This window comes from Pelodiscus sinensis, chromosome 10, assembly GCF_049634645.1.
Source record: "Pelodiscus sinensis isolate JC-2024 chromosome 10, ASM4963464v1, whole genome shotgun sequence".
Lineage (NCBI taxonomy): Eukaryota > Metazoa > Chordata > Testudines > Trionychidae > Pelodiscus > Pelodiscus sinensis.
Genome location: NC_134720.1, coordinates 2,909,649 through 2,977,654, shown reverse-complemented (window position 1 = coordinate 2,977,654; position 68,006 = coordinate 2,909,649). Strand labels below are relative to the sequence as shown.

Sequence of the window (68,006 nt, the reverse complement as noted above, 5' to 3'; positions counted from 1 at the left end):
TCAAGCAGAGCAGGAATAAAATTTCTTCTGTTCGGTCTTTTTTATCCTTTGGCCCAGAGTTCAGACGGACAGAAGACGGGCCAGAGCCCGCCTCCTCTTCATGCAAGAGGGACAGGCAATTGACAGCCTTTCTTCTTCCACGCTGCACAATGGCTCGTTTGATGTCAATGAACTCTCTTGTCTGCGGGCCCAGCACTCTGCACTAATTAATGCTGCTTTGCTGTTGGTGGGGAGAGTGGGGGGTGGGAGTTACGCACTTACCGAGCGAACCTTCACTATTGCTCCCCATGGGGTTCAGATCGGTGAGACTACTCCACGCAGCGTCCCCAAAAAACCTGTTCGTAAGATCTAACTGCTAATCACGTCCTTGTGGACTCAGCCTCTAGGTTCACAATGTGAACACGCTGGTTTCCGGCTAGCAAACTGGTGGCGATCGAGGGAGGTCCTGGGTGACCGGGAAAAGGCAAACGTGGTGCCCCTCTTTAGAAAAGGGAAGAAGGAGAATCCAGGGAACTACAGAGCAATGAACCTCACCGCAGTCCCTGGAAAAATCCTGGAGCAGACCCTTGAGGAAGGTGATCGGGAAACAGCCAACATGGATTCACCAAGGACAAGTCCTGCCTGACCAACCCGATTGCCTTCTATGATGGGGTACCTGGCCCTGTGGCTATGGGGAAAGCGGTGGGTGTGATATACCTTGACTTTAGCAAAGCTTTGGATCTGGTCTCCCGCAGTATTGTTGCCAGCAAGGTAGAGAAGTGTGGCTTGGATGAAAGGACTGCAAGGTGGCTAGACAGCTGGCTAGATCGCGGGGCTCGACCAGCTGTGATCAACGGCTTGATGTCTAGTTGGCAGCAGGAATCAAGTGGATTGCTCCAGGGGTTGGTCCTGGGACTGGTTTTGTTCAACACCTTTATGAAGGATCGGGACGAGGGGATGGATTGCACCCTCAGCAAGTTTGCGGATGACACTAAGCTGGGGGAGAGGTAGATACATTGGAGGGCAGGGATAGGGTCCAGAGTGACCTGGACACATTGGAGGATTGGGCCACAAGAAATCTGACGAGGTTCAACAAGGACAAGTGCAGAGTCCTGCCCTTGGGATAAAGAATCCCAAATACTGTTACAGGCTGGGGACCGACTGGCTAAGCAGCAGTTCTGCAGAAAAGGACCTGGGGATTACAGTGGATGAGAAGCTGGAGATGAGCCAACAGGGCGCCCTTGTAGCCATGAAGGCTAACGGCATATCGGGCTGCATGAGCAGGAGCATTGCCAGCAGATCCAGGGAAGTGATGATTCCCCTTTTGTTCAGCTCTGGGGAGGCCACATCTGGAGTGTTGTGTCCAGGTCTGGGCCCCCCACTACAGAAAGGATGTGGACGCATCGGAGAGGGTCCAGCGGAGGGCACCAAAAACAATGAGGGGGCTGGAGCGCTTGACCCAAGAGGAGAGGCTGAGGGATTTGGGTTTGTTTAGTCCACAGAAGAGAAGAGTGAGGGGGGATTTGGTAGCAGCCTTCAACTACCCAAAAGGGGCAGAACGAGGAGCCATGGTCTCAAGTTGCAGTGGGGGAGGTCTAGGTTGGAGTTTAGGACAAACGATTTCCCTAGGAGGGTGGGGAAGCGCTGGGCTGGGTTCCCTAGGGAGCTGGTGGAATCTCCATCTCTGGAAATTTTAAAGTCCCGGCTTGACAAGCCCCGGCTGGGATGATGAGTAGGGGGCTGGCGCTGCCTTGGGCAGGGGGTTGAATTCAGCGGGCTCCTGAGGTCTCTTCAAACCCTCTGATGGCTCATTTGTCAGTGCTCCGGGAAGCCTAGGAGCCTGGGCATGAACTGGCCCGGCCTGCCAGCACATTCTGGCAGCAGTGCTGGACTCAAAATCTTAATCACTTGCCAAATTAATTGGAGCAACTCATCTGTGTTCCAGGGCACCAGCTCTCTGCGGGGGGGATGGTCCGCGCTGAGTGTCACAGCTCACCCCTCCGCCCCTTCCTGCCCCCAGGTGTCTGCCTCTGTGGCCTACCTGGCTGAGAGTGGAGTTTGGCACGTCTCCCATTGGCTGCCGGGGACCCCAGTGCATCGCCTCTGCAGGACGGTTGACTTGCCACTCGTGGCTGCGTGTGGCAGAGCCGCTCTCTCTACTCTACCGCCCCCTGCTGGCCGCTCCCATGCTATGTTGGCCCACCTCGCACGACTCAGCCCTCCAGCCAAGTCACGGTTTAGTGCAGTGGTTCCCAAACGGTTCAGCATCACGCCTCCCTTTTTGATTTTTGAAAAACCCTCAAACCCCCCCTCCAAAAAAATTGCAGCAGAACTTGTTGAGCAAAAAGAAAAAAAAGAAAAAAAGGGAACTGACCGGGGTAGCAAAACTTGATGGGGAGGGAGGGATGAGTCCCCTCGCGCCCCCCCTGGAATTTCTTCATGCCCCCCAGTTTGGGAACCCATGGTTTAGTGCCTCCCCTTCCAGAGTCACAGGGTCCAACAAACAGCAATCTTCAGCCCCCGCTCTGGGCCCTGTGTCTTTGCACCCTCTTGGGGCAGGGCTTTCAAATATCTCGATCCCTTATACTGGGGGCTTCACGCCACCTTCCCAGAGGCTGGGAGGGGAACCACCCCAGGGTCCAGGCCAGGGACCCGGGGACAAGCAGCCAAGCTCTGCCCCATCAGCCGCCTTGCCGCTGCTTTCCTGGGCTCCCTCCTATCATTGGCCTTTCCTCGGGCCTCTCCCCTGCCTCTTTCTGGGCTCGTGGTGATGCAGAACATGGGCCGGGTTCCTCCCCAGACTAGGTCTGCTCCCTGGGCGTGGCTCAGGGGCACCCCCAGCAGTGTGCTCCCATCTGTGAGGTGCAGGGACCTTCCCTCCTTCCCCGGGCGAGCGTTGCCAACTGTCCGATCCCAGAAACCCAAACACCCTTGCCCAGCCCAAGCCCTTCCCCAAGATCCCTCCATCCCCCTTCCTCCATCGCCGGCTCTCCCCCGCCCTCAGTCACCCCTCCCACTGGGCTGGAGGTGTGGGCTCTGAGGTGGGGCTGGAAACAAGGAATTCAGGTGTTGGGGGGGGGGGGGCTCTGGGCTGGGGGTTGGGGCATGGGAGGGGGTGAGGTCTGCGGAGTCCAACTTACCTCAGGCGGCTCCCAAGAAACACCGACGTGTCCCTCTGGCTCTGCTCCTAGGCAGCTCCCAGCTAACGGAGGGGGAGCGCATGGAGCCCCCCCAGCAGCCTAGAAGCTGGAGAAACATGCTGGCCGCTTCCTGGGAGCCACGTAGAGCGGGGCAGGGATCCCGACAGCCCCACCGATTGGACTTTTAATGGCCCTGTCAACGGTGCTGGCCAAGGCTGCCAGGGTCTTAGGAGTTCTGGTCGAAAACCGGATGCCTGGCAACCCTACCCCAGGCTTCCTGCTCCCTACCCAGCCGTCCCCTCCCTACGAGCGGGAGAGTGGCGTCGAGTCACTTCCTCTCTCCCCGCAGCCTCAGCATCTTCTTGGGTCTGAGGCACAGTCAGTGGCTCACGTCCTGCGTCGGCGCCTGCCTGGACTCCCTAGACCGGCGATGACTTCCGGCCCTTCTCCTTCTCTGGTCTTTTTACAGCGCTGAAGAATAGCTTTTGGAACTGGGTCCATTTGCCTTGTACTGTAAAACCTGCCGTAGCGACCGCCTCTGAAGGCAGACCCACCTGTCAGGAGTAACTTGGTCATGGAATTTTCCTCCTAAGATTTGACTCTGAAGAGCAACCCCCTTTCATCTGTGACCCGGGACCATCATTTCTTCCTCTCTTTGGAGCTGTGTGTCCAGCCAGCAGCTGCTGATCTCTGCTCTGCCTTCCGAGCTGCGTGGCTGGAAAGCAGCGGCTGCTGGCTGGGTGCCCAGCTCTAAGACAGCCACCCTTACGTCTCCGCTGCTGTGGGCTGCGGCGCTGCCTTCAGAACGGCGCACCTAGGCAGCCGCTGCCGCTCTCTGGCCAGCCTGCTCTGAAGGCAGCAAACCTTTGAAGAGAGCCCCTCTTACAAGCAGCCATTTTTGTTAACGCCGCTGAGTGGCTGGTTTGAATGTATTCTGGACAGGTGCTTCAAAGAACATTGCATTACTCTACGGCTTCGGCATTTGCCATATAACTATCTCCGGTCACTGGGACAGGCTTTATAATTCTCTACGATATGAGCTGTTATTTCCTCGACCGTCCATGTTTTGAAAGCTGCGTTTAAACAAAGACATTAATTATCTTACCCATTACAAAGATAGCTTCCCCAACGATCACCTCTAACATCATTAGCTCCCAGACATTAACCTCCCCCCATCCCCCTTCTGTTCTGAAATTTGATTTCTCCTTTTCATGTGTGTTCATTTTTTTAAATTGTATCCTTTGGTATATATGGTCATGCCAATTTTCTTCCACTATTTCATCTGAGGAAGTGGGTCTGGCCCACGAAAACTCATCGTCTAATAAACCATCTTGTTAGTCTTTCAAGTGCTACATAGTCCTGTTCTTTACCTTGGTTAATTAGCACTAGATGATTATTAAATTCACAATGACTGTTAACAGAGTCACTTCCCTCTTCCTCTCCGGGCCTTGGATCATGTCCATATTTTCCACCCTTGGGCGTACTTCACAGAGCGTTCCCCCCTGCACCTCACATGCCCACATTCTTGCCATATCTTCCTTCGCTCGGTTCTGATTAAGGCTTCTGATTCCAGTTTGCTTGCGGGCATCGCTAGGTCAGCTTGTGCGTGCGGAATGGCATTTTTGTGTGTTGCCAGCTATCTCTCCGTGCTCTGAGATCCGGGATATTACTCGGGTTACATGCCAGCCAGCGGCGCTAATTCAGCTGTTAGCCGTAACATTTCATTCCTGCTGTCAGACTCATCCTTGCGCGGTGCCTGCCGCCCTGATAAGGAATCGGGCAGGACGGCCAAAGCAGCTGGCTGCATCCCAGTTAGGGCCAGCAACATCCCTGTCAGTTCAGCTGTACAGACGGGAGATGAAATCAGTGAGTGCCTGATTGTGGGAACACAGACAGCTGAGCCCCGAGTCGGGGCGCTGGGCCTGGGGGCCATGGGCCCACCACGCTGAAAAGGGGAGGGTTGTGCCGGCCGATTTTTACAGGCCGTAAGGGCAAACAATGGGGAGGAGTGGGAGGGAGCCTCAGGAGGAAGGGATAGTGCAAGGAGGATCCTTAAGGGAAGGAGCAGAGTGAAGTTGGGCTGAGGGAGACGGGGCGAGGAAGGGGCTTGGGGGAGACGGGGTGAGGCAGGGGTGGGGGGAGAAGGCGAGGCAGGGGCTGGGGGAGAAGGTGAGGCAGGGGTTAGGGGAGACAGGGCGAGGAAGGGGCTTGCGGAGAAGGGGTGAGGCAGGGGCTCGGGGTTAAGGCAGGGCTCAGGGAGAAGGGGCGGTGGCTGGGGGGAAGGGGTGGCTTGGTGGCAGGGTGGCAGGGATGGGGCAGCGTGGGGGGGTCATGGTTCAGCTGCCCGCGCTCCTCGCTTTAGGAAGCTTTCACCGCTCTGCCTCCAGCACCCATTTGGCAGGAGCACCCCGCGTACGGCTGCGATGGTCCTTTTTTAACGCCCATCGTTTGCTTCCACGTCCCTTGGCTGTCTGCGGGGCCGGGCACGGGGGCTCCAGCTACAATATTTTCCTGCTGCTCTAGATTTTGGCTTCTTTTCATTGAGATTTGCCCGCTCCCTCCCCCTCCTCGCCTGAGCAACATGGCACTGAAGCCCCGTCCATGGGTGTGCGCTACCTCCGGGCCCTCCTGCTCCCTGGACCGCTGGCCAGTGACAGCGCCTCTGGCACGCACGGGGGCATCCGAGTTGTTCCCTTCGCCGACCTAAGGCCCAATGAGAGCTCTAGGTGCGCCGTGCCGTGCAGCATTGGCTGCCTTCTCCTATCAGCTCCCCGGCCGGCGCCTTCCTCGGGTTGCTAACCAGCTAACCATGCAAACCCAAATACCCCCCCCCCAGCCTTCCCGGAGGGCCTCCGCCTGCCTCATCGCTCCCCGAGGCCCTGCTCTGCTCTGCTCCCTCTAAGCCCCTGCTTCTCTTCCATGCTCTGCCCCCACCCTCACGCACTTTCACCCGCCTTGGGTAGGGGGCTGCAGTGTGGCAGGGGGCACTGGGGTTGGGGTACATCGGGGGTGCAGGGAGCAGGTTCTGGGAGGGGGCTCAGGGCTGGAGTTGGGGTGTGGGAGGGGTTGCGGGGTGCAGGCACTGGAAGGGAGTCTGGGTGTGGGAGGGGGTTCAGGGCGGGGGAGGGGATTGGCTGAGGTGTGCAGGCCCCAGCTGAGTGCTGCTTCCCTGGGGTGGCTCTCAGCTGCTGGTGCAGTGGGGCTAAGGCAAGCGGCCTGCCTGCCCTGGCCCTGTGCTGCTTCTGGAAGCGGTTGGCACGTCCCTGAGGCTGCGAGGGAAGGGGGGTAGCCGGCTCCATCCACTGCCCCTGCGGCTCCCAATGGCCGCAGTCTCCTGCAGAGTCAGCACTCACTTCGGGGGCGGTCCGTGGAGACCCTCCCCCACATCTCTCAGGGGACGCAGGGACGTGCCAACCACTTCGAGAGCCTGCTGTGCTCCCGGACTTTTCGGGGCCCAAAGTCTCCGGGAGTGATTGGGCAACAAAACGGCGAATGAAATTCAACGTGGATACGTGTAAAGTAATGCACATCGGGAAAAATAACCCCGCTATACGTACAGTATGATGGGGGCTAATTTGGCTACGACAAATCAGGAAAGAGATCTTGGAGTTATCGTGGACAGTTCTCTGAAAACTTCCACGCAGTGTGCAGCAGCGGTCAAAAAGGCAAATAGGATGCTAGGAATTATTAGGAAAGGGATAGAAAATAAGACCCAGAATATCTTACTGCCCCTGTATAAAACTATGGTACGCCCACATCTTGAATACTGTGTACAGATGTGGTCTCCTCACCTCAAAAAAGATATTTTGGCCTTGGAAAGGGTTCAGAAAAGAGCAACTAAAATGATTAGGGGTTTGGAACGGGTCCCATATGAGGAGAGGTTAAAGCGACTGGGACTTTTCAGTTTAGAAAAGAGGAGACTGAGGGGGGATAGGATAGAGGTCTATAAAATCATGAGTGGTGTGGAGAGGGCAAATAAAGAAAAGTTATTTATTAGTTCTCATAATAGAAGAACTAGAGGACACCAGATGAAGTTAATGGGTAGCAGGTTTAAAACTAATAAAAGAAAGTTCTTCTTCACACAGCGCATAGTTAACCTGTGGAACTCCTTGCCAGAGGAGGCTGTGAAGGCTAGGACTATAACAGAGTTTAAAGAGAAGCTGGATAAATTCATGGAGGTCAGGTCCATAAAAGGCTATTAGCCAGGGGATAAAATGGTGTCCTTGGTGTCTGTTTGTCAGAGGCTGGAGAGGGATGGCAGGAGACAAATCACTTGATCATTGTCTTCGGTCCACCCTCTCTGGGGCACCTGGTGCTGGCCACTGTGGGCAGACAGGATACTGGGCTAGATGAACCTTTGGTCTGACCCAGGACGGCCGTTCTTATGTTCTTATGAGGAAGACCCCCACTCTGGGAGACTCCTGGTAGAGCCAGGACGGTTGGCAGCCCTAGTGGTTCCAGGGATACTTTTCTGTAAGTTGCATCTCTGCACTTACGGTCCCTTCAGACGAGCTCACCTAAGAATTGGTCCCTTTTTGCTGTCCTCAACAGCTGGGCATATACGTGTGTACGAGAGAGAGAGAGAGAGAGAGAATTTCCTCTCTTTTGAGTCATGCGGGATGAAGATCATTCCCTCCGTTTGCCACCGGAGAACGTGAAGCCCTACCCGTTCCCCCGCACTGTACCCTGCCATACGTCCCTGCTGCACGCGTCCCTCTGGCAGCCTCATCAGCCAATCACGCAAGGCCTGACTGCTCGTGTCTCCTTTGTGAGGTCGTTTACCACGATGCTAAAAGGGTGGGGCCAGCCATCCCCCCTGTAAATTCCATTGGTCCCAGAGCGGCGGGTGGAAAAGACTTTCCCCGCCTGACCGTGCACAATGCTCTTGCCTCCGCAACCCCTTCGCCACCTGCACGTTCTTTGTACAAAGCCCACGTGTCGGCACGATTCTTATTCATGCAGCGTGTTGTCACGGCGCCCGTGTTACCACCGATCCCTCTATTACATCCAAGGCCAAATGGCCTTTATACGATGCTCTAAGCAGGCCCCCAACACTGAACCGATAAGCAATTTGCCACATCACAGAGGCACAAAGCATTTGATCGGCTGCGTAGAAACGGGCTGAGCGCAGGACGCCTTACGCCTCACACTGAGCCCTTCTGAGTTTAGTTTGCGGACTCTTTACCAAACAGCAGGGGCCGCAGAAAGGGGGGTTATAACTTTGAAACGAAGACAGGCTTTGCCTTTCCACTTTTTGCCTGCCGAAAAGGTGAGCGACTGGGTGGAGAGGAGCGGACGGGGGCAGGTTCTCAGGGGGGAGCGATGGCGCAGGGGATGGGGCCTCGGGGAAAAGGATGGGCCCTTGGGGAGGGCAGGACCTGGGGGAAGGGCAGTGGGAAGGTGAGGCTTGGAAGGGAGGGATGACACAGCAGGTAGGGTCATGGGTTGGGTGTGGGCAGGAGCGGCCTGAGGCCGGCTGCAGCAGCTGGCGCCCCAGGCGGAAGGCGCGATCGGCGCCCCTGCCTGCACGGCCGTCAATGGCCATGACGTAATCACGGGGCGACGTTGTCATCGGGTGCCCGGGCCAGCGGCGCCCGAGGCAACTGCCTAGTTTGCCTAGGCTCAGGGCCACCCCCGGGTGTTGGTTTCTCCTTGGCTTTTTAGGGAGCTTCTGCTGCTCCTGTCAAACAAGTGATGTCACCGTCTTTGGCTAAAAACCAGCTTGTGACAATTCACCTTTGCTGCCAGGCTGAATCCCGAGCAGATTCACAGCCCTCTTCCTGCCCACGGCTCTTCCTCCCCTCCCTCCCGCTGCCCCACAGCTTTGCCTTAGCCCCTGGGGTCAGACAGGCCTGGATTTTGGAGCCGGGGCGGGAAGGGCCCCGTGGCTCTTTTCAAGACAGAGTCCCTTTGTCTTTTTTAAAACCATCTGCAGCCACCCCCCTCGCTCAGACGCCTTTTTAGAAACCTTCCCTTTTTCATTCCTTATCCTAGGAACCAGACGCCTTCCCTGCGTCCTTCCATCTGGCTTAGAAATTGGTATTTTCTAGGTCCCTTCCTCTTGCTCGTCGGGGCCCTGCCTTACCACACAGCTATTTCCTTAACCCCACGCAAGCCTCCTCGAAATCTTTCATTTCCGCTTTCTCCTTCCCCAGGGATGCCGCTTTGGGGGATCCACAGCACGCCGGCTTCTCCAGCACGCCCTTTGGCGGCTTTCGCAGTGGCCAGAAGGGTTTTGCTCTGGGATCCTTCACTTCCCTGGCATTCGGAGCGCCTGTCACGCTCCATCGCTGCGGAACCCGCTGTGCTCCAGCGCTTTCTCGTCACGCCTGCTGCTAATCTCGCCGGCGTCACTTTCTTTTCCCGAAACCTGCTGTGAGTTGGCTGGGTGCCTGAGGTCTAGGGCGTGCCTGGCCGCAGGAGCCCCAGGGAGTGAATTACTTGCCCCCCCCCAGCAGTTTCAGCTGGAGCGGTGCAGCGCTTCCGGGACTGCCTCCGGAGCCGGGTGAAAGTCAGCTAGTGCCCGTTCCGAACACCAGGCTGGCTTTGTGCAGCGCCGTGCCGTGGGCCCGAAGTGACAGCGTGTGGGTCTGGGATCGCAGAGCTCGGCTGCCTGGGGTCTAGGGCGCCTCATCGCCCCCTGCTGGGGGCCCACTCATGTGGGGAAGATCCCGATTTTCCTGGCTACACACGCTGGGAGATGCCAGGGCACAGCAGAAAAGGGCCAGCTGGTGGCGTGGCTGGTTTGACTGGTCATCCCTGCGTGTGGATAGCCCAGGGTGGGGTACGCCCCTTGGGAACAGAACCACGGCTGTGCGCTCTGCCCGGCGGGAGGGGCTGCGTGTGCCGGGGGCAGCAGCGGGACGTCCCAGCTGGAGAGGGACAGTCCGTGGGGAGCTGAGCAACTGGGCTGTCGGCCGGTCATTGCCTGACTCAGGCAGGGTGGGCCTGGGCTGCTCCGGAGGGCGAGTCCGGAGCCGGAGCGGGGAGCAGGCTTTTCCGTCCTGCCTGGAGGAGGCCACCCAGGGATCACTGTGCAGATCAGAGCCCCCTCGCAGGGGCCACAGCTCTTCCACAACGGGGGAAACCGAGGCACCGAGGCGCACGACTTGCCCAGAATCACACAAGGAGTCAGCAGCAGAGAGCGCCCTGCCTTAACACTCCTGCCTCTGTCCATCCCCCCAGCCTGCCCCCGGCAGAACCCAGAGCCTGGCTGGCCCACCCAGACGACACCCCCAGGCGAGCCTGGCTCCCCGCCCTCCGTTCAGCCCCTACGCGCACGGCTGGCAGCTGGGGTCAACCAACACCCCTCACGGGGGGAAGGCGCTGGTGGGGGCCCACCTTGGTGCAGATGCTCAGGGCCCCCAGAGTTTGGGGTTCCGGAACACTCCCCCCACCGGGGATAAGGCCCAGCCCCACGTCTGCTGGGGGAGCAGAGGGGAGCCAGGCCTGGGCTGGCAGAGACGGGTGTCGACAGCTGTGGAAACGGGACTGGAACAGAGCTGGAATTCCACTCCCACCCTCTCCCTCCCTGCCAGCCCCGGCTCCCCCCGGCTGCCCCGTGGCATTGCCCCTGCATCCACCTCCCCGGCAATCACGGGTGGCACGAGCGAACGCACAGTCAGCGAGCTGAAGAGAGGCCGTACGACGGTTCGAGCCAGCGCCCCGGAGGGTTAGCGACTTGTTTACAACTTTGAGAGCAAGGACTGTGGGCGCGGAGGAGACAAAATGGTACAGCAGGAGGCCACGGGCCCAGATAAGGAGGATTAATGGGAGGAACCTAATCCAGGCTACGCGACTGTTTATCGCCCGTGGCAAGGCCAGCAGAATCGGGTGGTGCGAACGGGCGGCTTCAAGATCAGTCGTGGTCACACCAGCAAAGAGGAGCGTATGCCATCACCCCACCCAGGCTGCGTGCGCCAGCGGATAACACCCCCCGGCTGGCCCCGGCCGAGGGAATATAGACCACACGTTGGAGTCCATCCCGTCGGCACATTGGGGTGACGGGCGTGTGGCCCTTCCACCTCCACCACATTAATCCACATTCCCTGGGGTCTGGCCAGCCCCCGGGAGTGCATGTTTGGGAGAGTCTTACGATTGGACTCAGAATTAGGCTGCTAAAATGAGACTTCGACTGTTGACGATTCAATTTAAACATTGCTTTTAACCTGCCTTTTAAGGGCTAATGCCTAGATATATAGATCGCTTTTGAAGCGGCTCCTGAATTACTTGCAATAAAGCTTCTTAAAGGTATAGCTGGGCTACTGCGGATCTGTTGGTCTGTGACGCAGATCAAAGGCCGTACAACAGCCTCTCTCCATCCCCCCAACCTGCCGCCAGCAGAACCCAGAGCCCTGGCTGGCCCACCCAGAGGACACCCCGCAGGCGAGCCTGGCTCCCTGCCCTCGGTTCAGCCCCTGCGCACACGTCTGGCAGCTGGGGGTCAACCAACACCCCCTCATGGGGGGAAGGCGCTGGTGGGGGCCCACCTTGGCTCTCCCACTTGGTGCAGATGCTCCGGGTCCCCAGAGTTTGGGTCTCTGGAATCCGCCCCCCGTCGGGGATAAGGCCCGGCCCCGTGTCTGCTGGGGGAGCAGAGGGGAGCCAGGGCAGAGCTGGCAGAGAAAGGGTGCCGGCAGCTGCGGAAATGGGAATGGAACAGAGCTGTAATAACAGAGCTAGAATAACACTCCCACCCTCTTCCTCCCTGCCAGCCCCGGCTCCCTCCCACAGCCCCGACTGCCCCGCAGCCCTGCCCCTGCACTTGCCTCCACGGCACTGCTTGGCTCAGGGGTACGGAGCCCCTGTCATGGCTGCACCAGGCTGCGGGACCCCCCGCGGTGCCCCGCTGGGCCCCAGCAGCGGACGCCCCCCCCGCCTGCCTGCGGGAATGCTGCTCCTGCTGCTCCTCGGCTGCTGGGGAGACGGGGCAGGTAAGCGGGGCCCCAGCACCTCCTGCCGACCTGGCCCCTGCGGCTCCCTCGGATTCCCGGCCGTGCGGTCCAGGGCCGGGGGCTCAGGTCAGGGCTCCCCTGCAGATGTCGCGACAGCCCCTGAGACACGGGGAAGCCACAGGTCCCCGGCCGGCTTGGAGGGGTTTCCTGCACTGGGAGCCCACAGGAAAGGCCGGTGCCGGCAGGTCTGAGAGGGCTCCTGCCGGGAGAGACCAGCCGTGCTGGCACGGCCAGGCCTGGGGGGCAGCAGCCCTCACAAGGGGGGGTGAGCAGGGGGAACCGGGATGAGCAGCCAGGTGCGGGTGCCCAGAGCGGGGGGGGGCTGGCGGGAGTGGGGGGAGGTTGCCCCCGGCCCCCTCTGACTCCGCGTGCCTGTCCTCCCAGCGCTGTCCACCTTCACCATGCTGCAGCTCGCCCGCTTCCCCGACAGCAGCGGCGCCGTGGAGTTCTGGGGGAACGCCTCCCTGGACGGCGCGCCCACCCACAGCCTGCGCGGCTTCAACGCCAGCCAGCTGCAACCGCTGGAGCCCCCGGCCCGCTGGCAGGAGCGGGCCGACAGCCTGCGGGGTTACTTACAGGCCTTCCACGGCTTCGTGCGGGTGATCGCCGGGGAGCGCAAGGTGCCGTGTGAGTGCTGGGGGGGCGCTGACAGCTGGCATGGCACGAGGGGGGCAGCAGCCAGAACCTCTGCCGGTGGGGACTTAGATCTTGGGGTGGCCCCGAGTCACAGCTGAGGCGAGCAAAGGCAGTTAGGTGGGGGAGCTGGGGCGGGGAGTAGTGGGGGAAAGCCGGTGGGCATAGGGGCCAGGATGGAGGGAAGAGGAGGGAACACGCTCGGTGCCGGGAGCAGCCAGCAATGGGGAGGGTGCTGCTGGGTGCCCCCTTCCCCCCCAGAGCAGGTTGGGATACTCGCCTCGCCCATGCCAGCCTGACCCCTCGGGCTCTGCCCCCCAGACCCCCTGCACCTGCGTTGCCTGCTGGGCTGCCAGCTCGCCCCGGACGGCACGGCCCGCAGCTTCTACGAAGTGGCCCTCAACGGAGACGACTTGCTGAGCTTCCAGGTGGCCAATGCCAGCTGGGCGCTGGCCCGGCCCAAGGAGGGGGACGCGCTGGCCACGTTCGTCCAGGCCCAGGTGAACCGGTACCCAGAGACCACCTCCGGGCTGCAGGCCTTCCTGGAGACCACCTGCGTGGAGTTCCTGAGGCGGCACAGCAAGATGGAGGGAGCCAGGCCTGGTACGCGAGGGGGTTCCGGGAGCGGGCCAAGGGGCCAGGCCTGCAGCCGAGGAGGGGCAACGGCTGCCCTCGCTGGCCCCACGGTACAACCCCTCCCCGGCCGTGGGATGGAGCCCGGCCCTGGCTGAGCCTGCACCTCTTGTGTCTTGCAGCCGGACAGCACGGGCGCTCGCACACACCTCTAGCGCTGGGCCTCACCTTCGGGGCCTTCGCCCTGGCAGCCGTGGCCGTGGGAGTCTTCCTCTGCACAGGACGGCAGAGATAGCGGCGGCCGCCCCAGCCGGCGCAGCGTGTGCGTGGGGGGACATTTCTGCTGTTGCTGCTTCCCGGTGAGGGAGGGGAACGCTGCTCGCTCCCCCCCCGATCTGGTGTGGATCGCCCGCCAGCCTTGGGGTGGGGTGCGGGGCTGGAGCCGCAGCCGGGACCTTCGCAGGATCTGCGGGGAGGGCTGGTACATCGATGAGGGTTTCTGGAGTGTTTGGGGGGGGGGGAGCGCAGCTGGAACTCCAGCCAGCCCCTCCCTTTTGGCGGGGTGTGTGTGTGGGGGGAGCCCTGCCTGACTCCTTGGCAAGGCCCCACAGCTGCTCCCAGCACGTGGCCACTGGCTGGGCAAGGGGGCAGGTGGGGGCCGGGTGGCCTGAGCCTTGGCGCTCAGCTGGGCAAGGATGGTTCTCTGTTCGCCTGAATCTGGGGAGGTGCAGCCCGAGGAGAGCCCGTCCGCCCCGGCTACCCAGCCAGTGGCTCAGCCGGGGGGGGGGGGGGGGGGGCCTTGGTAGGAAGCACCGGGAGGCCTGGCCCCACACAGCCCTGCAGATCACCTCCTGAGGGCCCAGAGCCTTTGGCCCCCAAAGCACAAGCCGGCTTAGCGCCCACGGGCTCTACCGCGCTAATAAACGCTGCCTGTGTTTGACTCGCCTTCTCCTTTCCTCAAGGCGTGCGCCCGGGGGGTCTGCAGCCCAGCGCTCAGATGCAAACTGGGCTTTCCCACAAGCCCGATTCGTGGCGGGAAGGGGAGCGGAGGGGGGTGTGTGGGGGGGGTTGTGGGTGTCCTACCCCGCAGCTAGTGTGATTGTGGAGGAGCGAGGCGAGACTCCTTTAGGGAACAGAAACGCGCTGGACAAGATTTCAAACACAAGGGGGCCTCAGAGGCCGGCTCCGAGCCTCCGATTGAACCAACAGGCCTGGGTGTCACAGACAGAACCGCACACGGAAAGCGGATCCGTGGAGGAGAGTGGGAACCCGGAGCTGAAATCTCAGGCCAAAATGGGTCTCACCCTGCCCGAGCAAAACGCGCCCGTTCTCCCTCCTGCCCGGAAGCGTATTGTCCGCACACGCCTCCCCACCCCCGGAAAAGGGGCAGCTTTCTGGCACAATGAGGTTTGCCATGTTGTCCGCCCCCGCCTGGTGCCAGGCCAGAGGCAGGGGGCACCGGGACAGATGAGACAGGGCCGTACATTTGTGGGAAGATTTAACGGGAATGGCTGAGAGCGCCCCTCGGGCAGATGTGGAATTCTTAACCGGGTGCAGGCGGCTTGGGGCTGGGTTTTATTCACTCCTCTCTGGTTGCGCCGCTGCTGGTGTGGGGCAGGAGTTCAGGACAACACCCGCCAACTGGGCTGGCTCAATTTGGGCCTGCTCCCAAAATGCCCAGCCCCTGCCCAGCACGGAGGTTGGAAAGGGAGGGCGATGGGGAGAGCCCGGCGTGGGTTCTGCCCACGCCGCCTCCAAACACCCGGCCTTTCACCGTCAGAACAGGAAACGGCCAAGGAGCTGTGGCTTCCTGCTTCCAGGATGTCTGCTCTTCCTGCTGCATTTCTGCCCAGCAGCTTCTGGCTCCGGGCACTAGTGCCGCCGCGGCGGGGGGCAGGGTAGCATCCCGCAGCGAGGCCAGGCGCAGCAGGAGCAGCGCACCACGGGGAACGTGCCTGCCGGGAAGCGCGGAGGCCTAGCGGCACAGCCAGCGGAGGGGTCTCTGCCTCGCCCCACCTGCTGTCACTCCGTTGTGCGCTAGACTGGAGCGAAGCCCGAGGAAGCACCACGGTGCTAGGGAGCTGGGGAGGAGCCCAGCTGCAGCAGAGGCACCAAGAGCCACACGGGGCAGAGTCACCGAGCTCTTCCCAAGGGCATGAGGTTTGCACCGCGCAGGGTCTACTGGAAACTGAGCTTGAACCTCCCCACCCCCGCTCTTGTGCCTCTAGCACCAAGCCCCCAAAGTCCCTCCCCCCCAGGGCTCCAGCGTGTAGTGGGCCGGGGGCGTTGGCGTCTCCGGGCAGAGGAAAGCAGCACCGACGCCCACGGAGCAGGAGCGCGTGTACGGGCGGCTCTGCTGCTCCGGCCCGGCCCTGTCCCACGAGCCCAGAGCGGAGCAGGGGAAAGGAAGGAATAGCCGGCTGTCCCTACCTGCATGGAGCGAGGTGCCCCGCAGCCGGCTTCTCCGTCCGCATGCGCTCCAAGGCTTTGTCTGGGACCGCGTCTGATGGCACGCCACCCCGGCCAGCCCCATGGTCCCTCCCAGGGCCACCAGCAAGGGCCTGCGACCCGCTCCCAGCCCAGCAGCACGGCCCCCTCCCACCCGCCGTTCAGATGCTGCACAGCTCGCAGGACACATCCATTTGCATTAGGACAGAGCCTCCTTCAGAGCCAGTGCTGCTTGGCCGCAGAGCCAGTCAAGTGCCATTGAACACCAGGAAGGTTTGTTCAGTCCTCGCAGGGCCAGCGGTTCTCTGCCGGGGATAGCAATCCAACCAAGCCAGGGTGGGGTGAATACCTCAGCGAGCACTCGCCTGGGCCCGGGAGGGAAGGGGCTGGGTTTTTAGAGCCCTGCAACGTGCAGAAAGGGCCAGGGGACAGCTGAGCTCTTCGGACAAGACACGGGCCTGGCTGGAAGCCTGAATTTTGCAGGCAAAAGACTGGTTTGGGCATCGAGGGGGTCAGGGAGGACCTGTCCGCCCCCGAACTCCAGCCCACAGATTTACAGCCTCTCCCTCTTGGCTCCCAACAGAAAGGGAGGTGAGAGGAGTCAGGAGCTATAATGCGGCCCAGCCCGGGGAGAGAAGAGGTGGCGGAGTGTCAGAGAGAAAACCTCAGGGGAGATCACAGCAAGACACACAAAGCAAGGAGCAAAATGCTTTGAGAGGGTCCAGAAAAGTAACATCAAAATATATTTAAAAACCAGACATTCCAATTTGCACTGAGTTGAACACCCCCACGCCCCCACTCGTTTGCTCGGGGGCTTTGCTCCCTGCACCAGTCCCAGGAACTATAGGCAGCACCCGCTACGCCCTGCAACAGGAAACCACGTGAACACCTTCACCCTTCGCAAACACGCTTGGACCGTCGTCGCTCCACCCTCCCGCCGCCTCATTCCCCGAGGGGCGGAAGAGGAGCCGGCCGAGAGATACGGCTGGGTTCAGGTTTCCTTTGCGAGCCAGTCCAGGCAGGGGGGTTAGTAGCCCTGCAGTCCGTTGTACACCTTCTGCACAGAGCCTTGCTTCAGCAGCTGCCTCAGACCTGGGCGAGAAAAGGACAGTCACCGCTTGAAGGCCCGCGGGCAGCTCGGAGCCGTGCAGTGTGATGAGCCGGCAGGCCAGCCAACTCACAGGGCAACAGCCTAACTCCATCTCAGCTACCCCTACGCTCCTGCAAGGAGAGCTGGAGCTAGGAGACTGTGGTTAGAGCAAAGCCTTCTTACCTGCCCTCCCCCGCTCTGGGTAGGCTGAAACATGGCAGGGCCGGGACCTCCTCAGCTAACGGGGATGGGGATGAGGGAAACGGCAGCGAGAGGAGAGGCGTAAGATTCTCCCGCACATACTACCCAGTACACTGCTCCAGGATCCTAGGGGCCCGGGAGAAAGCCGAACCCTGGATACGTTCTCTGGCCTCCTGCATTGCTAGAAGTGAAGTGCCAGACTTCACACGCCGCCAGGGGCGCCAGGCCTAGCCAAGCCACGTTTCGGTCTGTTTCGATGGACTGATCGGATGTCCTGTGGGTCCGACAGCGAGGGCTGGGAGCTGACTGGCTGGCATGGGGTGACTGAGGCTCTGGGCAGTCTCAACACAGTCTCCCACTTAGTGGGCCTCTGTAGTAAAGGAGGGACCGAGAGACCAGGCACCTCGCCACCGAATGCTGCAAGACACGGTGGGAGCAGGAGAGGCCGGAAAGAGCACAAAGCCGTTCTGACAGGAGAGCAGCAGGAACGCCACTTTGCTTAGACTTTGAACCCTGGGCGTGCCGCTACCCTCTGAACATCCCTGCCGCTCAGGAAGCAACGCTCCGCCGGCGCAAGAAAGCCGATTCAACGAGAAGCGCTGTAAGGAACGCACTCTGGCGCGCGCACGGGGGCCCTCTGGAACGTCAGCTCTGGCCAGCGGGTGGCAGAGACTCCGGGCCAAGGGACACCGGGGAAGCAGAACACGTAGCTCAATTTCCCGTCTTTCGAGATTCCGCCCGGCAGGATTTGCGCTAATGGAGCCCAAGCTCAGGAGGCGCCTCCCAAGCGGGCACACGTATCGCTACAAACAGCAGCAACGCTTGGGCCAGGGCCACCAACGAGAAACGGAATTTTGTCCTTACTAGACCAACACGGGCGAACAGGACTATTCCGGCCAAACACAGATCCACCCTGCAGTGGGCGGGACGCATCCTCTCACCCAGCTAAGGAGCCTTCAAAGAGAGGAAGGCAGGAGGGGCCATGAGGGCTCCATCAAGACCCCCAGATCCCCTCTCCGGTGTTGGTGCACCAGACGCAGGGGGAAGGATGGGGCTCGGTGACTTTCACAGCTGTAGCTGATTTTCCTTAATGTTCCCGAGCATCTCTGTGCTCCAGGGGCGGAGAGCCAGGGAGAGAGCAGCTATTCCCTGACACAGCAGGGCTGCTTCCACCCTTGCCCCAGAGCAAAACCCAGCTCCAAAGAGAAGTGGGTGCAGATGCTGGGAAACTCGGGGAAGTCTGAGAGACTGTTCTAGCTAGGGAGAAGCCAGAGCAGGACTAGGTCCAGTGTTAACCCATCTCCAGCAACGGCGCAGTCTGTCCCTCGGACATAGCAGCAGCTCCACAAATATCGGACCAGTGATCCATCTAATCTCACCTGGAAGCCTTCTGAGGCTTCTGAGACCAGATGTTGCAGAGGAAACAAGGCACGGCCCACCGTGCATCTAGCCAGTTGTATTACGCTGTACGCAGGCGGGGGAGAGAACTCCTCCCTGATCCCTGCGGGTGGGTATCTTACATTGCAAGGCTAAGCTCGATCAGTGGTCAGAAAGTTGAGAGATGGGGGTAGGTTTCGGAAGCACAAACCTTCCCGCTGCTCGTCGGTCAGCTGCTCTTTGGGGAAGTCCACATCGAAAGTAATGATCAGCGAGCCTTTGATGTTGTTGTTGTCGAAGTTTGGAAGACCGTCTCCTTTTTTCCACAGTTTGGCCCCAGGTTTTGTGATTTTATCTCGGGCAACATGAACCTACAAAGAAGGGAAATTTGAGAACAGCGTTCGTTTCCTGTTATCCTAGATCTCCTTTCTGGCTATGCTCGGGGTACGCTCAATCCTCCACAAAACCAGACTTGGCTGCTGGGACACGGAAGGGCATTAACACAGAGCTTAGGGCAATGTATACCAGCACATCTGCTCTAGTCTGGAAGCTAATCATGGATTGTGCCCTCACTGGTAGCTTCTGGAGCAGATTCCAGAAGGTCAAAATGGGGCTTTTTAAATCTCTAGCTGAGACAACACGGTCCGTGGCTAACGGCTGCAACCAGCAGAGTCCCTGGACCTAGGGAATTCGTAACAAATAGTTTTGCTTGTAAAGAACATGGAAGTAAACTCTTGACTCACCTTGTGCCCATCTAAATGGGCAATATCCATTTCAAAGCCTACCAGAGCCTCGACCAGCGAGATAGTGACGTTCGTATACAAATCATCCCCTCTCCTTTCAAAGACCGGGTGCCTGTGAACAGAGCGTAGGGACCTGAACCTCTGACCTCTCCCTGCACCACTTCTGCGAGAGTCAGGGCGAGAGCCGAGCAGAACTGGCTTGGCACACCAGAAATCACATCAACGTGCACTTTCACGGCACCGAACAGGCCGATTTTGACCAACTGTTTTGGCCAAAAAAGACCCAAGATAAAACCTTTCGGAGACCGTGTTTTATTTGGACACTCCAAATGTTTCGTTTCAATCAGAACAAAGCGCTTCCATTGTACGTGTTGGGGAGAAAAAGGAAAAACTCAGAACCGCCCCAAAGGAACGGATTAAAAAAAATATTTCCATTTGGCCGCAGGACGGAAAAGTCAAGTATTCAGTGAGTCAGGACCTCTAGGTTATACGCCTCCCTCCCTAAGGAAGGGGCTTGGGCAGGTCACACAGATCCCAGAAGAATGGAGAAGATGTTTGTTAGTCTGATTCAGTTTCCTTTTCCTGTGGCTGCACGTTACTAAGAGTCTTACCTTGGGCGCTGGAGAGAGTGGAGAGGACACACTTGCCGGGCATACCCGAGCCGTGAGACACCTCACTACTGCCTGCTCTTAGCTGGACAGAGTTGGTGTGTGCCTGCCGGGGCCAGCCCCGACTCTGCCAGCCACGGCACGAGTGCTCCCCACTGAGTCCTCGCACGCCCCATGCTGGCAGAGGCATGTAAATTAGACTGCTCCACATAGCAGTCGTATCCCTTATGCCTCCTGAAAGGAGGTTTACAGAATCGGTCGGCAAAGGCTTTCCTTGCTGACCGATCCGCGTCTTGACTGCTGCGTTGCGCTGACGATCAGCTGAGCCGGCACAATGCGGTGGCCATTTTTATTTTAACGAAGCGGGGGCTATTTAAATCCCCACTTCCTTGACTATATCGGTATGTCTAATTTACATGCATCAGTGATCAGAATGACGAGCGCGACGTGGGCAGACATTAGAGAACTCCCACAACGTGCGCCGATGGACTGGCGTGTGATCACAGAGGTGAGGATCCCTCTCCGCACGTCTGTGCCCTTTGACGGGCACCATGGGGTACCTCGGTCACACCGTCCCATGTGACTCACCCAGCAGCTCCCTTTTCCCATTCGAGGGACGTGCATTGCTAAGGGCTTTCCGCTCTGGAGAGCGGTGTCAAAGCACCATGGCGTTCATCCAGCGGCTACTGTTCAAACATAGGTTTTGGGCCAAACAAAGCAAAAAGGGAGCATCCTTTGACTGTCAGGCCACTATCTCAGGGTATCCCAAGACCCTTCATCACACAGCCCTGACTCCAGCCTCCGCCGTAGCCTGGCCTCGTGGATGCTGCGGGTGGGTAACTGACAAAGGTGCCAGGTGAGCGGGCAAAACTGACACACAAACCACTAGTCAGTTTCATTCCTCGGAGCCAGGAGAGAAGCTGGTTACTTACTTGAGAACTTTGATTCGGAAGCGTAAGTCACCTGGCTCCCCGTCCACGTGGGGCTCACCTGGGGAAGGAAGCCAGCCATGGTGTGTTACACAGAGTTGATGCTTCATCAGCAAGCAGCCAGCTGGTCTGACATCAGAGAGACTCAGCTCACTGGGGGGGCATGGTCTTGTGCTCTTCTATCCCCCAAAATCCACACCCTTCTTTCAAAGGACTCCCTGCCTGCATGCAACTGCTTAGTCCGAGGCACCAAGGGTTTGGGAGCACGCAATTAGCGCGGAGACTGACACACAGATACGGCAGCTTCTTGCCACATCCTTGGCAGGGATGTTAAAATGCATTTATTTAAGTAAATGTGTAACGGCTGAAAATGTCACATTTATACATGGGGGGGGGGCATGGCTCCCCAAGAGCCAGTGCACACAGGGAGCCAGCTTTTAAGCCAGCTCCTTGTGCGTACCAGCTTCTGTGGAGCCACCTGCACATCACCCCCTGCCGTGCTGCTGCCTCTGATAGAGGAGGACACCTAGAAACCTGGAGGAGCGCAGGAAAAGCTGCTATGAACTGTGCCAATATGGATTTGTGCTGTTATCCAAAGTCTACACAGCGAACCGTAAGAAACTGGGAGCATTACAGCTCACAGGGATGGGTAAAGCCAACCAATGACTTACTGCGACAGGGCATCATGATACTGCTCTAAAACGTCAGCGTTACGAATGCAAGAGAGATGAACTGAACAGCCAAGTGCACTCCTCATTTGGAACTGGACGTGCACAATCAGCGGCAGAGACTTAACCCTGCCCCCAAGACAGTCCAGTACGGTGTTAAACGTAAAGTACTAAGGAAAATAGAGGAGGAGTTCAAACCAGCTCGACAAGGTCAGGGACCTGTTCTGGCGCTTGTTTTATTTAAATGGTTCAGTCCAGCATTTATAGTCTGCACGGTTACGTTTCAAGCTCAAAAACTGTAAACTTGGGCCAGGGGATTTACACACACACTTTGAACAGAGCCGGGCGTTGTGGCAGACATGCTGCAGGCCCACCTTCTGATTAAGGATGTTAAAACGCAGTTAACTGACTAGTCGATAGAATTTCCATCGACTAGTCGATAGGCACGTCCGCATTCCTCCTGCTGGGGCTCTTGGACATTTCAAAGGAGGAATGCAGAATTCCTCTACAGCCCAGGCCAGCGGGAAGTCCCACGGACTCCGGGCTGTATGCGGGTGCCTGCTTTGAAATGCACGATAGTCCCTAGCAGGGGCTCTTGTGCATTTCAAAGCCAGGGAGAACCCCGGGGTCAGTGGGGGACTGACCCTGGGCTCCATGATATGCTGCACGCCGCTAGGAGCCTGGGGTCAGCTGAGGACTCCCCAGCTGATCCCGGGTTCCGCGCAGCACTTCCCCCCAGGTTCCACGGCAGCTGCCCCTTTGAAAAGCTGCCTTTAAAGAACCCTTCCCCCATAGAGGCAGCAAGGGGCAGGATATCGACTAGTCAAAAGACTATCTGATAAGCAAACGCTTATCGGATAGTCGACTAGTCTAACATCCCTACTGCTGATAGGAATGCTTTCCCCGCCTGTGGCCAGATGTCTAATCCAAAAGCAAGGGGAAGCAGGGCATTGCTAGCAGTAACTGGAGGGTGCAGTCTCTAGACAGAGAATGCACAAGACAAACCAACTGCTTAACAGAGACAAGCACAAAGCAATACCCCACCGCAAGCACCACGGCTCTGTAATGCTGCCTGCATCTCCCCGTGTCCCCAGGCCGTTCAGTAGGGCGGGCGGGCGAGCTGCCTACCTTCCCCGATGAAGGGGTACTCCATGCCATCCCTCACGCCCGGCTCGATCTCTACCTCCAGTGTTCGCTCCTCATTCACCAGCCTGGAGAGAGAGAAACCAAGTAGAAGGCCGGGTGCTCTGCTCAGCAAGCCGGCAGGCGTCACTCATTTGATTGGACTAGCCTGAGTGCTGCTTCTCTCCTGCTGCTTGTATCATTTGTTGCGCACGGCCCAGAGTGGGGGAGGGGGAAAGGTGTCCACTGGTCAACCAGGACAGGCAGCAAAGAGCTAAGCTACGGAGCCCACCAGTCGTGCAGCCTATCCCGGGGGACCCGCACTCCTGTCCAACTTTAGCTGCGTGCACAGCCATGCCGGATGACTGCTCTGGATGGGCAGGTCGAGAGTGGGGCTGAAAGAGGAGGTTCAAACCCCCTTCCGCCTGAGACCAATCAAACGCGCTGCTCTTTCCCAGGAAGTCCGCCCACCGGGTAGGCCATGTGGGTAACGCACTGTGAGGCATGCTGAGTCAGCTATCTCACGGTGCAAGGCAGAAACGGCACACTCACTTGACATTGGGACACTCATCACAGACAACTTCCTGTGTCATCTGGAACCGCCCGGGGCCTAGCTGCGTGGTCCTCATCTCTTGCCGGCAGTTGCATTTCCGTTTGCCAGGAGCCTGCCTGGCCACCGGCTTGTTCCTAACAACCTGCAAGAAACACACACGACAGTGTCACATCAACCAGTCACACTCGGGTGGCATCTCAAGGCTTTCCAAGGAGCAGGGTTTCTTCGAGCACCATTCTAGACAACAAGCCCTTTTACAATCACAGCACACGCGCTGCACCCGGAACAAGAACTGCCTTTGATCTTGGAAATGCCGCTCTGTAAACCAGGGTGGGGAACCTTCTTTCTACCAGAGGCTACTGACTTACAACTAAAATCAGTCTGGGGGCCACACACAGCCCCTTGGGGTGTAGGAGGAGACTCCGAGCGCCTCATGGCTCCAGAGTAAGGCCGGAAATGAGAAGTTCAAGGTGTAAAAGGCGGCTCCAGACTGGGGCCAAGGGATTTGGAGTGCTGGGGGAGGGGGGGTTCTGACCTTGGGCAGAGGGGTGAGGGGTCTGGGAGGGAATTAGGGTGTTGGAGGGGTTCTCACCTTGGACAGAGTTTCAGGGTGGATGGTGGCCAGAGGGTTGGGAGTGGAGTGCTGGCTCCAGTCAAGCACCGCTTACCATGGGGGCTCATAGGCAGCAGGGCTAAGGCAGACTCCGTGCCTGCCCTAGCCCTGCACTGCTCCTGGGAGCTGCCATGATGTCGACAGGCAGCTCTGTGCAGTGCACAGGCGCCGACCCCGCTGCTCCCATTGGCCGTGGTTCTCAGCCAATGGGAGTTGCCAGGGCAACTCAAAGCTTCCGTTGTTGCCCGTCCCTGCACCTAGGGGCTGTGGGTACAGCTGAACAGCCTGCCTAGCACTGGAGCTTCCTCCCAGAGCCAGGTGAGCCGGAGCACATGGTTCCAGCCACACTAAGTGCTCAGGCAGCACAGAAGCCACTGGGCTGCTGTTACAGCCATTTTCCTTTGCAGCCTGCTGCCCAAGCGTGTACGCCCCTCTCCAAAGAGGTAACAGAGGTAACCTCTCCAAAGAGGTTTAGGCTGAAACAGCGGCTGTCTTTGATGAATTACTTTGGGAAACTGGCCAAATCCCATTCATCTCGATGACGAGGGGAGAGTTCTTCTCTGCAGACATTTGTTTCATATTCACCCCTCTATGAACAAGCTTATTTGAACGCTTTAAATCTGGCCGAGGCGCTCGTCACTGGAGACGTGCACTATGTGGTCACATGCCGCAGGACGCAATTCCTGGCCTCACTTCAAAATGTGGTTTCATACTTGGTTTTTACTGGGTTCAGCGTCTGACAGGATTCCCAGGTCCAGATACAAGTGCTCCCGACATGCATGTGTGTCTATTGACATATTACTTGGATGGGAAAATCCAATCTCTTTATAGAGAAGAGCTCAAGGAAAGTAATGCAGTGTTGATGCTCAGGAAGCTCAAGTGACAGTTCCTAAATCTGCTACAATTTGGCCATGTTTCATATGTTCAGGTACACCGTTTGTACACTGCCGTTTACACCCCCAAGGCCTAGATACACCTCAGCTGAGAGGAGTGACTGCAGCCTAGTAATCTGGGTCGATCAAAGGTAGCTCCCATCACATGAGCAGCAAAGATAGCCATTCCTGCCCAGGGCATACTTCAAGGGCGTCATTCAACCTAGCTTCGATCTAGCATCACAGCGAGCTTGGGTACATCTCCATGTGCTCCAATCACACCTGAAAGCAGTGCAGACACATCTACCCCGGAAGTTAAGGGTTAATTGCTTCAGGAAGCATAATTTTGAGGAGAGAGGTTAACGGGCTCATCGGTTAACCATCACGGTTACACGCGCCACTCCCTGTTGCCTCTGTTACAGAGGCAGCGAGGGATGCAGGGGAGGTGGGAGCCAGTGCGTGTGTGTGCAGAGCCGCCCAGCCCCCCAGCACTGCTACCTCTGTGGCTTCCCATGTGACAGCTCCCATGGAGCCGCCTGACGCCCCTCCTTCCCCCGCCCCAGAGGCTAAATGAGCTCATTTAACGCTCCCTCTCTTTGCTGCAGCTTTCCGTTGTGTTTCTAAGTGACCCAGTGGGGAACAGCCCTCCCCATAGTGCTGCTGGTTCCAAGAATTCCACTGGGTATCTGGCAGCAGCAGGGCGATGCAGAGCATAAAAATAATCCCAGCATCCCCTCTCAGCCACGTCTCTTTCATACCTCCTCAGACACACGGCTACAAGTGACCCATTTCCATTTCTTTCTAAGAATGCACCATTCCCACCAAGAGTCAGGCCAGCCATCCCTAGCAAGTGCCAGGCTTCCGTGAGGAAGCTCCTAGAAATAGACTATAGCACTTACTTCCACAAAGTTTCCTGAATACACTTCCTCCAGTGTCACTTCCAGGTCCACAATGATGTCACTTCCTCGTGGAATATTCCTGTCTTGCTGACGAGGACTTCCTCCAAACATGAAACCAAAATCCCCAAAGAAGCTACGGAATAATGGACAGTCATTAATTCAGGAAGAAGTCTAAGTTCAAGATGTATGCTGTCATGTGGCAGCATAAACAAGATCTTGTTCCAACACAGAGATCAAATGCGGTATTAGGCTCCCTCGAAGCCTCTTCTCACCACCATATAATATGCTCTGTACTAGGGATGTAACCGAGTAGCCTAGCATCTGATAAGGATATACTTATCAGACAATCGACTAGACTAGTCGCCCTCCTCCCCCCGCTGCCTCTCTCTGATAAACGCAGTCGAGGGAGAAGGGGGAAAGCAGGAACCAGTGCTGGGGGGGAGGGGAGCTGGCTTAAAAACAGGTTCCCCCCAGCACTGTCTCCGTGGAGGGGAAAAGGGGGGGAAGCAGGGGTGCAGCGGGGAACTGGTGTTGCTTCCTCCTTGGGGCTCTTGCTATATTTCAAAAGCTCAGCTCTTCCGCCTTCGAAATGCCCTTATCAACTAATCAAATAGTTGATGCAAATTGCATTGCCTAGTCGAGTAGCTGATTAATTTAAATTTAACATCCTTACTCTGTACAGCAAATTGCACACTGTCAAACCAACACAAGTCCTGTGCTTTCCGAAACCAACAAAAATCCATTATTTAGAGGAGATTTCCTTAAAGTCATCACAAGTGGAAATACATTTCTGGCACCACATCTAAGGTACTTCCACGGACCTGATAACCGTAGTATCGAAGTGCTTCCCAGTCTAACATTTATGCCCTGTGATGCAGAAAGTGCTATTCACCTCATTTACAGATGGGGACTGAAGCACTGAGAGGCAAATGACCTGCATCCCCCAAGCCTTAGGGCAGAGCCCTAACTGCTGGGACACCCTTCAGTACGGTACCAATGTTCAGACAAGGACAATATCTCAGGGTGGATGCTTCAGTGGAATCCAGACAAGATAATCTCCCTCTCAGAATGGAACAATCCACAGGTTTACCCCGAAGCGAGAGGTGCTGTTTGAAGTACTATTGAATGAAGAGGTCAGATTTTGCTATATTTAAAATTATAGTGTGTGTGGGGAGTTTGGGGGGGGGGGGGGAGAAAAATACATGGTGCTGCGTGCACACACACACACACACGCGCGTGCCTGTGCCAGTGTAATAAACACCAGACACGTCACAAAGGATGCAAGAAAATCTGCATATTTAATGCAATTAAAATCTATCATCCACCACTCATACTAGCAAACCTGCCAAGTACTCAATGACGGTTCGTGGGGGAGAGAGAACAAACATGGACTTTGTGCGCATTACCGCATGTGTGTGAAAGCAGCAACTAGAAAGCATGTGTTGAACACGCTGGTCAGATCACCCCGTCACTAGCGGTCAATGATGATTTATTTCCAGGGCAAAGGCCACGATAGGGCACAATAGCAACAAAGCATCTGTCTGATGCTGAAGTCTGAAGGAATAGCCGTGTCCTTAATTAGTGTTCCTTGCCTGCAGAGCAGTTTGCAGGGGTGACAGCTTACTGTGAGAAGATGTCTCCATGGGAACCCTGGTGACCATCCTTCAATCCCTCCTCGCCATAGGTATCATACTGCTTTCTCTTCTCCTCGTCTGAGAGCACCTGAGAGGGCAGAGGATGTGGGACAAGCACTAGTGAGTCAGGTTATTTAAACAAGCCTTTGAGAGGAACCCGGCCTTTACCCCAAATGAGGAATAAGAGGCAGTGGAGAGATCCAGATCACTTTTACTATGGCGGTGCTGGTCACCACTCCATAATCAGCACCAAGTCCAAGGTTGTCAGTTTAACAAGAATCTTTATTTTGCAGAAATTGGCTCTTTGGAAGTCTCTTGTCACCATATCACATGCATCTCATCGAAACAGCAAACCACCCAGACGCGCTATCATTCAACGCTGTTTCAATTACTCTTGGTGGGCTAATGGAAAAAGGATTAGCAGCGGAGTAAGAGCTCAAAAACACAGTCCTTTCGGCAGTCTGTCACACAAGTGTGTCGCTCTTCTTTGTGAATCACACGGCTACTCCCCCTAGGGATGTAGAAATCCCGTTACCCAGTAAGCAGCACCTGCTCCTTGCCCCAATCTCAGTAATACAGAAAGAGCATTTGTCCAGAGAGCCTTTTATAACCTTTCACCCTGCCTCCATCATCTCAAGTTTGAGCACCAAAGAGAAGCCACCAAAGAGGATGATCAACCTGCCATGGTGCAAACATTGGCGCTCACTTCTGGGAAAGAGAGCGAGCTGGAGAGCAGGGGTCTTGGCCATATGAAGGCAGAATAACGTCCCAAACGCAGGCAAGGTGTCACAATTAGATGTACTGATCTGCTGAGCCAAAAGTATGAGAGATGGCTGTTGAAGTTCTGCACCAGTGAGAGCGCACTGCTTAAATGGGGGCTGTTTGTGATTTCCCATCCCTGATCTAGTCTGACCTTCGTTGCACAGGTCATGGAATTTCAGCCAGTTATGAAGCCCAAATCAAGCCTATATCTTGTGGCTGAAGTGGAGCAGTCAATCAAGTTTTGGTGCTTTGAAAGAATAAGCTTTTGTTTTCCAGAGAAGAAAATGTGCTACGACAGAGGTGGCTACATCTTGAGCATCCACAGTAATCAAACTGCCTTTGGCCCCAACTACTGCAATAGCTAGCGCAAATCCAAACTAGGCATCTTCAAACTCCATTAAAAGGAAGCATTCCACACCCTCCCTTGCATGTTGCAGGGGAAACTTAACTCCAAAAATGAGATAATTGGGATCTACAAGCTGGCCCGGGGCCTCTACTAGAAACCTTAAATAGAGTGACAGCAATCAGGTTAACACAGGGCAGGCTCTTCACAATTTTTCGCTATCACTCCTCTGCCATTTCCAGTCAATAAACCTGTCTGACTTTTCACTTTTGTTGCAGCAATTCATTACCAACACTGAAATGTAATCATTGCTGACTCTCCCTGATTAACAACAGCTCCAAGGCCATCACTAGAAAACCGGTTGCACCCTCCTGCAAATGAGGAGATGGAGGAAGAGACTCCACCCAGACAGGAAAACCATGTTTGTTAGTACTCAGAGCAGATACTCTATTAACTCACTGACCTCATAGGCAGCTCCCAGATCCTGGAACTTTTCTTGCGCTCGCGGATCGTCAGGGTTGCGGTCCGGATGAAGCTGCAAAGCCAGTTTCCGATAGGCCTTTTTAATGTCTTTTACTGATGCACTGCGGGACACCCCCAGAATCTTATAGAAATCCCTCCTGAGAAATAGAGAGCAAAGTAAACATCTAGTCATGGCCTCTGCCACAAATGCACCACTTCTAACGAGACAACCACAGAACACCACCACTGCTACTGCAACTGAACAGCTCAGTAGGGTGAAGGCACCCTCCTGGAACACCTACGAGTTTCAATCAGTGCCATGACAACTATTTTAGTGGAGAAGTTGAAGCACAGACGTATTCAGTGACTGGCCCAAAACAGTGTGGAGGGTGTCCGTGTGTGTGTGGGTATGTCTACACTTGCACCCTCTTTTTGCTGGGGGCCGGGTGGGGGAGGGGCTGGGGGAGCGGTTGGGGCGGGGCGCTGCTGGGGGCCGGGTGGGGGAGGGGCTGGGGGAGCGGTTGGGGCGGGGCGCTGCTGGGGGCCGGGTGGGGGAGGGGCTGGGCGCGGCTGGGGGCCTGTGGGGGCCCGGTGGGGGAGGGGCGGGGCGCTGCTGGGGGCCCGGTGGGGGAAGGGCTGGGGGCCCGGTGGGGGAGGGGCGGGGCGCTGCTGGGGGCCCGGTGGGGGAAGGGCTGGGGGCCCGGTGGGGGCGGGGCGCTGCTGGGGGCCCGGTGGGGGCGGGGCGCTGCTGGGGGCCCGGTGGGGGAGGGACGGGGCGCTGCTGGGGGCCCGGTGGGGGAGGGACGGGGCGCTGCTGGGGGCCCGGTGGGGGCGGGACGGAGCGCTGCTCGGGGCCCGGTGGGGGCGGGACGGAGCGCTGCTCGGGGCCCGGTGGGGGCGGGGCGCTGCTGGGGGCCCGGTGGGGGCGGGGCGCTGCTGGGGGCCCGGTGGGGGCGGGGCGCTGCTCAGGGCCCGGTGGGGGAGGGGCGGGGCGCTGCTGGGGGCCCGGTGGGGGAGGGGCGGGGCGCTGCTGGGGGCCCGGTGGGGGAGGGGCGCTGCTCGGGGCCCGGTGGGGGAGGGGCGGGGCGCTGCTGGGGGCCTGCGGGGGCCCGGTGGGGGAGGGGCGCTGCTCGGGGCCCGGTGGGGGAGGGGCGCTGCTGGGGGCCCGGTGGGGGCGGGGCGCTGCTCGGGGCCCGGTGGGGGAGGGGCGCTGCTCGGGGCCCGGTGGGGGAGGGGCGGGCCGGGGGACGGCCCCGCCCGCGCTCACTCACCCGGCGCTGGCCTCGCCCAGCAGGTAGAGCAGCAGCAGGCAGAGGCGGCCGAGGGAGCGGGGGGCCATGGCCTGCGCGCGGGGGGTCTCGGGCCGGCTCCCGGAGCCCGGCGCGCCGGTAACCATAGATATGAAACGGAGCCCGGCGAAGAGAGCGGGCCAATGGGCGCGCGGCACAGCGCGCGGCCCCGGTCACACCTCGCCAATCACAGCCGCACACTTCACCAACCGCCCGGCCGGGCGGGCCAATCACAGCCCACTACATCAGCACTGCGCCTCCTGACCAATCGCTGCTATCTGCGTCACCGATACCTGGGGCCAATCACAACCCCAGGAAGGACATCCTCTCCCAGGGATCCCTCACCCGGAGAGTGCCCGGCTGAGGGCTAGCCAATCCCCGGCCGCGCGCGCCCCTCCCGGCCAATCACAGCGGGGGCGGAGGAGCGCTGTACCACTGCGACAGTGGCCTGCTCACGCAGAACAACAGTCGCGTGCTGACCCCTGTCGCTGTGGTGAGGGAGCGGCGGGGCGGGGCAGGTCTAGCTAACGTCTCGCTGGTCGCAGCCGCAGTGCGCACGTGCGGTTGCTAGGCGCTGCTGAGGGGAGAGCTGGGATTCAAACGCGGCGAGGCGCGGGGCCGGTGAGCGGGGCCTTCGCCTAGAGCTGGGGCCGCGGGGCTCTCGCCTGGGGGCGGGGCGCTGCCTCAGTGCAGGGGGAGGGGCTCTCGCCTGGGGGCGGGGCGCTGCCTCAGTGCAGGGGGAGGGGCTCTCGCCTGGGGGCGGGGCGCTGCCTCAGTGCAGGGGGAGGGGCTCTCGCCTGGGGGGCGGGGCGCTGCCTCAGTGCAGGGGGAGGGGCTGTCGCCTGGGGGCGGGGCGCTGCCTCAGTGCAGGGGGAGGGGCTCTCGCCTGGGGGGCGGGGCGCTGCCTCAGTGCAGGGGGAGGGGCTCTCGCCTGGGGGGCGGGGCGCTGCCTCAGTGCAGGGGGAGGGGCTCTCGCCTGGGGGGCGGGGCGCTGCCTCAGTGCAGGGGGAGGGGCTCTCGCCTGGGGGGGCGGGGCGCTGCCTCAGTGCAGGGGGAGGGGCTCTCGCCTGGGGGGGGCGGGCGCTGCCTCAGTGCAGGGGGAGGGGCTCTCGCCTGGGGGCGGGGCGCTGCCTCAGTGCAGGGGGAGGGGCTCTCGCCTGGGGGGGCGGGGCGCTGCCTCAGTGCAGGGGGAGGGGCTCTCGCCTGGGGGGCGGGGCGCTGCCTCAGTGCAGGGGGAGGGGTTCTTGCTGGGGGGGGCGGGGCGCTGCCTCAGTGCAGGGGGAGGGGTTCTTGCTGGGGGGGCGGGGCGCTGCCTCAGTGCAGGGGGAGGGGCTCTCGCCTGGGGGGCGGGGCGCTTCCTCAGTGCAGAGGGAGGGGTTCTTGCTGGGGGGGCGGGGCGCTGCCTCAGTGCAGGGGGAGGGGTTCTTGCTGGGGGGGCGGGGCGCTGCCTCAGTGCGGGGGGAGGGGTTCTTGCTGGGGGGGCGGGGCGCGTGGCCCGCTTGGGCGCCGTGTGCTGAGTGTGTGCGCTCCGCAGGTTGCCATGGCGCGCGTTGCCATGGAGCCGGCCGCGGTGCAGCTCTGGGTGAGGACGGAGCCCTTCCTGGTGGGGGCACTGCAGCTCCTGCCCCCGGCCAAGCTGGGCCCGCACTACCTCCGCAAGATGGCCGCTTACGCCCGGGCGCGGGCTGCCGAGGGTTGCTACCCGCGCCTCACCTGGCCCATGTGGCGCCACATCGCCTGCGGAAAGCTGCAGCTGGCCAGGGACTTGGCTTGGCTCTACTTCGAGGTCTTCGACAGCCTGGCGGAGCGGACGGCGGAGCAGCGCCTGGAGCGGGCCGAGGTGCTGTCTGGCTGTGCCTCCGACGAGGAGCTGGAGCAGCAGCGGAGCAAGGCACGAGAGACAACCCTGTGATCCTTCTCGGGGCTCACACTTGTGGGCCACGGCACAGGGCCGTAGGGTTAGCACCTTCGGCCGCCTACGCCTAGCCATTGGGTCCGAAACGTTGCACAGCCCCATCCCAGCAGCTTTTTCTCACGCTCCCCGGGGCAGCGATCGTTTTGCTGTCTGTGTATGCAGGTCACGCTACCATTCACGTGGTTAGCTTTCTGCTTGACTGGGGTTAATACCAGCCCTGCCCTTCAGAGCTGCAATGCTACCTTGCCTTTTCAAGTGGAGATCAAATGCTGTTCAGCAGAATTGCGTACGGTTGGTATAACCAACTAGGACATCTTTCTAGAGTAAAACATTTGACATACTCCCTTTCTCCCAGGATCTTGTTTAAATCTTCTGTGATGAGTTTGGTCACAGAAATCCACTTGAGCCTGTCACTTGATGTGCTGAAATACCACTGAGCCTGCCCCGTCTTACTGTGCCAGGCCGTCTGGTCTCTGTGGCAGTGGCACAGAGTTAGGGTTACAGTTCTCAACAGAGCCACACAGACACTTAGCTCACCTCTGGGAGGGGACAGAGCACCAAGGTGCACAGCCCCATTGGGACTAGAAACCCACGTAAATCAGTATTGCTTTGTATAAAGTTTTATACAGAGTAAGCTCTTAAATTTTTAACCCCCTTTATCAATGAAAGAGAAAGATGCACAGCTATTATGCTCTCTCCCCCCAGCAGGGATGTTTAATGTGTACAGTTAACATGCACAGTAACATGCAGCCCCCCTTTATCCCTTCCCCCCGGGGAGATGGCTTAAAAGCCAGCTCCCATGAGCACTGGCTCCCATAGAGCTGTCGGCTCCCTCATACTGCTGCTGCCTGTCCCCCTTGCATGTAAATGTGTAACCGTTGAAAATTTCAATGATTACATGTTTACAAAAATAAACATTTTAACATCCCTACCCCTCAGTAACAATGATTTACACCAGGGAATTAATAAATGATTTTATTAAGTATAAAAAGGAAGATTTAAGTGGTTGCAAGTAATAGCAGACAGATCAAACTAAGTTACAAAGCAACATAAAACACACCAGCTAAGTGTGGTTCTAATACTCAAAGAAACTGGTTACTTGCAGTTCTGACCCTAACAGTAGTTCTAATCATCTTTCCTCACAAGATGGGTAGCTTCAACTTGAGTTTGAGCCTTCTTAATGTCCAGTTCTAAGTGGTTGCAGCAGACCTCTGAGATGCTAAACAGGGGTGTCAAGTCTTGTGGCTGTCTCTGTTGTTTGGTTTCCTACCTATATCTCGATATTTTCAAGGCAGGAATCCCTTGTGTTCAGATCAGCCCTTTTCATTTTCTATGAAAAAGTACAGCATCCAAAATGGGTTCCTGTATCAGATGACCTGACCACTTGTCTTGGCTGGGTCAACCATGTCCCAGCAAACAGGAAAACCCAGATTATTTAGAGATCAATGCCCTGAGTACCAGGTCATTAAGTTCCTTGTGTACTTCAAATGACCTTCGCCTAGCATGTCTAGATTAGCGAACAGGTATACATGTCATATGTTAACTTCAAATACAGGAATGATACATGCACACAAATAGAATAAACACAGCTTGCAGATTACAAGCTTTCCAATGATACCTTGCAAGAATTATTTTGTAAAAAGCATATTCTATATTTCCATAAAGAATATGAAATACAGTCATACCCTTAAAAGCAGAGAAATCCCAAGTCTGATTTGTTCCTAATACACTATTGTTTTTTCACACAACATGGGCAGGTGAGCACAAAGGAGACTCCCGTAAAGGTGACCTGCAGACAAATTAAATTAGCCTAGCCCTTTTTTCCTCCTGTATGATGTGTAAAATAGACGTGAACATCTACATTTTTTTCTTTTTCACTTTATCAGGATTGTCAACTATTTCCCCCCTGGCTTTTCTGGCTGACTTGTAGGGAGAAGGGGGGAAAGAGAGGTCTCAAAATTTGTTTCTCCACAAAGGGTGGGGCCACTCAGCAAAATCATTCTTTAACATGTTAGTTAGTTTGTCTTACCAGAAAGGACTTTTAAACAGTCTGATTAAAAATCCACTCCTCTTTTTCTTGCCTCTTGCAATGTCATTTTCTAGTCATTCTAAGATTAGGCAGGATCTGAATTTGTAATGGGCCATGGGGGAAAGCAGAGGAAGGCTTTTGTCTTCCTTTGAACACAGTTTGGACTGCATTTTTTTGTAGAGAAATGACCCACCTCCACCCAAAAGGACAAGTCCAATATTTGCTCTTTGCATGTCATTGTTAAAGAACTTTTTCTATGCTTTTTGACAAACTAAACACTTTCAGTATTTGTTGATTGTGGCCCTCATGGAAGGGTCTAGAGCAGCGGTTCCCAAACTTTTCCAGATGGGGACCTGTTTTGACAATTCAGGAAGATTTGGTGACCCACGGCAATTCAAAAACGGGAGGAGCAGAGGGGGCAGAGCCACCTGAGGAGACACTTGGCGACCCTTTTGAAATGTAGGCGACCCATAGGTTGGGAAAACCTGGTCTAAAGGAAAGCTTATTTTTATGGGAGGAACCCGATTTCACTTCCTTTTCTCTGTGCTGGAAAAGCCAGAGGTCTTCAGAAATTATAATGCTTTCGTATGGCAAACCCATGTGGTGTAAAGAGACATGCTAAGGAGTGCACATATAAAAAAAAATGACAGTCCTGAAATCAAATGAGCTTAAACAGCAAACTTCCTAGCCCGGAGGTAAATATCAATTAGTCATTTGCACCAGCTCCTTGGGTCTTGTGCTCATCCACAAAGCCCAGATGCTATTGAATAGCAGGCCTTTGGTAACTCTTGCAATAGTCAAGACTGCAAAACAGATTTGTGCAAAAAGAGGGCTATACTGTTTAGAGATGTAAAAATGCATCTATTTAAGTAAATGTGTAACTGCTGTAAATTTCAGCAGTTACACATCTACCAGCACATGTGGGGAGCCAGCTCCCATGGAGCCGCCTGACCCCTCTTGTTGCTGCTTCTGATACAGAGGCAGCAGCATGAGCGGGGGGCGGGGGGGGAGCAGAGGCAGGGTCCGGCACACATGCCTACTCCCCCTCCCTTGTGCTGTTGCTTCTGCATCAGAGGCAGCAGAGAGGGCGGGTAAGTGCCAGCCAGTGCTCATGGGGAGCTGGCATTTAAGCCCTTGATACGGGGGGGGGGGGGGAGAGGGGTAGGAGAAGGAGGGGAGGTTCTGCATGTAATCATGAAGGTTTTCATTGGTTAACTGTGTACACCCTAATACTGTTCTGTGAAATGCCCTTTAGGGGGCATGATTTGAACACAGGTCAGCCATTTAATCTAGAGGGTGAAAAACTACATTCACCCTTATTAAAGACTTCACTTATCTGACACTTGATTATTGCAATTTTTCATTGGGGGGGCCTAGTGCTATAGTTTGATGGGGTCCCAAACTGAGCATATTGAGCTCAAGGAAAAGCAGTTTTAAGAAATTATGGGCAAGTGGAAAAAGGATGTGAAAATGAGCATCTTCCCAAAGTTACCAATGGGAACTGTGCAGTGGCAAAAATTGAGATGCAGACAGTGAGAGAGACTGAGCTTTTTGCATGGTGTAATGTGACTACCACTGAAGCTTGTTAAGGAGGGGTGGATAGTTAAAAACTAAGACAAGGAAACCCCGTAGAAACCAAGCAAGCACCTGTCAACCCTACAAACCTAATTTCAAAGTGGATGTATGTAAGCTAGCAATTGTTTTAATAGCGGCTACCACAGACCTATATGTGCTGGGGAGCCATAATGAGTTGTACTATTGTAGATGCCCTGTTGTCTTCATTCTAAAAGAGTAGGCTCTTTGGTTTAATCGCATGCACTGCTCATATTCTGGTATGTTAATTTTGTGTTCCCTTCTTGGCTAGCTGTCGATAGACACTCTGCAGTTCCTGCTGTTCTTGTACATTCAGCAGCTAAACAAGATTTCCTTGCGGACATCTCTGATTGGAGAAGAGTGGCCAAGTCCCAGGGCCAAATCTCAGTCTGCCAACCTGACTGGAAAATCCACCTGTGAAAACAAGGTATTGTTTGTAATCCTGTCCCCTCAGGGGTTACAAAACCTTCACCTTAAAGTGGGGGTGGGGAGAATCTCTGTTTGTGGGAGAGTGATCTGCCCAGGGCTTGGGTATGCATACTTAGTCAATTGAGCTAAATATTGAATGAGATTGAGGTCATTCTGTGCTGGTCATTAACATTAATTTTCAAAACTCTAACTTGCCCCTAAAAATTTGCTGCAGACTGAGCTTTCACATGTGGTCTCAATCTGTGATATATATTGTTTAACCCCTCCCCAAAAATCTTTGCCCTTTAAACTACAAGAATGTAACACAGCAGAAAATGTTAATTGATTTCAGAGGCTGTTCTTCCATAATTATATGTTCAGGCTTATAGGTAGCTATTCTTAGAGCAATGTCTGAGTAAGATACACAAAGTTGTGATTCAGAGAAAGAGATCAGCTAGTCAAATCTAACCAGCTGTAGGTTATGATGTCTGGTACCTGTAGTTAGCTAGGTATGCCAGTCTTGCTGCGTTACAATATTTGACAGTGAATTATAAATGGACAGCAACACAATAGAGACATTTACCTGGCCCACACCTTGAAAAAAGGCCAGCTGCCAGTGTCAGCAGGATTCTGTTATGGGTGTGACATCAGTGCTGTTGTGTCATGTGGAACAAAAAGTGCTGAACTGCAACTCAGGAGCCTGTGACACTAAAAATAGGCTTAGAATGGAAAAGCGGGGGAAAATGCTTATCCAGGGCTTTGTGCTGAATGGTCCTTTATATGTACAGTTCAAGGCATTCAGCATCATTCTATAGCGGGTGGTTTTTGTGAACTGCCGTTCAAGTTCAAAACTAGACTGTCCCACACTGCAGAGCCTCATGACTAGATAATGGATCTGCCAGATCGATTTCAGAAGCGTCAGTCCCCCCAAAGTGGGGTGCTATCATTGGGGTTATCCTTTTGTGAACTATTTAGGAAATGTCCCGGCTTGCCACTAACTTTATTGATACCTGACCTGGGCACTCCAGGTGACTACCTCTTTGGTGCAGTCCAGTGAGGCCTGTCCAGCATAAGCTGAGTTTTCTTTACTGGCTGTCATGTATTTGGTCTTCTCTTGCTATGGAGATCTTCAGCCCTTGGATTATACATTTCCTTTCAGATGAATGGTGAGTGGGATTTTTCCTCATAAGGGACCGTCTGAAGTTTCCCCCCAGTTCCTCCTTAGTCAGTACTTGAACCTGTACGCTTAGATTAGATGCAATCAGTAGGAATCACAGTTGTCTTCATGGAGGCTTAGACTATGAAGTGTTCATTTCCACCTTCATTTCCCAGCACCTGTGGGAGGAATGGCACACAGAATTAATGGGGGTGGTAGAAGGAACCCATGCTCTGCTACTGTTTTCACCATTTAGCTGTGGTGGGAGGGATCTGAGCAGGACGCAACAGCGATTGCATTGGGAAAGTGTATCAGTCTGGTAAGAGCACCTCTGTTTTTGTTTTGATTTCTAAGAACTGGGACGATTACACCCACCAAGCGTTTGTGCAGAACCACCTGTTGGATCTGCTGGAACTGCTACTGGATCCGGACCAGCTCACGGCCTCTTCCCATTCCACTCACAGTAGTCTGGTGTCTCTGGAAGCTGTTCGAGCTCTCAGCTTTCTTATTGAAGGGACTGTCAACAAAACCAGGACTGTTCATCCTCTCCATGAGCTTGCTCTCTGGCAGCCCTTGCATGCGAAGAACGGCTATTCAAAGATCACCAGAACCTTCTCGTTTCCCAAGCTAGAGGCCTGGCTTAGGGCCTGCCTGACTGGAAGCCCGTTTGGGACATCTGCCTGCCTCAAGTCTGGGAAGAAACTTGCATGGGCGCAGCAAGGTATTGGGAGACCTTGGCTTTGCTCTTTGGTTTTAGGATCAGCTTTCCATTCTCCTCTGTTCCCGTTCATCGAGAGTCAGGCCTGGGCACTGCTGCGTTCCTGCCTGGTGCTGTCCTCACAGGAGAGAAGGCGGAGTGCACAGCTGAAGGAGTTGGTCATGCAAAGTGCCTTCACTTTCTGTTTCCAAACTCTCCTGTTTAGCGCTCACCACTCCCTCTCTGGTCTCTAGCGTGCAGGTGTCCCTCTCTTCCTTTCCAGTTGTTGTCTAAATATTGGCTGTTGCTAGGAGACATTCTTATTCTTAAAGGTATTTATTTGGAGGGTGAATTCTGCTAGACAGTACATGGGAATGCCCAGGAAAGCTAAGCAAGTGATTGGTTGTACAGGCCCCAGTTTAGGAGGAATTGCTGTGTAAGCTGCTCCATATAGCTCTGTCAGTGTAATTCAGCCCTGACTAGTGTTACACCTCTTGTGTTTCTAAGTGGGGGGTAATAGATGAATGGGATGGCACTCTAGCTGTTCAGAGATTTTTGTGACCTCAGTCGTTGTATGAGTGCCTTACAGACATTAATTTATCATCAAACACACTTTTGAGGTAGATCAGTATTATTACCTCCAATTGAAACTGAGGCATGATGTAGGTTAAGTGACTTGCCTAAGGCCACAGAGGGCAGGTTAGAAGCTGTGACCACAGCATGTATTGACATATCCAGGCTATCTCTGATCCCAGGATCAAAGCTAGCTTGGGTAACAAAAGCATGAAACTGTACCTAGTATGTATCCTGGGCAAGCAGGGTTAGCCTTAGCTGCTGCCAAGGCTTCACTGTTACTGTTACTTGAGCTTGCTCGAGCAAAGAGAGCATGGGTATGTCTGCCCCTGTGCTGCTCACGCCTCCTGTTTGCTGTGTAGACAGCAGAGAACTGAACCAGACTGCCCGGGATTGATGCCAGTGCTGTAACTGCTGGGATTTTCTTTGTGATGGTGCCAAACATCTGGGGGCCTCAGAATGAAGACACTGATCTCATTTAACATGCAACTAGAGGTTTACAGAGGGAGCGAAGTCTTAATCCTTTGTGTTCCTCAGACTGCATGGCAGTAAGAATGGAAGAATGGAGTTTAGCTATGGGGTGCACACCACTGGGTAAGAATAGGTTGGAACACACGTGCTCCTATTTCTTCAATGCAGTGGTGAAAATCTGTAATTCTCAGCTTGGCAGAAAGAGCCCTTGTGTTCGTGAGGAATCGTAAGGTGAGAGCTGAGCTCTAGGTAATCCAAGTGTCAGGGTGGCTGTTTTTCTGTTGGGCTGTTTATTCTGTGGCTGCCTGGCAAAATATGGTGAGCGATATGACGTTGGGCCGCACCGGCTCTGGAAGTAAATTCAGACTTCCTGTGTGTGCTTTTTTATTTATTTTTCCTTTGGCTAATGTGTGTAACTTTGGCTTTGCAGTTGAAGGAACAACCAAGAGAGCAAAGATTGCCTGCAATGCTCATATGGTCCCGGAGGTTCACCGCATGGTAGTGATGAGCCAGGTCTATAAGCAGACGCTGGCCAAGAGCTCAGATACCCTGGTGGGTGCTCATGTGAAGATCCATCGCTGCAATGAGTCCTTCATATATCTGCTGTCCCCTTTACGGTGAGTTTACATTCTCTTATGAGACAGCATTTGAGTGGGTTGCGCCGGTATTTCCTGGTTCCTGTTAGACAATCCCACTGAACGGTGTGTGGCCACGTCCTGTCCTTGGGCATCCTGGCTTACTGTGATCTTTCTCCCTTTCAGCTCTGTGACCATTGAGAAGTGCAGGAATAGCACTTTTGTCCTGGGTCCTGTGCAGACAGCCATTCACCTCCACAGCTGTGATAATGTCCAAGTCATTGGCATCTGCCACCGCCTATCTCTCTCTTCTACAACAGGCTGCACCTTCAACATACTCACGCCTACGCACCCTCTGATTCTCTTGGGTAACCAAGCAGTAACGTTTGCCCCTTACCACACCCATTACCCAATGCTTGAGGACCACATGGCCCGGACAGGCCTGGCCACGGTGCCTAACTACTGGGACAGTCCAATGCTGGTGTGCAAAGAGAACAGCGATGCAAGTGTCTTCCGACTTTTACCGCCCACAGAGTTTTACACCTTTGTTATTCCTTTCGAGATGGAAGGAGACACAACAGAAACACCCGGAGGGCTGCCGCTTGCATACCAGAAGGCACTGAGCCAACGAGAACAGAAGATACAGGTCTGGCAGAAAACTGTGAAGGAGGCAGGGCTGACTAAGTGAGTAACTGGCTTCCTCCAGGAACAGAGGAATGTATTTAATGCCCTGAAGCTCAACTTGTCCATACATGTACAAATCTCTTTGGTTTGACATCACTGAACAGCAATGCCCTTTCGTGAGGTCTGTTTATCTAAACGGTGTTTTATGCATGAGTGCGCTGCGGGTGTGAGGAGTGGTATGGTCTTGTAGGCTGCTTTTGTGTTGAAAACTCCTGCTACCTAACTCGGAAGGAAATCTGTTGTGGGGGTGGATTTTTTCCAGGCTTGCAAAATACAGGAAAAACTGTAAAGATTTTACAAAATAAGTAAAACCCATATTATGTGTTTTCTTTCTACGTATATCGACTTCAGACAAAATCAGAAGTTTCTTGTCCTGTAAGCAATATAGATTAACACAATTAAGTCTCCAGCCTTCTAACTAGGCCTTACTTTGCTTTTGTAGCTGAGCTGGCATACTGATCTACACTCGTATCATCGGACAGCCTTCTCAGCACCTAGAAAACAAAACATGTTCTTTGGATGCTAAACTGGCTGGACTGGAGTGCAGGATTCTAGATATTGATGGGTTTGAATTTAGCTGGTCTGGTCTCCAGGATTTTCTTTGTGGTATCATTTTGATGCAGACCAAACTGCAACCTTCACAAACCCTCAATGCGGGTAGAACTCTAGATCATCAATTTTGCAGGCTAGAAGAGAAAGAAATAAAGCTGGGTTGTGTTCCAGCTAGCGGTGTCAGATTGTTTTCTCTGGAGATGGATATTTAAATTTCACATGGTTACAAATGACAGTTGTGCGTAGACTTGGGTTCTGTGGAATGTAGGCATTTTTGGTAAAAGTAACAGCGCAGGGCTGAAGCCACAGAGGCCTTGTAAACTGACAGGATCTGTGAGCTCTGTGACACACAGAAGTCCTACAGTGCAGAGGTACAGTAACAGCAATGTGGGGATGTCTGCCTGGCTTACGTCCACACCAGCAGTCTCCCTCTTTCAGGGACATTCTAAATAATAGTTGGTATTCGTTGAATTCAATCTTCTCCATGCGGGAACCAAGCCCATTGGCTTTGTTAACCACGGTAACTCTAGAGCTGTTGCTTATTTTCACTACGACGGGAAAGGCTACCAGGAGGGATGGTTGGAAGCGTGGCGTGAGTGCTGACCAGACTCTTTCACTTGCTGCATTGTTGATGTTCTGGTGGTTTTCAGGGATCAGCGGAAGCAGTTCCAGGTGCTGGTGGAGAACAAGTTCTATGAATGGCTAATTCATACAGGCCATCGGCAGCAGCTGGACAGCCTCGTGCCTCCTGTAGCTGGCGCCAAGCAAGCAGCAGGCTAGGATGCCCTCCTTTAACCGAAGGAAAGGAAGGGTGAGTGATTCCTGCTACGGGATAGAGAAATTGTCATACTCCTTCGCATACCTCTGTATGGACATGCTACGCATACGGGAACAATGAGTGTGAAAGTCTGTCAATGGGTCTCCTCCCAACTGCTTCAGATCTGGCTTTGGTTTTCCACTTGGAGCCAAAATCTCCTCTGAGCCTCTGCCTGCCCCCTTGCGCACTCCTCCACATCTTCCTTCCATCCCCAGGGTACTTCTGGCTGAAGAGCTCTGTATGGACCTCTTCTGGTTCCTCAAGGAATCCTTTGAAATGAGGTTGAAGCACTTTGCTTAGATCTCTGGGCTGCGTATTGTCTGTCTCTGACAAACCAGCCTGCATGTATATGCATAGACAAGGCATGTGCTTCAGGTGTAGTCTGAAACCAAATCAGTTAGAACAGCCTAGTTCTGATGCGCCTTCACCTTCTGTAGCTCACCTGGTAGCTAGGGGCTTGTCGACATGGGGGCTCAATCTGCAGTAGCTTGAGAGAGGCTGGTGTGCAAATGCCCGTGTGCTCGCAATCCATTAGAGCGCAGTAACACTGCAAACCCTGGAAGCCGCTTTCCCAGGGTGTTGTGTTGGATGCAGATTGCGTTAGTGCAGTTGGCTGTGTGCAGGCAGTGCTGCCATGCACTCCTTCGCCCCTCCTCCAGCTGCTGTGGCCTTCCCACTGTGTCTCATGCCGTTGTGAATCAGGCCAGTCTCTGTCGCTTGCTTCCGTGTGACATCGCTGGGATCAGTGCTCCCCACTTCCTCCTGCAAGGCACGGCAAAATTGCAAAGCCAGAGTGGGAGCATAATTCCCATCCCACTGCCAGACTCAGACTCAGACACAGCTGCCTCTCGAGCAGCATCCAGCACAGCCGGGCTAGCCCTCCTTGGGCGCGTGCTGCTCTCTGGGTCCAGCAAGACGAGAAGGATCGGGATTGGGGGGGAATGAGAGAGACCTGATCAAAATGCTGCCCATGTCTTCTGGAATGGCATTGGCAACTGCTTGGTTGGTCTTTTTCCTACTTCCTCAGTAGCAGCACCTGCAGTGACCAGGCCTTCAAGGATGGGGCCTTTATTAGCGGCTTATGGGGAAAGAACAGCCAACATGGGATGAAATATCCAGCCTTCCTTGTAGGCTCCCCCCCCCCCCCACACACACAATAAAAAGAAACCAGTGAAGAGCGGTGGTTGTTTTTGAGGTCCGGGAGGGAAGAAGACAGGGAGCTGTTGAACAAGAGAGTTGAAGTGGCTAGAGAGTATCTCAGAGGCTAGGGACACCGTTGCCATGGCAAAAGGCACTGGGGAGGAAGAAAAAGAAATGCGGAGGCAATTTGGAGTTTGTACAGGCTCGGAACGCTCAGCCGCAGCGCATGCTGCAAGTGGGCACGCGGCCAACCCAGGGCCCCACACGTGGGCAATACATGTGATCTCCGCAGCCACGCTCCCAGAGGCCAGCCCCCCAGCCCAAGTGTAGGGCAATACGAAAATTGCACCTGGGAACACAGCTCTTCTGAGCCCTGCAGTGTCCCTGACAAGTTCGAGTCCTGCCATTCGACACCAGCTGCCCCAAGAGCAAGAGGCAAAGAGGAGGCTTGTGTTCACCCCTTGTCGCAGCCTGCTGCCCGCTGCATGTCACTTTAAAGCTTTGCTTCATTGTTTAATTAAAGCTTCATTCCTGCTGGTTTAAAAACCCATTCGAAAGAGTCAGCGCTGCACTTTATACAGACAGCCCATTCATTTTGACTAAGTCAGTGGTGGGCAACATGTGGGCTGCATGCAGCTCGTCAGGGTTCTGTGTGGCCCACGAAACGTTTTCTTTCCTATTGCCCACGTGCAGGGTTACCGGATCCTGCTGGCTTCCATCCGTGTAGTTTGTTCCCCTCCAGTATTACTAACGTGACACACACAAAGCAAGGCCACATGTAGTGAGGTGGCTGCTGGTTGCACACACCACTGAGTGGGAGAGCCGGGTGCTCCCTCTGCATCCCATCACAGCGCTGCTGTGGTTCAATTGGCACCCCCGCAGGTTCTGGGTACGCAAGTGCAGTTAGCAAAACAGCCATATCCTGGGAGAATGACCGTCTTGGTTACGACATCCATGCAGCCACTGAGAGAGAGGACCACTTGTGTGACCTGCTTCCTAGACTGGCTGTCAGCGGAATAAGTCACAGGGTTTTTCAACAGGGTAATAATGGCACAGACAAGATAAAATAAGGATTGCCACTTCTACCACCTGTTAAAGAGACTGCTCAGCTCCCAAGCCATTCCCCTGTGGGATAACAGAGGGATGGATGGCTGCATATTTTCAGGCCCGAAGCTCCCAGAACAATAAGCATCCCTAACAATGCTGCACTGGCTGTTTCCACTGGACGTTTTTGCCAGCTGCTCAAACCCCCGGGCAAACCTTTGCACCTCAGTCTCCTACTCATTGTAAAGGCTTTTGCTCACTAGCTCCGATATTGTGCAAAATATCACATGCTATTATCTTCTGCTTTCTACCTGTGCCGGAAATAGCGCCACCTTCCCTGCAGGTGGCCAGATGCGCACACTGCTGTCCTTCTGCAGCTGCCGAGGTGATAGGCTCATGAACCAGAGCAGCAGAAGCCAAGTCTCCCAGGCTAACCGGAGCAATCCCCACACCGTTAATGCCCAGAACGATGCCGAGGGCAAACTCTCTCCTTTATTCGCTCAGATGACTAGAGCGGCTTTGTGGGCCTTTCCAAACCACTCTACATTTGTGGACCTGCCTGCTGGTCAACCAGCCCTTGCGGCACAAATATGGAGAAATATCCCTCTGGTTATACGCTGAGCCATGGTGCAGGGGGACGAGCAGTTGGCACAGTTGCCTCAGTTCTCTTAGGGAACCCCATGCATGCAAAGCCATCAACTTTCTCCTGAATACTATGTATTGGCTGGCTCTGGGACCAGTAGCTTTCGGGGGGGAGGGGCAGTATCCACATGGCAGTAGTGACCATCATCTCTCTGGGCATGGGCACTGCATGTTGGTATGTTGCCATTGCAGCTCCAAGGCTAGCTCAGCACAGATCGCGAGAGTCCTCTCCATCCTGAAATTCTTTCCTCACTGCTGGGGGTGCTAAGTCCACAGAATCCTCCTTTCCCACCAAGCCACGCTGGTTTCCCACACCTAGGAAAGACGGTGCGCATTGCGACCTGCTGGGGTACTTTTACCTCAGCTCTGTGCCTTTGCTGGGGGAGACTAGAGCTTCTGGTTCAGCCAGACAGGATGGTGGGATGCCCAGAGGGCAGGTCAGTAGGCTCAGTGATATGATCTGCCCATCAGGTGACAGTTTCCAGGCAATCTCTGTGACCTAACCTGTCACACTAAATAGCCCAGTGGGGCAGCACCATCTATGTGTTTTTATATGAGACAGAATACAGGATGCTTCTGCCGTACTCTGCACTGATTAGGCCTCAGTTGGAGTATTTTGCCTAGTTCTGGGCACCACATTTGAAGAAAGATGTGGAGAAATTGGAGAAGATCCAGAGAAGAGCAACAAAAATGATTAAAGGTCTAAAAACCATCACTGACATGAGAAGACTGAAAGAAGTGGGTTTGGTTAGTTTGGGAAAGAGAAGACTGAGAGGGGACATGATAACGGTTTTCAAGTATCTAAAAGGATGTTATAAGGAGGAGGGAGAAACATTTTTCTCCTTGGCCTCTGATGACAGGACAAGGAGCAATGGGCTTAAATTGCAGCAAGGGAGGTTTAGGTTGGACATTAGGAAAAAGTTCCTGCCAGTCCGGGTGGTGAAGCACTGGAATAAATTGCCCAGGAAGGTTGTGGAATCTCCATCTCTGGGGATATTTAAGAGAAAGTTAGATAAACTATCCAGGTGATTTAAATGGTGCTCGGGCAGGGGACGGGACTTGATGGCCTCTCGAGGTCCCTTCCCGGTCTAGGGTTCTATGATTCTAGGAACACCTCCTATAGCAACAGTTGCTAAGGTATGGTCTGTGACGTCCTTATTCTCATCTTCATCACTCCTTCACCATTGCTGGAACTGCATCATCTGCTTGGTGGTGAGGTGGGTGATGTCCAAAGCCAAGCCAGCTTTGAGAACTGAACTGCATCTTAGGCCACCTCTACCTCTGTGCAATTGCCAGCGTGGCACTGGGAGCATTGCTGGCTCCATGCGGGCTGGCAGAAATTTGCGATGGCACTCACCTGTCCAGAAGGAGAGGGAGCATAGGAGGTGTTTGAATGTACTCCAAGCCCCGGAATTCCATGGCTGCTGTTATCCCCCCCCTTGTGCAGTAAGAACAGTCCCAGCATGCATGCTGCTCAGCAGTGGAGCAAAGGACCAGGGACTACCCTCCACAGTGCATAGCAAGCCTGGGGCGTGTGCACACTGTTGTAAAGGGAAAGCCGGTACAGCTATCCCATGCGAACACTACTATTGTATCTGACTATATAGTTTAGAAATGTGCATCTGTCTGTCCCAGCTGCCCGTGAGTTCCTATGTTCAAGAACTTGTTAGCAGTAAGAGCGTGCCCTCGGGCGACCATGCCGCGCAGCCCCTGCCCCAGCTGGCCCTGGAGACAAGGTGCTGGGTGGCTTGCACCCCTTCCCCATCTGGCTCCAGGTAGAAGTCTTATTGTCTTTGAAATTGTGTGTTAATTCTGCAGATGTACCCCCCCCTCCTTAGACAAGCCCTTAGTGGCAACTTCCTGGATGCTTCAAGGAATTCGTTTCTGTATAATCTCTTCAGCTTCCGAGTGGTGGTGCACAAGGAGCCAGGCACTTGCCCATGGGCTTGGTACAATCACCACGCTCTTCAAAGGGGGAGGAGTAGTCTGCAGTCAGCCTGCTCGTGGGCCAGGGTTTTCTAGCTAGAAAGTCACAGGCCTGCTGGTGATTGCGTGGTGGTAGTAAAACTGTGTTTTGTTCCAGCGCTGTGAAGACAGAGGGTGACACGCTGGTTCCCAGTGAATGCTTCGGTCTGTGCCAGTTGGACACTTCTGTGGAATTGGCTTATCTGGACCTTGAGCAGCAACAGGAGCTGGACTTGTTTTTCTTTTAAAGCTGTTCAGGACATCACTGCATCGCCTTGCACCTTCTCAGTTCGTGTCCTTTGAATCCCAGCTGGCGTCAGGAGGAAACCACGGGAAGGACTGCCTAGGACGGGAAGGTAGTGCAAGGCAGGCTTACACCTTGCGGTCAGCCTGGTCAGCAGGAGGCTGAGTGCCAAGTCAAACTTCTGGGCATGTAGCCTGCAATGGCGCAGGCCCCTGCAGGACCCTGGCTGGTGTGTGCACCTCTGTGTGGAGAGCTTGTTATTCCTGGTTGTAAGTGACAACCAGGGCGTGGTGGGTTTTGTTTGGTTTTCCCACCACTGTGTCGGATGGACAGGGCTTTAGCACTTACAGAATGAAGTTTCATGACGTTGCCTGGGTCTCTCTCTTTGCCGCCTCCTTGCTTCTGTAGAACATCAGTCGGTGTTTGGGAAGAAAAATTTTCACCCTAATGAGGTGGCTGGGGAGGGGCAGTTCCCAGCCTGGCTTGGCACTGAGATGCCAAGTAGCAGGGAGGGTCCCCAAAGGCAGCAGCAAGAGAGGTGGGCCAGGCCCCTGCATGGGCAGTTTGTCCCCAAGGTACTGGTGTGGTGGGGATGAATGCCTCTGTGCTGCTGCCCGGGCGCAGGGCTGGGGCCACGGAGGGTGAGTGAGTCACAGGGAAGGGGCTGCCGAGGAAGAAGCCAGACACAGTTATCCAGGCTCCAGATAACCATCCAAGCCCCTGCCTGCCCGAGCTTCAGCCTACTCCCCCAAATAAATCCAGCCCTCCCAAAACCTCCTCTTACTCCCCGCCCCCTCGCCCTCCCATTTAGAGGAGCCTGCCGCAGCAAATCTGTGAGGGTCAGCAGGCCAGCATGGAGAGACGGGCTCAGCCCCGTGTGGGAGACGGGCTCACTTTTCCCCACCCTCCATCCCGCTCAGCCCTTCCCTGTGCCCAGGCTGGGCTAGCGGGACAACCCCCAGGCGTGCACTGGAGAGCGGGTCAGACCGTTCGACTCTTCCCACCACAAAGAACATTTCGCCTCTGGCGCACTAGTGAAATGGACCTGCTCACCTTCCTTTGCGGAGAGGGGGCAACAGCAGCAGAGATTTTCCAGACCCGGGCTTGCTGAGTTAAGTATCAGCCGCTGTGTGACCCGAGCAGCGTTTCAGCTGAAAATCACCGGGAATGGGCCTCAGCCTCCTTCCCTGCTCTCAAGACAGCCAGTCTCCAAGCGTACGCCCACCGGGGGATAAACCCTAACCCTCGGCTGGCCTGGCTCCGCTGGCTGGGGCAGAAACGCTGCTGTGATGCCAGTTGGGCTGTAGCCTGAGTTTTGGGATCCTCCTCGCCCATCCCTGGCGTGTCTCCCTCCCCCACCAACCACTAATATGCAGCGCCTCTGTGGGAGCTTGGTCCGGGGCTGGGCCCTGGGATCGTCATATAAACAGCTCTTGGATTAACAGTGGTGAGCAGCCTCCCGCCCTGCTAGCAGAAAACCAGTGCGCCAAAGCCAGAGCCTGGTACTTAAGGGGTTAGCGAGGCAGGGGGGCCGCCAGCGGGAAGATCTCTAGCTCAGTCTGCCGGCCTCGGGGCACCTCTGGAGGCGGCAGGGTTTAAAGGTGTGCCGCTGAGGAGGGCAGCACGTAGAAGCATTGGGATGAGATGGATCTGTTCTGACAGGCTTGAAATAAGGGCTGAGCTGTTCAGGCGCTGCTGTGCCGCACTCCTGCTGGCTTTATGTCCCTAAGCCGTTGGATTGGTGCTGCAAGAGCTGGAGAGGCGTTCATAGTACTGTGTGGCTTCTGGGGGCACGACCCACCCGTGTTCCCTGCTCGGTGCCCCACTCCAATGGTGGTAAGCACCCACCTTGCCCTATGCATCGAGGTGATGCTAAGGACGGTCTCATGGTTAAATCGTAGGAGATCTGAGTTTTGGTCCTGCCTCTGACATGGACTTCCTATGGGACAGGGGTCCCCTCATTTAATTCCTCTGTGCTCTGTGTTCCTCACTGTAAAATGGGGATAAAAATCCCTCCCTGCCCTTGCTGCGGTGTTGGTGTTCGTAACAGCAGCGCGAGCCCCTCCGATGGAGAAATAATAGCTGCGTCTTATCCAGAGCTCCCTAGATCTCAGTGCACTTGACACAGGGCAGTGTCGCTATCCCCATTTCACAGAGGATGAAACTGAGGCAGAGATACTGACTGGCCCAAGAGTCAAGCGTGGAATCCCAGACCGCCTAGGCCAGTGTGATCCCTGCCACCCACAGCTGCCTGTTACGTGCTTTCAGATAGTGGCCATTGGCTCCAGCTCCCTTCCCACCCTTCCACTGAGCAAGTCTGAGCTCCCCACTGCTCCCTGCGGCAGTGGGAAAAGCCTTGGTCCCTTCCCCAGGGGCCGTGGGGCCTAAGAGCCTTGGATTCCAGTCTGCGGCCCATCCTTTTAGCGCGTTCAAAGGCGAGCGAGCAACCAAACCGTCACGCACAACACCCCCCCCCCCTCCGGCGGGCCGCTTCACTGGAATGTTTTGGGCCGAGGTTTGGGATTTGGACTCAGCAGAGCCGTCAGCTCTGATGATGCAACAGCCAAAAAACAAAGGGCGCAGCGAAGCCTCCCTTGATCCCGTAATCCTGCTGGCTTTTCTAGAAACAATCCCTCGCCCTAGAATCCCTGACTCCAGTCTTGGATCCCATTCTCATGACCAAGCGAATGTCGGGGATAAAAGGTGCCCATTATAAAAAGGGGACCCCAGACGCCGGCTCTTGGCAGTTACAGCTGGAATTCCTGCAGCAGGTGGGGCGTGGGGCCTAGACCGGAGCATGTCCAAAGCTGGAGCCAGGGTAAGTTTGTTAGTGTGCCATTCTGAGGGGAGCCATGCACCCGAGGAAGCCGCTCCGGTTTACAAACATGGCAGAAACAGCTTAGGGAAAGGGAGCAGAATTTGGCACAAAGGAGAGCGTTAGAGGTGAAAGCTCACAGATGAACGGACTGTTTCATACAAAGGGCTGTGTTTTGAGTGACAGACGGTCTCTCCTCCCTTTGCCTTCCCACTGGCTAGTTCTGCTTTCTGGGGTACTTCAGGAGAGCAAAGCAGGGAGGCGAATGCTGTGTCTGTGGGGAGACTTTCAAACGCGCCTCCATGCTGGTGCTCTCATAGTCTTGCCGGGGAGAGCACAGGCTGGTGCGCTGTCTGCAAAGCACCGGAGCAGCCTGTATCCGTGGAGGACTGGCGCGGGGAAAACAGGCTGAGAGTAGTGCTGCCAGAGTCGGCACTGTCCAGGCTCCGTGCCGATTCATAGAGACCAGCCCGGATACAAAATGTGTATCCGCCTCCATCTCTGAGGATGCGGGTCCCCGCGGATATAGAACAGAGATCGCGAATTTGCAGAGTGCTCGACACAAAATGTGTATCCGCTTCCCGCATCTTCAATAACAAGCCACGGATATCGGCAGCCATCTCTGCGGAAGCAGATTCCTGGGGCTGTAAAGCAGGTAGCCGTGGCTTTACAGGGCTCTACTGCTTCCGGGTCTGGCTACCCAGCGGTTTGGAGCGAGCCTGCCAGGCCGTGGCAACAGACTTGGGCCAGCACTCCAAAAACACCCGTGCAGGCTGCTCTTGGGTGTGGCTGGGGCTGGGAAGCGCACACCCTTCATTAGCTTTCCGAGCCCGGACTGCAGCTCTGATGCCAGCTGTGGTGCTGTTTCTAGAGCCCTAGCATGAGCCCCGCAGGCCTGGCTGGTGCTCCCTCAGGCTGGCGAGGCACCCCCCTAGCCTGCAGCGCTGTCCCCGGGGAGACTCAGAGCAGTGTGGCACTGCGAGTAGGTTTAAACCCGCCAGGAACGTAGCTCACAGGCCTGCTCCTTGCCTAGCCACTGAAGTAAACCAGCCTGAGTGAGCCTGGACACTTAGGGCCAGATTCTGAGCTTCCTTCTGCCACAGGGGCACACCGGAGCGAGCCTTGGCTGCCTGTCTGTGAAACAGGCACCCTGACCCCGCGTGGGCACGCTGGGCCCAGTGTTCAAGCCATCCGCACCCCCCTCCGAGCCCCGGTACAGGGGGGTAGGCGGGGCGAGTCAGCTGGGCACCAGGATCTGCTGCTGTGGAGCTCACTTCTCCACTGGGACAGAAGCGCTTTCTCAGGGCAGGGGGAACAGTGCTTTGTCTGCCAGTGGGGGCCTTGCCACTGGGGGGGGGTCGCTCTGTGGGTTCTAAGCAGGAATCGGTGGCCCTGGAGGGGTGGCGGGGCACAGTGCATGAGGCGCAGCTGGTGGCTCGCGGAGGGGCAGTAACTGACCAAAGATCCAGGACAAAGGTTCCTTCCGCTGCTTCGCTAACGTCTCGCCGCTGGAGCTGACACGCTGGGGGCCCCTACCCGGCATTCTGCCCTGCTGAGCTCCAGGGGATGCGTGTGCGCGGTCAGACGGGGAGGTTAGAACCATGATCCCGAATTCACCTGTCGCTTCCCTGCAGGTGCGAAGTGAGTCCGCTCTGGCGACAGTGGAGTCGCCCTTGAAGTTAGGATCCGTGGCCATTTGCAGCGAGGTCCGGGTGTGCGGAAGGAGCACAGCGGAGGGCTGCCGGGGAGTGGGGTGGGAGGGTGGGGAGTGTATTCATTCCCATCAGCTCTTCTCGCTGCAGCCAAGCACCCACCAGGAGCCCTGCATCTGATGAAGTGGGGTTTACCCACGAACGCTGACGCCAACTAGATGTGTCAGGCTGCGTCTGCACAGCTGCGTTATTCCGGAATAACGCCAGTTCTTCCCAGCTGACGTAGCGCCCGTCTACCCAGCGCAAACATTCGGAAAAACAGGCTTCTTCCTCCGACTCCTGGAGGCCTCATTGTACGAGGAGGACGGGCAGTCGGAGGAAGAGCGCCCTGTTTCGAAATGACGGCTGCAGAGACCTAAGCTTTTTTGACCTAAGCGTATGCAATAAGCGGTGCTTTATTTCGAGGTCAGCCCTGCTGTGTAGACAGGCCCTGAGTCTCTACGGTGCCGCAGGACTCCCCACTGTTTACACCGATGTCTGTTGGTCTGTAAACAGTGGATATAACCTGCAGGAGTTCTCAGTTCTGGGAGCCATTGGTGTTTGAAGGGGGAAGGGAAACAGCCTGTAAATTGGGTCAGCAAAATGCTTTGATTCCAACCCTCGGGCTGAGCTGCTGCCAGTAAATTGGGCAGGGAAATCAAATGCAGTTTGCTCATTTGCCTTTGGGAGTGGCAAAACAAAACGGCCACTAGCGTGAGAAGTGGGACCAGGCCGCTGTGTGCGGGACAGAGACTGCCGAAGGGGGAACGTGGGAAGGAAAATCACACCGTGACTGGTTGAGGCCCTGATCGTGCGAACACACATACGCTTAGCTAAACGCCAGCCTGCCATAAACTAACGCGAACCAACCTCGCATTCCTCCTCTTGCTGGCTTATTTGCTTTTGCGTGGCCTTCCGCGGGGCCAAAGGAAGGAGACGGGTTCGTTCTGCAAACACAACGCAGCCCGGCGGTGTTTGGGTGGCACATCATGGTGCCCCCTGTGCCGCTCTTAGGACAAAATCTGGCTTCCCCTCAGGGCCACCTGGTGGGCATGGGGCCTCGCAGCTTGGCAAGCAATTTCAGTGTAAGCAACATGCCTGCCTGCTCCCCTCCTGTTTTTTGCACCTGTCCTTTAAGGTTAGGTTTTGTGGCTTCTTCCTACGGCGGCCCATTTCAGGCGGCAGCTTTATGGGAAAGGCAGCAGCTTGTTCACACAGCGCCGTTCCAGCTAACACGTGCTTGCGCTGGCGCCGGTCCTCGCTGTTTTCCCCCCTGGGCCTGACTCTGGACGGCTTTTGCCCCGGCTCATCGGCAGAGCTGGGGCCAAGTGCTTGGGAGAAGGAAGCTCCGCTCTCTCTGCTCTGCGTGTGTTTCAGATCACTTTCTACGAAGACAAGCACTTCCAGGGCCGTCGCTATGAGTGTGACAGCGACTGCCCCGATTTTCACACCTCCCTGAGCCGCTGCAACTCCATCCGCGTGGAGGGCGGCGCTTGGGTGGTCTACGAGCGGCCCAACTTTGCCGGGAACATGTACGTCCTGACCCACGGCGAGTACCCCGAGTACCAGCGCTGGATGGGGCTGAATGACCGCCTGGGCTCGTGCAAAGCCATTCACTTAGTAAGTCCCACCTTCCAGTGCTCCCCAGCCCTCCCTTGCAGCTGCTCCGTTACCCAGTGGGTGGGCTGTGCCCTGCTGTGCTTGAGAACGAGGTAACATCCCCACCGGGGACAGTTTCTGCATCCCAGAAGGTTGGGATCTGAGGGCAACCCCCTGGGGACAGGAAGAGAGCGGCAGTAAAGCCACAGCGGCCCTGGGACGTTGGGCACAGAAGGGTGATGGGAGCGGGCGGCAGAGCCGCCGGATTTCCCTCTGAAGCTGGGGGGCTCCGCGCAGAAGTAATCCCCTGCCTCTGTTCTCAGAGCTGCCCCTTCCCGCTGGCTCGCACAGGGCCGGGACCCGGCTGCAGGGCTAGAATTAAACTACAGGCCAGCTGGGGCCTGGTTTAGAGGCTTTGGCCTCCCACGCTGCCTTCACCCAAGCCAAGGTGTCCGGCTGCCTCCGGGCGTGATCAGCGCTGGAACGAGCCAGCCAGCCGGTGCGCTCAGGAAGGGGCATGGGAGCCATGGGGATCTCGCCCAGGTGGCATGGCCCCTCTTAGCCATCACCAGCAGGGTACCGGCCTCCACCCCTTGAGCCTGGATCTGTCCTGCCCCTCCAGCCAGGGATCCTGATGTGTAGATTGGCTGGGGGGAGGTTTCCTGCCCCTTCATTGCCCACCTGCGACGCACAGTCCCGTGTGTGCCCCAGGGCCTCCCCCCAAAGCCCCAGGGGCGCGAAGAAAGGGCCTGCCCCGCAGTGCCAAGAGCGAGGCAGAGTTCTGGGACGGAGAGGCCTGCCCGGTGCCTGTCTGGCCCTAGCTCGCGGGCGAGGATAAAGCACCGGCCGGCTGGCCTGTGACGCTCTCCCCCTTGTTCTAGTCCAGCGGAGGCCAGCACCAGATTCAGATTTTCGAGAAGGGGGACTTTGGCGGCCAGATGTACGAGTCCACGGAGGACTGCCCTTCGGTCCTGGACGAGTTCCACATCCGGGAAATCCACGCCTGCAAAGTGCTGGAGGGGGCCTGGGTTTTCTATGAGCACCCCAACTTCCGGGGCCGGCAGTACCTCTTGGAGAAAGGGGAGTATCGCAAGCCCGTGGACTGGGGGGCCGTGTCCCCCTCGGTCCAGTCCTTCCGCTGCATTGTGGAGTGAGGGGCGGGGGCTGAGCGCCCCCCGCGGCCAGGGAACCCGCGTGGCGCCGGCGAATAAAGCGAGTGGCTGATGCAAAGCTGCCTGGCCTGATTTCTGAGCGCGGCCCTGGCTGGCTGGCCCCTGCAGTCCCCTCGCTCCAGCCAGGAGCTAGGCCTTTGCTCCCAGGTCTCCTCAGCTGGGTGGGGATGTCACGCCCTCCCTCCCCATGGCACTGCTAGCCCTGCGCTAATCTCCATGCGCTCTGCACCCTGGGGTGGCCTTTGGCGTGGGCGCAGCTTTCCACCCTGGGGGAGCGACCTGGAGCAGCCCTGCGCGTAGACGCCAGGGGCCAACTCTCCCTCGGGAGCCCCGGCCCGACGCAGCCGGTTTCCCCCTGCCTGGCTCCTGGTCGGGCGCTTTTCCCGGCCGAGCCGGCAGGTGTCAGGCTGGCTCTGCCGGGCCGCAGCCAGCGGCCGGGGGCTCCGGCGGCCGGGCGGCGCCGCATGACAGATGTCCCCGTGGCGGCGCATGTTCGGCGCCCGGGCCCCGGGGGAGCCAGGCGGGCGCTTTGCATTTCCAGCGCGGGCCGGGCTAATGACACGGGCCGCCCCGGGCCGCCGCCTTGATCGATGGGCTTATTAGGCGGCGGGAGGCAGGAGCGGGGCCTGGCCGGCTCCGGGGAGCCCCCCCGGCGAGTGCTCTGGGGCGGGATGTCGGGCAAGGGCCGGGGGCCAGTGTCACGGGGGCCAGTGTCACGGGGGGGGGCAGCCAGAGAGCGGAGCCCCCCCCCCCCGCCTGGAGCGAGCCCGAACCGCACAAGCCACCGCCCGTAGCCTTAGCCCAGCGCGCCAGGCGGGGGCGGCTCCCTGCGGGCAGCGGCTCCCCGGGCGCCGGCAGGACCCTCGCGGCTGCCCCAGCGCGCTCCCCGTCGGCCTCTTTCTCCTCCGCGTTGCCTTTCTCTGCCCCCCCCCGGGCTGTGTTCCCCCCCCCGCCATGCCAGCGGGGCTTCCGGCTCCTGCCCATCAGCCTCCCTCGCCTCCTCCCCCCAGCCTGTACTGATCGGCTCTGCTGCTCCCGTGCCCCCTCCTACACCCCCCCCCGGGGTCACTGGCGGCCCCCGGCCCCCCCAGGCTCACTGCCGGCCTTCAGACCCCCGGGGGTCACTGCCAGCCCACAGCCCCCCCCCCGGGTCACTGCCGGCCCTAAGCCCCCCCTCCCCACCCCAGGCTCACTGCCGGCCCTCAGCCCCCCCCCAGGCTCACTGCCGGCCTTCAGACCCCCGGGGGTCACTGCCAGCCCACAGCCCCCCCCCCGGGTCACTGCCGGCCCTAAGCCCCCCCTCCCCACCCCAGGCTCACTGCCGGCCCTCGGCCCCCCCCCAGGCTCACTGCCGGCCTTCAGACCCCCGGGGGTCACTGCCAGCCCACAGCCCCCCCCCCGGGTCACTGCCGGCCCTAAGCCCCCCCTCCCCACCCCAGGCTCACTGCCGGCCCTCAGCCCCCCCGCCCCGGCTCACTGCCAGCCCTCAGCGCCCTCCCCCCCCCCGGCTCTCTGCGGGCCCACAGGCAGCCCATCCGTCCCTTGAGGCCGGCAGTCTCTCTCTCAGGGCAAGCAACCCAGGGGAGCCGGCGTGGTCCTCGGCCGTGTGCAGAGCGGGGTTCAGTGCGCCGGCCCCGTCAGACGCCCCAGGACGAGCGGGGCTGCGGGCAGCGTGGCCGGGCAGTGGAGCTCTGCGCTGCTGCCCCTTCCGTGCAGGTGGCCTTGCAGGCCCAGGATGCCCGGCCGGGCACACGCTGAGATCCCTTTCCCATGCCCCCGCAGGGCCCAGCCAGTCCACCCATCGCAGTGCAGCTGGGCACCCAGCACCTTTCCGCCTCCTCGTTGGGCTCCCCGCCCCTGCCGAGGGGCAGGGCCTTGGGCATAAGGGCCGGGCTGGGAACTAGCCTCCTCCAGCCAGCTCTTCGGTGCAGCCTGGCTCCAGTGGCGTTTGAAAGGGGCCGGAGCGCTGGGTGCCACAAGCCCCCCCCTTTTAAATCACCAGGCTCACGGGCAGCTGCCCCCCCATCCCCGTTGGCTGCCCTGGCCTGCATTGAGCCCAGCGATGGAGACCAGCTGTAGCAAGGAGGCCTGGCCTCCCCTGGAGCTTGCTGGGCAGGGACGGCCGGCTCCCCCGGGGCGACCGGGCAGGCCCCGTCGCCTCCTGAATGCAGCGGGGCAGGACCGGAGCAGGAAATACAGAAGGCGGGTGCTGCAGTGGAGCTGGGGCTGCCGAGGGAGACAGAGCATCCAGGCCGCAGCTGGAGTAGGAGCCTTCAGAAGACTCTAGGTCCCAGCGCAGGGACCCTACGGATAGCAGCCACCTGCTCTGCCTCATTGACTCTGTCTCCCTGGATCACTTCCCCAGCACGTCACACTTCTTCAGGGCCTGCAATGACCCAGGCCCAGCAGCCAGCCAGGGGCTCCTCTCGCTCTCCTGGGCTCGGCCTGCTGGAGACACAGATCTCACTCCTTGAGTTCCAAGAGGTGCCTGACTCTGCTCTGCAGCTCATTTTATATGTGCCCGAGGGCCCTGATTGGCTGCTCCTCACAGCCCCTCTCCCATTGGCTGCTTCCTGTGCAGTCTCGCTAGGACTCTATTAACCCCTTGTCTGCCCGTGGGGGTGCAGATGCCCCACCACAGGAAGGAGCGCCCCCTTCTGGTAGAGATAGGAATCAACATGACAGCCGGCGGCTGCCTTCTTGAGCAGTAGGCTGTGGGTGTGATAGAACTCCCGTGGGTACTCTCTTCTTTTCTCTGTAGTCAGGATCCCGGTTGAGAGGCTGGGCGCAGAGATGTGGTTGCTAAACCCCCCCAGCCGGACCCCCGTGCTGAGAAGAGAGAACGTTCCAAGGGCGTCGCTTTTAACATTTCCCTCGCGCGTCCTTTCTCTGGAGCACCCGGCCAGCTCCTCCCCAAAAATGCAATTATCAGAACGCTTGTTTTGCCCTGCCCCGAACGGCTCTTGCCCTCTGGTGAATTTTGCATTGTGCCCCACATGTTGGCAACTCATCTGACGAACAATAAAACATGCTAGGGGTGGGCTTTCTTTTTTTTTTTTTGGTTATTATTTTATTTTCGATGACTTTTTCCACTGGGGGCTCCCTCGTCAGGGCTGCCCACAGAACAGAGTGCATATGCATATGAGCCACAGACCGAGGGAACGAAAGCGAGCAGGCAATCCAAGCCCGCGCTGCTGATGCCTTCGCTTGACAGCTAATTTCCATTTTCCCAGTATCAGGGGGTCTGTTCCAATAATTGGCATGCAGATTGTGTCTGATGGGCCTGTTATACAGAAGAAAAGAATCTGCTAGTTAGAATAAGCCAACCCCAGGCTGATGGATGGGGCGTAAGGAGGTCAAATGAGAATATATATAAACGTGCACACACACATATTTCATACCTTCCCCCTCCTAGTTCTTTATCCTGCAAACTCTAATCTATCATATTTCATTGAGATGAATCCTTCCCAGTTTTTCTCTCTCTTTCCTTTTTTTCCCTTGAAGGGATATTTCACAGAAGCTGCTCTTGACTTTCAGAGTCAAATGTGGGAGGAGAGGGGGGTTGAAGAAATTAACGTAGTGCCACGGTTCATTAAAAGTTTGGGATCAGCCAGAACTGGCCTGCGTGTTAATTACACTTCCGGAATTAATTGGTGTGAGGCTTTTCTCTCTTCCATCTTCCTTGCTCTGCTGGGGGCATGGGACGGTCTAGCCGAAGTCATAACACACCTTTGCTGCCTCTCTTTGGTCTAAGTCGGTATCGTTCCCGTGTGTTCTCATGGGAGAATTCTCGATGGCTTTGGTGGTGTGTATCAGCCACCGGCATTACGTTTTTTTCCCCCTGGAACGCTGCTGGAATGAGCCCCACCTCTTGGGAAATCTGTGTGTGCAACAGCCAGATACTAGAGCAAACTAAGGCGTTTCCTGAAGTCTCCATGCTGGGAGTGTGTGTGGGGATGCACATTACCCCCCTGAAAACCCACACGAGAATGCTGGTGACCTCGGCGTGCTTTGCTCTTTAATCCCTAAAGGGTTAAGTCGGTCTCAGGAGTTGCTCGGAAACAACACCTTGCCCTCAGAGTCACGGGTCAGCCAATGAAAAACGCCCCCATGGTTTGCTCTTGCCCGCCATTGGCCGAATGGATTGCCACTCAGGATCCCCGTGGAGAGCAGAGAAGGTCAAGAAGCTAGAGTAGGCCTCGTGTCCATCGCTCGGCTGCACTGCGGAACAGGAATTGCTGAATTGTGGGTTCCGAGTCTACACGGCCTTATAGGGGCTTGAGTCTAACCACCCACGTCTCCAGTTCCTGTCCGCACTACTCGCCCTTTGTTTGTGGTGCACATGGGCGGTGGGTGAACATAGGGTAGGAGGAGGCAAGCCCCCAATCCCACCCCTTCTTCCTGAGGCCCCGCCCCTATGGGAGCCAAGCCCCGCCCTACCTCAGCCTTCAGTCCCCCATGAGAGCCTCCCTGGTCCCAGAGCAGAAGGACTCCGGGGAGGACACACTGCCCCAGCATCTCCAGCTGAAGCCCAGGGGCAGCCAAACTCCGCCCCCAGATTGTTCTGGGGGCGGAGCGTGGGCGGGGTCTTCCCCTGCCTCTTATACCCTCCGCCCACGGTGGTGCAGAGGGCAAAGAAAGGCAGCCGGCGGGATCGTGGGATACTTTTGGAGAACTCCCAGAGCGGGAAGCCAGGGGAGCCACGTCTGCACTGCAAAGCCACAAGCCTCGAACCCAGCCTGGCTTGACTCAGGCTCCGACTCTCCTCGCCGAGGGGTCCTGGGTGCAAGTTCAAACCCTGGGCTTACACTGCAGCGGAGATGTGCCCCAATCAGGCCAGTTCCCCTCTTTATCCATGTACCATATGAAATAAGCGGGGGAACCTTGATCTGTGGAACCGTGGGATACGTGAGCATATGGATCTCTGGTCATCTCATCTGCCCCTTCTCCCCCCCCGCTAACCTGCCTCCACCAGGGCTAAGGAGCACGTCCTACACCTCTCAACATGCAGAGAGCTGCGTTTAGACAAAGCAGGCTACAAACCGGTTCCTTTTTGCCCCTCCCGCCCAGCTGGAATTCTCCCACAAACTGCACATCGCACTGCGTTCCAGCCTGGGCAATATTCAAGGACCAGTCTGCAGGAAGGCAAACTAGGCCACCGGAGAGGGTCCTAGCCTCAACCCCCGTGAATTTCCCTTGCCACCCGCCAGAAACGTCAGCTGCATGCCGCTGGGTTGGGGTGATTCCCGGTTCCCTAATGGGACCCACGGAACTTCCTGATTTATACTGGGACGTTGTTGTGCGGATAAGAACTCTTGGACAGCCCTGGGAAGGATTTTAAGGCTCCTTCTATACCCGGTGGCATTGGACTTATTGTAAGTAAGGCCTGGATCCTACAAGATATGCAGAGCCCTCGACCTGGCTGAACTTCCACAAAAACTGCCCCTTTCGTGCAGCTTGCAGGATTAGGGCCGAAAACAGGGTTCAAAAAAGAACTAGAGACATTCACGGAGGTTTGGTCCATCAATAGCTATTAGCCAGGATGGGCAGGGTGGGTGGCCCTAGCCTCAGTTTATCAGAGACTGGGAATGGGCGACAGGGGAGGGATCGCTTGATGATTTCCCATTCTGTTCACTCCCTCTGGGACATCTGGCATTGGCCACTGTGGGCAGACAGGACACGGAGCTGGATGGACCTTCGGTCTGACCCAGTCTGGCCGCTCTTATGTTTAAACTCCTGGAGTTACAGTGCTGGGTGATCACATTCTCCCCCCCCCCCCCGTTTTTGCGAAATGGTGTTTTCCTGTGTGGGATTGTGTATGGGCGCGATCAGCCTGCCCCGCTTCATCGTGAAATCTAAAAACAGCGAAGCAAAGAGATCCCATGTCTGACCCCCGCCCCCGCGGACATCGCAGCTGCTGCGTCCCCCCAGCTTCTAAAATAAACGGGGCTTCGCTCCCGCCTCTTCCCCCTCCCCCGCCTCACCTTGGCTTCAGCCCGGCAGAGCTGTAAAAGCCGTTAATAAGACAGCAGGCGCTTTCCGCCAGAGGGGCTGAGTGATACGGCTGGAAACGAAGACTATTTCCTTGAATGCCGTCAGTTTGTTCCGTCTCGTGGCTGGTGGCAGCGCAGCGAGGGGGCCTGGTTATCTGTGAGCCAGAACGTCCCAGGGCGGGGGTTTTGCCTGGACTCTTAGATCTTGCTTCCTGGACCCAGTGGGACATTCGCCGTTTCGTTTTCCTTAAGGATCTTTAAAGAGCTCTCGGGTCCTAGCTGCCTGCCTGCGCGGAGGGGCAGTAGTGTAGCCCTCGTGAGAATGGTGTAAAATGCCTGGCCTAAAACCGTGCGGCCGAGGGGAGCACTTTGCCGACAGCAGCAGGACACGTGGGGCTCGGGGGCTGAATTTCCTGCTCCTTGGTGAAGGCTTTCCTCACAAATTACCTCCCTAACTCGGACGGCCCTTAACCCCTGGAGTTGGCCGCCGTTTAAATTAGACTCCTTTGAAATCTCTGGGGCGGGAAATCTTTCCACAGATAAGGCCTGGTTAGATTCCTTGTGAGCTCAGCTATTTGGGGCGAGGAGATACAGACCTCTCCCTTTTCAGGGTGTGTCCCCAACCTTCCCTTTACTATCTGGGACCATCCTGTGCCGGCAGGCCTTTCTCCACCCGTTTTCCCACAACAACGTAACAACCACGTAACAACCACGTAACAACCATGTGTGCACTCAAAAACTGTTACCCCTCTTCTGCAGACTAAACAAACCCATTTTCCCCCAATCTCCCATCACCGGTCATGTTTTCTAGACCTATTTTTGTGGCTCTTCTCTGAGCTTTCTCCAATTTGTCCACATCCTTTCCGAAATGTGGCCGCCCCCCCCCCCCCCCCGAGCTGAACACAACACTCCCGTAGAGGCCTAATCAGCACAGAGGAAAGCGGAAACACTCTCATGTCTTGCTAGGATCTCCAGATCCCTTTTTGCAGGGCTCCTTCCTAGACAGTCGCTTCCCTTATGGTATGCGGGACACGGATTTTTCCGTCCAAAGTGGAACACTTTGCGTTGGTCCTTATTGACCTTCATCCTCTTTACTTTGGACCATGTCTCCAGGCTGTCCAGATCCTGGGGAGTTTGAATGCCACCCTCCAGAACTCATGCAGCAAGGCCCTCCACTTGCTATCTAGAAGCACTCGAGACTAGCAATCAGCCCATTTAAGTCACCAGCAGAGGGCACTGAAGGCAAACGTATCTGGATCATTGACGTGCATCTCGGTGTGGTGGTTGCTTGCTAGCCCAGACACTGAGGAAACAGCGCGCTCAGTCTGATAGTGACGCCAACGCCTGTTTTTCAGGTATTTGCCTTGCCGAGGTGGCGGGTGTGCTAGGCAGGGGAAGGCATTGCCTTTCCAAGCCGCCACCCTGGCCCCGCCCACTCGCCACCCCCAGAATGCCTGCTGTAGGCGTATTGGGGGCGGAGTGTTGCTGTCACCGAGTGCCCGCCCTCTCTGTGCTCCAGGGCTGGGGAGGTGGGGTTGCATGTGGCTCCCTCCTCCCTCTCCGTGGTGCAGGGGCGGGTCGGCTTGGCTCTGTGGGGCGGGCCACAGGCAGAAGGGGCAGGGCTGTGGGTGGTGCCTGCCTGCTGCTAAACTGGCCACTCATAGAGCTCTTGCAGCATGCGGCTCAGCTCGGATGAGTGCAGTTTGCATCTGTCTGTCTGTCTACCCACCACCGGGCAACCGGAGCATTTAAAACGTCTTCGGACGGACACGCTGGCAGAGTCTGTCTCTGCCCCCTGTCTTTGGGAGGGGATGCTCAGTGCTTTGCTTTGGGATGCAGCTAATGCCAAGAGGCTGCTAAAGGCCTGTCTCCCAAGTGCCAGGCTTCCCTGATGGAGACCAGGCAAATTGTTCCCTTGACGCCTCAGCTGACATGGAAAGTCCTGGGGAGAGGGGGTGGGGAGGGGCCGATCTCTCCCACATCTTTGCAGGCTGGATTAAACGGGATCTCGCCTTCCTTGCCGCCCCTCTCGCCCTGCAGAGGTGCCAGTGCCACACTATTGAACTCCAATGCTTACTAAACACGTGGGAGAAAGGAAGCCTGGGTTAAACATTCCGTACTTTCAGTGCAGCAGTCACGGGCCTGTCGAGATCTTATCTGAGGCCCGCCAACAGGTCTTCCAGAAATCCCCCCAAAGACCAGATCTGATTGATATTCCTGATATTTTGAACAACAAAGGGAGGCAGATGAGTTACTTCAGGGCAATCAGGTCACCCAAACAAAGAGCCTCACCCCCAAACCTCCAGCCATCAATGTTGTCCCCTCCCTACAGAAGCGCAGCTCTCAATAACCTATACCACACTGGTCTGCCTCATCGACACGAGGGCTCGGAGACACTGCTAGGGGACCCTTTGCCACCACTAGCCAGGCAGTTTTGTCCCAGGGCCACACGTGAGTAACCAACCATCTCCTCAGAAGGCCTCCTGGGAGCCCGGGAGGACTTTTGGGAGGAGGTCAAAATTCCCATCAATCCCTGGACATTTTGAAGAGTCCTCTGGAACGGATATTATTTCCTAGCCTTCGCTCAACATGGAGGCCAGGATGACTGTTCAGCTCTCGTTCCCTACAGGGAACTGACAGAGGGGACAAGGGGAAGGAACAGATTGCAGTACCGCATCCGTCTGCTAGGAGGCACTCAAGAGTGCAACACCCCCCATGATCCACCAAACCTTTGCCCGAGCCATTATTTCTCACACGAGTACCCTGCCCTGTAAGCACAGCCTACGTTCTTTGTCCCTAGAGGTCCACAGTTACATTTAGACGTGTTACCATGCAGATCTCGCTTGAACTGTCCTGCTCAAAGAACGTGCTAAGGCTAGGAGAATATATGGGCTATACCTATCTCCTAGAGCTGGAAGGAACTGTGGGAGGTCTTCAAGTCCAGTCCCTTGCCCTCATGGTAGGCCCAACTACCAGCCCTGACAAATTTACCCCAGATCCTGAAATAGCCCCCCCTCAAGGATTGAGCTCATCACTGTGGCTGTGTCTAGACTGGCAAGTTTTTCCGCAAAAGCAGCTGCGGAAAAACTTGCCAGCTGTCTACACTGGCCGCTTGAATTTCCGCAAAAGCACTGACGGTCTCATGTAAGAAATCAGTGCTTCTTGCGGAAATACTACGCTGCTCCCGTTCGGGTAAAAGTCCTTTTGCGCAAGAGGGCCAGTGTAGACAGCTCAGATTTGTTTTGCGCAAAAAAGCCCCGCTGGCGAAAATGGCGATCGGGGCTTTTTTGTGCAAAACCGCGTCTAGATTGGCTTTTGCGGAAAAGCGTCCGTGCCAATCTAGATGCGATTTTCCACAAATGCTTTTAACGGAAAAACTTTTGCGTTAAAAGCATTTGCAGAAAATCATGCCAGTGTAGACGTCGCCTGTGGGTTTAAGCACGCTAATGCTCAAACCACTGAGCTATCCCTTCCCCCTCCTGAAGCCAGAGACAGCAGGAAAACCCAACTTCTCCTTCAAGAATGTTGCCCAGAAAGTCTAGGTTGGATAGTAGGAATAACGATTTCCCTAGGAGGGTGGGGAAGCACTGGGACGGGTTCCCTAGGGAGGGGGTGGACTCTCCATCCCCAGCTTGACAGAGTCCTGGCTGGGATGAGTTCATTGGGGTTGGTCTTGTCTGGCCACGTTCCTGGAGATTTCATCACGTGACCTGATCTGTAATTACTGGTTAAATCTTTAATTCCTGGAGAACCTTTCTACCTTCTCTAGCATAAAGTGGGCTGTTCTGCTGGTGACGCCTCTTGCTTCAGACACCTCCACCCTGACTCCTGCCCCTCCCCACCCCACCCCTGTGGCTGCGAAGGAAGAGTCGCTCACCTCGCCTGGCAGTGATGCTGAACCAGATTCCCGGTTCGTTTCTTCCTCTGCTGTTTTCGTCTGAAAGTGAAGCTTGCAAAGGAAAACCCAGCTCAAGGGGGTGACATTTCTCCCAGCGGCTCCATTTCACGCCCCCCACGGAGTTTTATCGCATTTGCCGCCACAGGCCATTAGGGCTTGTGAGTAGCCGTGAGACCCATGTCCCACCGGCCCCGCCGGCGCTTCCCAAAATTGTGCTTTGCCCCCTGCTGTTCTATCCCCCATTGAATCGGGGACACCCGGCCCCTTCCAGCCAGGTCTCAGAGGAAGATTTGTGTGTGATCTGGGGCTGCGGGAGTCTTGGAGTTCTCTGGGTTTCTTGCGGCCCAACGTGAGGCTGGGAGCCATGGCTACCGAGCCACCCGGGAACCTCAGGCCCCGGAAGATTTCTGTCCCGGCCTAACTCCTTTTTATAAGTGGAGCAGGACTGGCCCCGGCAGTGGGGCTGGTGGCGGCCGGGCGGCGCTGGCCAGGGCCCTCAGTGGCAGTAGGGCTAGATGACAACAGGGAACTCTCTGTTGAGGAGTGTCAGTGCTGCGGCGCCTCCTGCTGGACACACCAGGAATTAGCCCTGACCCTCAGAGGGCGCCCCCTTCTGGCCAGTCCTTGCTCGCTGCTCTGCTGTCTCTCCTTAGACCCACGTCGCTCTCGGGACCGTGGCGTCCTCTTCACCGTCTCACACCCCCTCCCGTTCTCCGTCTCACACCTGCCACTGTGGCCCTCAGGGCCCAGCCCCTCACCTCCACAGAGCCTAGGTGTGGTGCAAGGAGGATGGGGGGACTCGGGCCTGCCCACTACTCTGGGTCCTGACCCAGGGACCCTCTGGCAGCAGCCATCTCCTGCCTTCCTTCTCTCCCCTGCACTGCTCCCATTCCCTGGCCACTTCCCTGTGACCCTGGCGCCTCCTCAGCCCTTGCACCAAGGCCACAGCCTGGCAAATACCAGACTGGGCCCTGTCTCCAGCTCACCTGAGCCTGCCCAACTCTGCTCTGTCTCAGGTGCTTCTCCCTCGCCAGGGACCAGCCCTGCACCCGCACTAGCCAGAGGAAGAGTGAGCGCCCTCCTGTCCTGCAGCCTTTTTATAGGGCCCAGCCTGGTCCTGATTGGCTGTCTCTTGCTGTGCCCTGATTGGTTGGGTTTGTGCAGGCTCCCTCCAGCCTGCTTTTAGCCTCCTCCTGGCTTGAGTGGGCTACAGCACTGCCATACAGGTGATCGACCAGAAACAGAAGCATGTGGCTTAGGATACCTATTAGAAACCAGGGAATACAGTCAGCTCTTGGGGGAGGTAGATGTTGACACTGCGGGTGGGTGGGGGAAAGTTTGACGGGGTTTTAATTGAACATCCTGATCCGTGACTGAATTTCAGTCCCAAATTCCAAATAAACTCCCGGCAGGCTCCCCTGGCTCTGTCCAGAATTCCAAATGGAGTAAAATCATCGAACCCGCCTTTGGCCTGCGAAGATTTCCACGGCAGGATCTGCGAATCCCCACGTGTCCCCGCAGGTCCCCACAGCCGGCCGGCTTTTCCATGGCGAGCTCGGATCAGGGTGTTGCTTGCCAGCACACACCATGCTGGAGAAAGAGCTCTCCAGAGTTAAACCTTCGCAGGGAGTAGCTGCGGTAGGGTCAGGCTGTTACCAAAAGGAAAAGTGACGGGAGCACCTGAGGAAAGAGTCCTGGGATGGATCCATTTGGGGGGAACGAGGAAGCCAGGAGGACGGTCATCAGGAAGGACCAGCCCAGCACCACAGAAGCACCAATTTTTGGCATCCTGGACTTGCACCCTGCCATGCTGGGTACCTGAAAGGGTGTCACAAGGAGGAGGGAGAAAAATCGTTCTCCTTGGCCTCTGAGGATAGGACAAGAAGCAAGGGGCTTAAACTGCAGCAAGGGAGGTTTAGGTTGGACAGTAGGGAAAGGTTCCTGCCTGTCCGGGTGGTGAAACACTGGAATAAATTGCCCAGGGAGGTTGTGGAATCTCCATCTCTGGAGATATTTAAGAGCAGGTTAGACAGGGATGATGATGCTGGGTCAGCCGAGAGGGCAGGGACTGGACCGGATGGCCTCTCGAGGTCCCTGCCAGTGCTAAGATTTGAGGATTGTTTTGCCTGCTGTTTTCCAGCAGGCTCCACTAGGTGTCACTGCTGCCCTTCCCCTCCCCCGGCCACGCTGGCTCCGGAACAGGTCCTACGTCCGGGACCGGTGGCGCTGGCCTCAGGGCGGTAACGAAATCCCCGTCGACCGTCCGTTGGACAACACTGCCGCGAGCTGGAAAGGCCTCTGCTCGCCCGCGGGACGTGCCGGTGGAGGCAGCGCCGTGGCGGGTGTGAGGAGCAGCTGTTGTGGGGGGGGCAGTCGAGGGACACGGCGTTGATGACAGGCAACCAGATTCCTGCCTCACGGGACCACCCGCTCTTCCTGCCCCAGCCCCCACAGCTGAGCCCTGCCGGGCAGCCGCGGGCTTTGTCAGCACTGGGGAGATGGCCTGGCGGCAGCCAGCCCTGGCGCTAACTGGGCCTCAGGGCACCCCCAGAGTGTAAATCGGGCACGGGCTGTGGGTAGCATTTGTGCCAAGCCCGGCTCCGTGCTACTGGTGCCAACAGTAGTGTCTGTGCTAGCGGGGAGCGGCAGTTTTGCCCCGCCAACGGCAGAACATCAGTGGCGGAAATCCCCAGGGAAGACAAGGCCGCCGCCGGGCCCACGGATCCGTCTCCAAGTCCAAGCCTGAGGGGCGTACATGGACACAGCTTTCTCCGCAGCTAAGCCCGGTGGTTTCCCCGGACGGCGTGTCGCAGGGTGTGGGCCGAGAGTGTGAGGGAGGCGTAGACCCGCTGCACGGGACGAGCCGGGATGCAAACGTGGGGGCGTGAGCGACACTGAATGTCGACTCATCAGGGAAAGTCCCATTCACAGCCCCCCCTCTGGCAGGGTCTCCGGGTCAGCCTCAGATACTTACCCTGAACCAAAAACAACTGAGCTGCACTGAATCCACAGGGCCCGTCTCCACAGACATCCCCGGGGTTCCAGATTGCCAGTAACTGGAGCTCTGACCCCGGCCAGCCTCCCGTCAGACCCTCCCCTGCCGACATACCGGCCCTGCAGTCTCCCCATCGCTGGCCTCGTGGCCTCTTCTTTGCTTATTCTGACACCCAGCTCCGGATGCTCCTTGCCTCTGCACCCTCCCCAGAGACAATTGGCACCTGGAAACAGCCGTTACTGGCTGCTTCTCGGGGGAGATTCCCCGGATTTCTCGCCTGATCCTCTCTGCCGGCTGGGGTTTCAAATCAGCGCTCCCCGAAGGCAGGCGGATTTGCAAGGGCCGGGTGGCGGTGGAGGCTGGGTGTTGGCGAGGGAGCGGCTGGGGGTGCAGCTGGCGGGTGGGTTGGCGGACGCCCCTCCGGCCAGTGTGCCGGATTCCCGGTGCGGCTGGCCGTGAGTGCCCGGCTGGGGAGCAGAGTGGCTTCGCTGTGTCTTCCCTAGCCGTGGATTCTCAGCCACCGTCCTGCCTTATAGAGTCTCTCGGCTAAAGAGCCAGGGCCAATATCACCTCACCAGGGGGATTGTGAGGAGCACCAGGGCCGCTGTCCCAGCCTGCTGAGTCATCCCCGCCAACCGCAGCACCATCATCCCCCTCCGGAAAGCTCACAGCCACCCCGACCACAGACCCTGCCAGGCAGGCACGGCCAATCCAGGGACGGCAGGGTGAGCCCTGGCGGTGATGCCCCGAGCAGCAGGATGGGGTGCAAGTGACCCCCAGCGAGCGGAGGGAGAGCTTCGGAGCAGGGGCCATGCACGGGAGAGGAGGCCACGAGGCCATGACTAGGAAAGGACCGTGGCCTGCGACCGGCCCCACAGGCCTGAGGAGAGTTAAGAGGGGTGCACTGACGGGCTGTCCAAGAACTGGCTCTTTCTCTCCACGAGCCAGCATAGCCTCGCAAGTGCCCAGACAGCTTCAGGAGGGAGCCTCTTGTCCGCGACGGGAGCCCAAACACCCCTGCCTGCTCTTGCCCCCTGAATCTAGCACAGCCGGTTGCCTCCAGCCTCCCCCGGGCCCTGGGGCAGCTACCCCTAATTCTCCCCCCGTCGGCAACCCTGTCTGTTTGGACTGGAGCAGAGTGTATAGAAGAACACCTGGTCAGGGTTTACCCATCGCCAGTGGCGGAGACTCCCCCCGTTCCTTGGTAAATGGTTCCACCCGTTCATCACGGTTGCCGTTAGAAACCTTTTGTCCAATAGAATCTCTCTCGTGTCCCCTTCCAGCCATTGGATCTTGCACCCTTTCCGGCTAGCCGGAAGGGCCCGTTTCCCAGGGTTTGTCCCTCACCTAGACCCCTCTGCACCGGAACACCAACACCCTGGACCGTCCCTTGGTGCAGCTGAGTGGATTGCACCCTTATCCCTGGCCGGCTCCTAGTCCGAGCCT

The 68,006-nt window shown here is 56.8% G+C and overlaps 4 protein-coding genes across 5 annotated transcripts; 3 read left to right on the top strand and 1 right to left on the bottom strand.

Moving 5' to 3' along the window:
- Positions 1-11,809: 11,809 nt before the first annotated feature.
- PROCR (protein C receptor) lies at positions 11,810-14,219 on the top strand. The gene is made up of 4 exons (XM_075937308.1): positions 11,810-12,052; positions 12,458-12,700; positions 13,028-13,309; positions 13,462-14,219. Exons 1-4 carry the CDS (start codon positions 11,929-11,931, stop codon positions 13,572-13,574), a joined length of 762 nt encoding a protein of 253 aa, XP_075793423.1. The 5' UTR covers positions 11,810-11,928; the 3' UTR covers positions 13,575-14,219.
- A 2,228-nt stretch (positions 14,220-16,447) lies between these two features.
- On the bottom strand, positions 16,448-30,051 carry DNAJB11 (DnaJ heat shock protein family (Hsp40) member B11). The gene is made up of 10 exons (XM_075937307.1): positions 29,875-30,051; positions 28,605-28,761; positions 27,027-27,124; positions 25,403-25,535; positions 23,018-23,160; positions 22,472-22,554; positions 20,679-20,736; positions 19,139-19,250; positions 18,607-18,766; positions 16,448-16,819 (listed from the first exon to the last, which is right to left on the bottom strand). Exons 1-10 carry the CDS (start codon positions 29,997-29,999, stop codon positions 16,755-16,757), a joined length of 1,134 nt encoding a protein of 377 aa, XP_075793422.1. The 5' UTR covers positions 30,000-30,051; the 3' UTR covers positions 16,448-16,754.
- A 156-nt stretch (positions 30,052-30,207) lies between these two features.
- On the top strand, positions 30,208-46,773 carry TBCCD1 (TBCC domain containing 1). 2 transcript variants are annotated; one of them, XM_075937306.1, is made up of 8 exons: positions 30,208-30,385; positions 31,427-31,783; positions 35,701-35,856; positions 37,348-37,714; positions 39,165-39,351; positions 39,496-39,993; positions 41,196-41,356; positions 46,272-46,773. In XM_075937306.1, exons 2-7 carry the CDS (start codon positions 31,433-31,435, stop codon positions 41,323-41,325), a joined length of 1,689 nt encoding a protein of 562 aa, XP_075793421.1. In that variant the 5' UTR covers positions 30,208-30,385; positions 31,427-31,432; the 3' UTR covers positions 41,326-41,356; positions 46,272-46,773. The 2 variants fall into 2 exon arrangements, with proteins under 2 accessions (XP_075793421.1, XP_075793420.1); XM_075937305.1 differs by having other exon boundaries at positions 30,376-30,513.
- Positions 46,774-46,911: 138 nt separating this feature from the next.
- CRYGS (crystallin gamma S) lies at positions 46,912-53,745 on the top strand. The gene is made up of 3 exons (XM_006111175.4): positions 46,912-49,215; positions 52,281-52,523; positions 53,384-53,745. Exons 1-3 carry the CDS (start codon positions 49,195-49,197, stop codon positions 53,654-53,656), a joined length of 537 nt encoding a protein of 178 aa, XP_006111237.2. The 5' UTR covers positions 46,912-49,194; the 3' UTR covers positions 53,657-53,745.
- Positions 53,746-68,006: the final 14,261 nt, after the last annotated feature.

Coding starts and splice junctions, on each gene's coding strand:
- DNAJB11 (XM_075937307.1), bottom strand. CDS start 29,999: ATGGTTACCGGCGCGCCGGGCTCCGGGAGCCGGCCCGAGACCCCCCGC. Junction 25,536..27,026: donor CATGGAGACATCTTCTCACA/GTAAGCTGTCAC, acceptor ATTATTCCGTAG/CTTCTTTGGGGATTTTGGTT. Junction 22,555..23,017: donor GATGAGTGTCCCAATGTCAA/GTGAGTGTGCCG, acceptor CTCTCTCTCCAG/GCTGGTGAATGAGGAGCGAA.
- TBCCD1 (XM_075937306.1), top strand. CDS start 31,433: ATGGCGCGCGTTGCCATGGAGCCGGCCGCGGTGCAGCTCTGGGTGAGG. Junction 37,715..39,164: donor ACTTGCATGGGCGCAGCAAG/GTATTGGGAGAC, acceptor TTGGCTTTGCAG/TTGAAGGAACAACCAAGAGA. Junction 39,994..41,195: donor AAGGAGGCAGGGCTGACTAA/GTGAGTAACTGG, acceptor GGTGGTTTTCAG/GGATCAGCGGAAGCAGTTCC.
- PROCR (XM_075937308.1), top strand. CDS start 11,929: ATGGCTGCACCAGGCTGCGGGACCCCCCGCGGTGCCCCGCTGGGCCCC. Junction 12,053..12,457: donor CTGCTGGGGAGACGGGGCAG/GTAAGCGGGGCC, acceptor CTGTCCTCCCAG/CGCTGTCCACCTTCACCATG. Junction 13,310..13,461: donor GATGGAGGGAGCCAGGCCTG/GTACGCGAGGGG, acceptor TGTGTCTTGCAG/CCGGACAGCACGGGCGCTCG.
- CRYGS (XM_006111175.4), top strand. CDS start 49,195: ATGTCCAAAGCTGGAGCCAGG. Junction 49,216..52,280: donor TGTCCAAAGCTGGAGCCAGG/GTAAGTTTGTTA, acceptor CGTGTGTTTCAG/ATCACTTTCTACGAAGACAA. Junction 52,524..53,383: donor CGTGCAAAGCCATTCACTTA/GTAAGTCCCACC, acceptor CCCTTGTTCTAG/TCCAGCGGAGGCCAGCACCA.